The sequence below is a fragment of the Anastrepha ludens genome, chromosome 5, assembly GCF_028408465.1.
Source record: "Anastrepha ludens isolate Willacy chromosome 5, idAnaLude1.1, whole genome shotgun sequence".
Lineage (NCBI taxonomy): Eukaryota > Metazoa > Arthropoda > Insecta > Diptera > Tephritidae > Anastrepha > Anastrepha ludens.
The window spans coordinates 68,123,490-68,195,578 of record NC_071501.1 but is presented as its reverse complement, the minus strand read 5'-3'; the positions used below and the strand labels follow the sequence as shown (position 1 = coordinate 68,195,578).

Here is a 72,089-nt window from a genome sequence, read left to right as displayed (position 1 = left end):
TTCATCGCTATACATATTTGCATTATCATTATTCTTTTTATCTCTCTTACGCATTGTTCGTCAGTCAACTCGGATGTTAACTCTTTATCTAAATAAATGATTGCATTAAATAAATTTTAGTTTTTTTTTCAACGGATTTAATTGTGAATTTAAGTGCTTTTCAAAGCAGAAAAAACCGCCGCAACCATTTCTGGTCCTTCGAGCCGGATTACCGCGATAATTTAATTCCATATAGTCTACACCGCGTTATATTAACATAACCTATTTTACCGCACCCGCAAAATGTCCGCATTCGTAAAAACACGTGATTCCGCGCTAAATGCTATAAAAAGGTACATGACCAAGAGCAACGACGAAGCATTTGTGTTAGATTTAGAAAATGTCGAAAGTTATCTGCAGTTATTAAATGAACAGTGGGTACGATTTAAGACAGCCCAAGATGAAGTCGAGCTTTCTTGTGGTGCAGATAACATCGATGTCGAACAGAGCGCGCGCATCCAGGCCGAGACCTGGTACGTTACAGCGCTATCACAATTTAGGCGTGTACAGAAGTGTAGAGCCGAATCAGTTGCGAATTCTACAAATCCGCATCCCACTGTGTCAGCAGCAATTAAACTACCTAAAATGGAACTTCCATCCTTCGCGGGCAATTCCACTGAGTGGGTCGCCTTCTACGACGTTTTGTTACCCTCGTAGATTCTAACTCTTCATTGTCAGGTGGTCAAAAGCTACACTACTTACGTAGCTGCTTAAAGGGTGATGCGCTTAGCATTATCAGCGGTTTCCAAATTTGCGATGCCAACTATACGGAGGCATGGAATCTTCTAAAGTCGCGATATAAAGTTATGCGAGTTATTGTCGAAGCGCACTTTCGGGCAATTGCAGAGATACGTAAATCGACGAGCGACACTGCTGACTCCATTAAGAACGTGTTGAATGCATTCCAACAACACATAAGGGAACTTAAGGCTTTAGGGCGACCAGTGGATTTTTGGGACGATTGGTTAGTACATGAAACTGTAACCAGACTCTCCTTTGAAACTCGCAAACAGTGGGAGTTGTCACTCACTAGCGACGATGCTCCTACCTTCGAAGATCTTTCGTCCTTTTTGGAAATAAGGTGTCGCTCATTATCGATGATATCAACGCCGGCAACCCAGTCATGGCCAGGAAAACCGAACAATCAAAAATTGGTCGGAAAATCGGCAAAGGTTTTTCATGCCACCGCAGATCAATCGCGTTGTACGTATTGCAACGCAGGTCACAGAATTTATTCTTGTGAAAAATTCCGTAGTTTAGATGCAAACGCTAGACTCAATTTTGTGAAAGATTTCAAGGCGTGCTTAAACTGCTTAAGTACCGGACATTTTAAGGAACGCTGCAATAGCGCGTCTTCCTGTCGAATATGTCGGCAGCGCCACCATACATTGCTTCATAGTTCGCCAGAGGCATCTACCTTTTCCCACGTCGTCGACTCACCCCGCACCGCTGCAGGTACGTTACCCGCCGCTAGCTCGCTCCCGCAAACCGCTATCACATCCGTCTCCGCTTGCCTTAATTCCAAGGTTAACCCAATGCATAAAACACAAAACGCTGTGTTGCTATCAACCGCCCTAGTAAAGGTACGTGATTCTGCTGATCGATGGCAGAATGCTCGCTTATTATTCGATTCAGGTTCTCACGCCACATTCATAACTGAGGCATGCGTACAACGTCTAGGTCTAGCTCGCAAATCTTCGTCCATATTTGTAACGGGAATTGGCGCTTCTCAGGGTGGCCGTTGCAGAGGCGAAACGACGTTATTCCTCTCTTCGCGACATTCAAGTGAATGCTACCCCATCAACGCATTAATTTTACAAAAGATTACGGGCGATTTGCCGTCGCAGAGTTTAAGCGTTCCTGAATGGTCTCACATCAAGGGACTGTTCTTAGCTGACCCGCACTTCATGGAACCCGGCCGTGTAGACATCTTAGTGGGCATGGACTATATGGATCGACTCATTTTAACTGAGCTGCGTAAAGGCCCACCTGGCACGCCACTAATACAGAAAACAGTCTTTGGCTGGACGTTGTGTGGAAACGTAGATACATCCGTTCCACCCGCAAACCATATACAATCATTACACTGTGATGTACATTTAGATAGAGCATTGGCTAGATTGTGGGAACTTGAAGAAGCGCCGCAAACACGATATCTTACCCACGAGGAGCGGTACTGCGAAGAACATTTTGAATCAACTCATATTAGGAAGCCGGACGGACACTTTGTAGTGGAGTTGCCACTCAAGGTCGACGTGCCATTAGGTGAATCAAGGAGTCTCGCCGTACGAAACTTATTACGCATGGAGCGCAGATTTGCCGGTGATCAGGATCTGTGGACACGCTATAACGAATTCATGCAGGAATTAATTGAAATGGGTCATATGGAGGTCGTGCCTGAAACGAAATATGCGAACTATTATATGCCACACCATGCTGTTGTAAAGGAGTCCAGCGTCACGACAAAATTGCGAGTTGTGTTTAACGCGTCTGCTAAAACCACAACGGGGAATTCCCTCAACGATGCGCTTTATGTTGGTCCTCAACTACAAGAAGACTTGTACTCCATACTTTTGCGCTTTAGAATACACAAATACGCAGTAACTGCAGACGTTGCAAAAATGTATCGACAAATCTGTGTTTCAGCTAAACATGTCGACTTACATCGAATTGTTTGGCGCTCTAACACATCTCTACCTATTACAGATTACCGCATGCTACGCGTAACTTATGGAGTTGCGTCCGCCTCGCATTTGGCTGTCAAATCGATGCAACAAACCGCGAAACAATCTTCCAATACTTTTCAGAAAGCAGTCGACGTAATTCTTAAAGACTTTTACATGGACGATCTTCTCACTGGTGCGTCTAGCAAGTCGGAACTTAAAGCATTGCAGCGAAATGTGTCCGATATTCTACGGGAAGGTGGGTTCGAGTTAAGAAAATGGGCGTCAAATTGTACAGAGCTAAATGAGACTATCGCTAGAGAATCCAAGAACATATCACACTACACCGTAGATGGCAACAATGTACATGCTCTGGGACTAATTTGGTATATGGAAGAGGACTATTTTACATTTTCCATTTCTCTAGGAGAACCGCCCCACGTCTTAACTAAGAGAGCATTTCTGGTCGATGCCAGCAAACTTTTTGATCCATTGATTTTACTTTCACCCGCAACAATCAGGTCGAAAATGTTGTTTCAGGACATCTGGCGTTCCAACACTGGATGGGACGACCCAGTACCAGATACGATAGGCAAGGTGTGGCTTGATCATCGTTCGCAATTACACCTATGCCGCAGTCATATATGCGCGCACTGTACATAGGGATGGTCACATTACAATCGGCTTAATTTCATCAAAGACTAAAGTTGCCCCGCTAAAAACAACAACGCTACCTCGCCTCGAGTTGTGTGCTGCACATCTCGCCGCAAAATTGGTGAAGGCCGTCATGCAAAGTTGGAAGGATTTTTGCTGTCCACTGGTAGCATGGACAGATTCCACCATTACGTTGGCGTGGCTGCAAGCACATCCTAATAAATGGGAAACATTCGTCGCAAACCGTGTCGCCTATATTCACGAGGTCCTGCCTCCCGAGTGCTGGAACCATATACGCTCTGAAAGCAATCCTGCGGACTGCGCGTCCAGAGGTATATCTCCGCTTCAACTTATGCATCATGAGTTATGGTGGTTCGGACCTGACTTCTTACGCGAAGAGGAACAGTTCTGGAAGCAACCCGCGCAAATCACTACATCACTACATATTATAAAACAAAGCCGCTTTTTCTGTCCCTATGTCCACGTAATCGCTTAAATCTTTAAAACTACGCAACGGATTTTGATGCGGTTTTTTTTAAAGATAGATTGATTGAAGAGGAAGGTTTATATCTATATAATGTGAAGAAATATATAAAGGGGGCGTGGCAATCGGTCAAAATGTGGCAAAAAAACATAATTTTTTTGTTTTCACGGCCATAAATCATAAACGAATAAACCAATTAAAATGAAACTTTCTTAGAGTTTAACTTTGAAATATTTACTTTCGTTCTGCATCAAAAAAAAAATTGATATATTTGTTATTTAACCAAAATTGTTTAAACAAAAGCAGCTCTTTTTCCAAAAAAAGCTGTTTGTGTGTTTGTTCGCTGTCAACCGAATGAAGCAACAGGCGTTAAGCGATAATCTCACCACACCTCATTAATGTTGAATTACATCGTATGGTACGTATGTATGTATGTATTTACGAATCGCTCGCATTATTTCATTTCGGACGTATGTACATATGTATCTATGTATGTACTGAATTCCATGTAATTATATGCACATACAATTTTACAGCGAAATAAAACGCTATTTTCACGTTCTATATTAGTAATTCCCACATAATTAACACGTTCCCTGTCTGCTGAGCCACATATGGTTCAGGAAACGTGCGCCTGATAAGCACTGATACGTTCCTGAGCCATATGTGCGTCAGGGGGTATATAAACCACATGTGTTTCATGAACGTGCAGAAGCAAAAATGTCCCTCTACGCTCATGGACCATATGTGTTTCAGGTAGAAATACCCTACATTCGTTTTTTTTAATTATTAGTATTATATAAAGCTATGACTACAAAAAAACTAATTATTCAAAAAACGCTGTTGGACGTGTCGGTCAATTTTGCATTTTTGTATTGGGACAGGGAACGTGTTAAAATACAGTTTTTGAATAGTTTTTATTGATTCGGAGCGCGGTTAGTTTGCTATCGATTCCATACAATAACATTTTTTGTCATTTACTTTTTACGACAACTAATAGCTTATTTTCGAAGTGATTTCAGCAAATAGGTACATCATTAATCCTTAACCAATTAAATACCTTAAATACATTGTTGTTTTAATATAGATCTATGTATATGGCTCTTTACAGCATATAATTGAAAAAAATATTTTTCAAGATATTACATCAGTAATTATCTTTTGTTTCTAAATGGTAAGTATTTACATATTTTTAACTGCGGCACATACTAATAATATGACAATTTGTGGATAGGTAATCATACATATAGAACTGAGTAAATTTTCACAAAAATTATAAAGTCATGGCTGGAAGACGTCGTCGTTCGAACATAGGTCGTAGTACAGTGGTCGCCAGAAGACTACGTTCAGCAAGAGATGAAAAATCGTCAACGGAACGTGAGGCTCGCCGCAGTCAGATGCGGGATAGATATAGAGCTGAGAGAGAGAGAGGGAATCTTCAGTAGAGCGTCAGGTTCGTTGCAGCCGGGATCGAGATAGGCATACGGTTCAGAGGGACAGAGAATCGTCAGCAGAGCGTGAGGCTCGACTCAGTCAACTTCGGGATAGATATAGAGCTCAGAGAGAGGGAGAATCTTCAAGAGAGCGTGAGCTTCGCCGCACCCGAGATAAGGACAGACATCGAATAAAGAGAGCCAGAGAATCATCAGCACGAGTTACTAATTCATGGGTGAGTAAAGAAAATTCGGCCATGAATTATGATCCTTCGATTTCTTACAAGGACGACCGAATAGTATCAATAGGTACTATGCCAGTAGTGTGTGAACATTGCTTCGCATTGAAATTCAAGGACGAATCGAAAGGTATGTGTTGTTTACAAGGAAAAGTCAAATTAGAAGAAATTCTCCCTCCACCTGAACCACTTCACTCTCTTCTTACGGGTGATCATCAGAAATCTAATCATTTCATGCGCTATATACGCCATTACAATAACGCATTTCAAATGACCTCTTTTAAGAGTAAGCAAGTCGTTGAGCGTGGCTTCATGCCTACATTTAAAATTCAAGGGCAAGTATACCACTTAGCTGGGAGCTTGCTACCACTTCGACCCGATGATCACAAATTCCGGCAAATATATTTTATTGCAGATCCAGATACACAAGCATCTACGAGGTGTTCAAGTGTTGCACGGCCAATTGATAGAGATTTGATTAGATCTCTCCAAGATATGTTACATTCTCATAATTGCTACATACAGTCTTTCAAAACTGCGATTGAGAGTGTTCCAGCAGATACTCCTGACTTTAATGTCGTAATCCATGCAAATAAAGTTCCTGTTGGAGAACACAGAGGACGATACAATGCGCCTTCCACGAGTGAAGTAGCAGTGGTGATAGCCGGACAGCAATTTGACAAAAGAGATATTGTATTGCATAGTCGTGATGATAATTTGCAAAAAATTTCAGAGTTACACAGATCTTATGACAGCTTACAATATCCTTTGATGCTATGTCGTGGAGAAAATGGTTATGCTATTAATATTTCTCAAGTTGACCCAATCGGTGGTACACCTCTGCGTAAAACAGTGTCATGTATGAACTACTATTGCTACCGTATAATGACAAGACGTAATGATTTCAACACTTTGCTTAGATATGGAATGTTAACAAACCAATACTTGGTAGATCAATATGCTAAAATTGAATCTGAGAGATTGGCCTACATCCGTAATAATCAAACTAAATTGAGAGCCGAAAATTACGTTCATCTTCAGGATGCTTTACAGGCGAATGAACACCACAACGGCATTGGGCAGTTGGTTATACTACCTTCATCATTCACAGGTGGACCTCGATATTTACACGAAAAATCGCAAGACGCCATGGCTTACGTCAGAAAGTACGGCAAACCTGATTTATTTATAACTGCAACATGTAACCCAAATTGGTCGGAAATCAGAGAAAATATTAACACCAATTCACCACAAGACAGATACGATATAGTTAACAGAGTCTTCCATTTAAAAGTACAGAAAATTCTGCACCTCATTAACAAGTCTCATATATTCGGTCCGCCGCACTGTCATATGTACACAATAGAATGGCAGAAGCGTGGCTTGCCACATGTACACCTGCTGGTGTGGTTAGTGAACAAAATTAGACCAAACCAAATTGACAGGGTTATTTCAGCTGAATTACCGGATAAAGATGAAGATCCTATCCTATACGAAATCGTAAAGAAACATATGGTACACGGCCCTTGCGGGACTTTAAACCCGAATTCTCCATGTATGCGAGATTCTAAATGCACCAAAAAATTTCCGAAGTTGTTCCAAACTCAAACAATTACTAGCGATGATGGATACCCCAAATATCGTCGACGATCGCCAGAAGGGGGTGGGCAAATTGCTACCGTCCGAAACATTGATATTGACAACCGATGGATCGTTCCCTATAATCCGTTCCTTTTGAAAATTTTTGATGCCCACATCAACGTGGAGTTGTGCAATTCAATAAAGTCAATCCAATATGTTACTAAGTACATTAATAAAGGCAGTGATCAAGCCACTTTCAGCATACAATCACCAAATGAAGTGGAAATACAGTTGTACCTCGGTTAACCGGGCTTCTACTAACCGGGTACATCTGTTAACCGGCATGCTGTGTGTTTGATTTTATATCTCTATTAACCGTGCTTTACCTCTATTATCCGTGCGGCGTATAATAACTTTTTTCAATTTAAGTGAATGTGCAAAGAAATAAAATTCGGGGATTCCCATTTTTTGTTTTTATGTAATAAATTTGTATCAAATTTCACTTTCATTCAGTCTGTAAGTGAAATTTGATCTCTTAACAGGTGCTTTTGTGAAAATGGCTCCATCAATAAGTAAACTGACAAAAAGAGCAAGAAAAGTTCTTTCAATTAAAGAGAAAATAGAACTGATTAACGAATATCGCAAGAACCCATCCGTTCATTTTTTATCTGAAAAATATGGTGTTGGCAAACAAACTGTACGAGACTTAATAAAAAACAAAGAAAAAAATTTGAAATATGAATCGGAAAGTGATTCAATTCACGGTTTAAAAAATAGACATACTCTGAAAAAATCCGAAAATCCAAAGGTTGATTTTGCAACATATGAATGGTTTCGACAAGAAAGATTTAAGGGATGTCCCATTACAGGTAATATTACTCAAATCCAGACATCCACATAAACTGAAAATTTCCTGCAATTTCTAGGCGAAATGATTACTGAGAAGGCAAAATATTTTCATCGTAAATTAAACATAAATTCCGAGTGTAAGTATTCATCTGGTTGGCTGGAAAAATTCAAAAATCGGCATGGAATTCGTAGGCTGAAATCCACAGGAGAAAAGGAGTGTGCTGATTATGTGTCTGCAACGATGTTTGTGGAAGACTTAAACGAATACATTAAAAATGAACAACTTACAACTGAACAAATTTATAATGCAGACGAAACCGGTCTATTTTGGAAGTGTTTGCCCCAAAATTCGTTGGCGAGTGGTGATGAATATTCTATTGAGGGGTACAAAGAGTCCAAGGAAAGAATCACAGCTTTACTTTGTGCAAATGCAGCTGGGACTCACAAGTGTAAATTGATGATAATAGGAAAAAGTGCTAATCCAAGATGTTTAAAAAATGTTAAATACATTCCTGTAGTTTATAAGTCTAATAAGAGAGCTTGGGTAACACAAGAGCTATTTCTGGAGTGGTTTAACAACAATTTTGTACCAGAGGTAAGAGAACATTTACAACGCATTGGTCTCGAAAAGAATTGCAAAGTTCTTTTGCTATTAGACAACTGTCCAGCACACCCGGATGTAAATGCAATGATATCTGATAATGTTACAGTAAAATATCTACCACCGAATTGTACATCTTTGATTCAGCCTATGGATCAAGGAGCCATTCGGAGTTTCAAATGCCAGTACCGTAAATTTATCGTGCAAAAACTTGTGGATTCTAATAGTCGACACGAATTTGTTAAATCTTTGAACATTAAGTCAGCTTTATGGACAGCAGCGACTTCGTGGGATTCTGTAACCCCACGTGTTTTAAATAAAGTTTGGAATAACTTACTATCTCAAGATGATGAAAATGATTCAACTTTTAGTATTGAGATACAATCAGATGTATTAATACCACCTGGTTTTACAGCTGATGCTATCTCAAAGTGGATGGAGTGCGATATTGATGTCGCACCGTTTGCTATTGTATCTGATGATGAAATCGTTAACATGGTCAATCAAACAGAAGAATATGAGCTTGAGTCAAATTCAGAGGAATCAGATGGAGGTAATACGGTAGAAACCCCCACATTAGCTCAAGCAATAGAGGCTAGTAGTGTTTTGTTAAAGTTCTTAGAAAACTATACTGGTACAGGTATTTCAGAACCAGACAAAATACAAGTGTATCGCATACAAAGTCATTTACTTAAGGAACAAATGAATTCTAAAAGACAAACTACTTTAAACGAATATTTTAAATTAATATAAATATGCATTTATGTACCTATATGTATGTATATGAAAGTATATTATAAAAACAGTAATAAGATATGTATCTGTATTCATAAGTATGTTAATAGATGCAAATTTACATGTTCTTTTTAAAAATAAATAAAAATAATAAAATTTTTGAATATGTATTTCAAAAAACCTCTTTCAACCGTGTTTTCGATTATCCGTGCTGAGCCCGGTCCCGAGCAACCCGGTTAATCGAGGTACAACTGTATATCAGTCTGGACGTTACATCTGCAGCTCTGAAGCTGTATGGAGGATTTTATCATTCGAAGTGCACGACCGGTCTCCCACAATTGTCCACCTTGCAGTTCATTTAGAAAATGGACAAAGGGTATATTTTACTGAGAACAATATACAAGAAGTTATTAATAACCCGCCGGATACAACATTGACAGCATTCTTCAAGTTATGTGCTCAAGATGATTTCGCGAAAACACTGACATATGACAGAGTTCCAAGTTACTATACATGGAACCAGAGTTCTAAAGCTTTTCAACGGCGAAAAAAAGGTACTGCGGTTGATGGTTTCCCCGGAGTAAAAAAAACGGATGCTCTTGGCAGAGTCTATGTGATTCATCCCAACAACAGCGAATGCTTTTATCTGAGAATGTTACTTCATATTGTAAAAGGCCCGACATCCTTTGCTCACCTAAGAACTTTACAAGGTGTTGTTTACAATACTTATCAAGCAGCATGCAAAGCTATGGGGCTCTTGGAAAACGATTCTCACTGGGAAAATACATTATCAGAAGCAGCTGTTTGTAGTTCAGCTACATCATTAAGATATGTATTTGCCGTCATAGTAGTGTTTTGTCAAGTAACTGATTCTGTTAGTCTATGGAATAAATTTCAAGAAAATATGGCCAGTGATATTCTGATTCGGCGACGGCAAGAGTCAAACTCTGTTGATGTACAATATGACCAAAACATATTTGACGAAGCATTATTTGAATTAAACAAAATAGTGCAATTACTTTCGGGTAAAACGATCAAGGATTTTGGGCTGCCGATGCCAGCTAATACTACTAACTCTGATTTAACTAATAGTGCCGAGTACACAAGAGAAACATCATACGATCAAACGAGACTTTTACAAAATATAGCTCAAGATGAGCCACGATTAAACATCGATCAGAAAAAAGTATTCACTGCATTACTATCAACAATTGATAACAATGAAGGGAAATTGTTTTTCCTTGATGCCCCAGGAGGCACAGGAAAAACATTTTTAATCAATCTGCTTTTAAAAAAAGTGAGATCTACCGGAAAAATTGCGTTAGCTGTTGCGTCATCCGGCATTGCCGCTACTCCTTTGGAAGGAGGCCGAACCGCACACTCTACATTCAAGCTCCCGCTGAAAATCGCAGCCGATGATGATAACAGCGTCTGTAGTGTTTCTAGACAGAGCAATACAGGAAAATTGATGCGTGACTGCTCTTTAATAGTCTGGGACGAAGCTACCATGTCAAACAAGACGTCTGTGGAAGCACTGGATAGGACAATGCGCGATTTGCGCAACAAAAATGCACCTATGGGTGGATGTACAATTCTGTTCTCAGGAGATTTCCGTCAAATCCTACCAGTTGTGACTCGAGGAACACGTGCTGACGAAATAAATGCTTCGCTAAAAAGATCCCACCTTTGGTCGCATGTCAATAAATTAGATCTTAAAACTAATATGAGGGTTTCGTCATCTTCACGTGAGAACAGGCTATTTCCAGAGATGCTACTAAAAGTTGGCAATGGAGAATTAATACAAAGTGAGGGAAGGATTAACCTAGAAAACCTTTGCGTTTTGATAGACAACATCCAAGAGTTAGTCAACAATGTTTATCCTGACATTGATAACATAAGTTATAAGACAATATCTTGGTTTAAAGAAAGAGCTATTCTGTCACCAACTAACGAACAAGTAGATAAAGTAAATAACTTGATTATTTCAAAGATTGATGCGCCGACGAAAATATACTACTCGGTCGATACTGTTCTCGATTTGGAAGAAGCTGTTCAATTTCCTACAGAATTTCTAAATTCTTTGAACCCGTCTGGACTCCCTCCTCACAAAATGGAGCTGAAAATAGGTTGTCCTGTTATTTTATTAAGAAACCTAAGTCCACCTAAACTTTGCAATGGCACGCGTTTGCTGGTAAAATCACTGAAAACTTTCATAATAGAGTGCACAATACTCACAGGATGTGGTACCGGAGAAGATGTATTGATTCCCCGAATCCCCCTGATACCATCGGATCTACCATTCCAATTTAAACGCTTACAATTTCCGGTAAAGACATCTTTGGCAATGACCATTAATAAATCTCAGGGTCAAACCTTCAACGTTGCAGGCTTAGATTTGAGTGTTGACTGTTTTTCACATGGCCAACTGTATGTCGCTCTTTCAAGAGTAACCTCTAGAGAAAACATGTTTGTATTGTCTAATGACAAGAAGGCTATGAACGTTGTATATAAAGACATTCTGTAATATAGTAATTGTTGTAAAAATAAAATAAACACATATGTAAAAATGCAAAAAGTTAATATGCAAAAATGTAGGGTATGAATTTAGATATCCCAAAGATAGCAGGAAATCTTCATGCTATAAAGAAAGGGGAATTGTTTTACTCCAAATTTAACGCGTGCGTGCCACGGGCACTAATGAATAAGCCACAACTACTGGATCGATTTTAATAATTTTTTCAGTGAGTGACATAGGGTATATATTTTATACCCGTGCGAAGCTGGGCGGGTTGCTAGTTTAAAATAAACTATTTTCGAATGAAAGCTTTTCATAACTGATTTTATTGTACGCAACTCAGCAAATCGTTCCTGAAACTTTTTTTCGAGGTTTTCAAGTTCTGCCACATACTTTGTTACGTCTACGTGTTGGCTTTCAGTAAGTGTTTATAAGCACGGGAAAAAATCGAAGCATTTTTCCTTTAACTGTCGTATCCATAATGATATTTTTTTTTAAACGCTTCAATTTCGTCATTCATATTAAAAATAAGTTTTTGTCTTCCCATTAGAGAAAAACTTAAAGCATTCAAATGTTGTGTTACATCCGTGATAAAGGCTAAGTCGCATATCCATTCTGCGCCAACAAGCTCAGGAAAACATTTTCCTATCTCTTTCTATGAAATCCAGTAGTATGTTCAAAACACACCCATGGACAATAAAATAGGTAACATGATTTATTGCTAGATTGGAAAATTTTTATTTTGTATGTTTAACGTTTGTTAAGTTTTTTTTGAAAGCTTAGCTTGGTTTATAGCCAACACTTTTCGAAAATCAACGGTATTTCTGACAACCTTCACACTTCACACAGTCGTCTGCTTATAGTTCTACGAGATAAGCACATACCCTCATATTTAGGCAATTCTGAAGGAGACAAAATTCCTACTATTTTTAATATACAAGACTTCACCAATTTTCACTTACACATTAGAAATAAATTTATGTTTTTGTCGGCAGTTGAACACTGTGCACTTTGTTTTGACGCTCGCCGTTTCAAATTTTTAAATATATTAGAATTTTCAGCACTTTCACTGCATCCACACCATACAAATACACTTAATATTAGTGGTTTTTTATGCGAAAATAATACGTAACTTACGGTCTCAAAAAATATCGTCAAAAAGTGCAGAAACTACGAAAAAACGGATTTTATTTATGAAATGTCAAAACTTATGAGTAAGAGTTGCCGCAGTTGTTAAATGTGGGAATCAATTTTGGGCATTGTTGATTTTATTATTTATGATTTATATACATATGTATATACTCTTGATTGTTTATTTTTATACGCAGTTGTGCATATCAGTGTGTATAGGATTTAGATGGACGAAATTAGTTGTTAATCACGTCCATTTTTTATGACAAATAAAAGAAAAAATGGTATCATTCAATAGCTAAAAATTCTAAAACATTTAACAAACTTCGGTAGCTAAAGAGAGTTTGCAGTTCTATAAAGTAATTGCTAAAAAGCTTGAAAATCTGGATTCTTAGCTCAATTTAAAAAACATCAATTTAAAAAAATATATCCGAACTCAAAAACCATTTAAGTAATCATAAGATAAGTGTGCATAATTTACAGATTCGTCAGTATATGCAGTGATCAATATTATTAAAGATTTACCTGTCATTGCTTTCCAATATGTAAGATTTTAATTTAGTCTCAAATGAAATATTTTCAGAGGCCTTAATCTTCTTTACATCTAGCAATTAAAAAACAGTATTACGCGAACTTTTGAAATGTATTATTGCATGTCTATTGTTGTTTATTATCTTAATTCATTATAATAATAGAAAGTATAATATGTATTTAATTTAGATGTTGACGAAAAATCTACCAAAAAACCAAATTTTTTAGAAATTTTTTGATATAATATGAAGTTAAAAGTTGTCATCCCTGGTAAGAATTAATGAATAATTGCTCTCTCATTCAGGATACAAACACAGACACAACTCGCTCAATTTTTCTGTTTCTTCCCTGTGCTTTGTTATCCCCCTTCACCTAGCACTTTTAGCACGCAGAAGCACACGCTGCTGCACAGTGCAAATGTGCTGAGTTTGCCCATCACTAGTGTAGACGAATATAAAAATGAATGTCTGCCATTGCAAAACTGGGGCGCAAAGGGGGGAAAACGCAGTGAAAGGGGTGAATTTTGGGTGGGAAAAAATTCATAAGGTACAGGGATTCTATGTACGGGAAAAGTTTGGTTATATATTTGAAGTGTAAAAAAATTGGCAGACATTTTGCGAGGGGCTAACTCGCCGGCAGACTGCGCTGAAGATTGCAAAAATTAATAAAAAAAAAAATGAATTCCAATTATTGTATTTTAAAGTTTAAACATTCCAAAAGTCATTTACAAAATGGCAGACAAAAAAGTGAGGGCTAAGGCCGCGGCAGACGACGTTAAAAAGTGCGCTACACATCAACATTTTTAGTCACATTCTTGATATTTAAGTGCAGAAGAATTATTATCGATATTTATGAAATATATCAATGAAATTCATTATTTTATAACTTTTATTTTTAGGGAATTTTATAAACAATTTGTTTTTTTTCAACGTTAATATTATGGTTGTTTATAAGTATATCAATTTATTTTAAACGATTAATTAATATTAGTCAGTATTTGGTTTCTTCACTTGTGAAAAGTGAAGGTAAATGCTCACAAAATTTTGAAAGCGAAAGTAGCCAAATAACTTGTCGCAGGTATAAAGTCCCAGATTTGTATATAGGTATATTTGGGAGCGGAATATAATGTAAATGTTGATGGGGGGAAGCAGATGTTTTCGTGTATAAGAGAGCAAGTGACGCAGTACAAAGTGATGCCGCACAAGGCCACTGAGAGTTTAGTTCATTCCAAAACGTAGAAGAGAGTAGACGTTATATTTCAATATTTTTGATTTTGTTTGCATCATGGCTACGAGTGGGAAGAAGTGCGTTTTTAACTGTAGCATGATCAGTGAAAAAATTATAATTTAGAAGAAGACAAATTAAAAAAGTGCCAACATATTTCTAAAGTTCGTATCGCTTTTGATTTGAAATACAGTGATATTGTGTTACCAGAAATAGTGGACGGTGTCAGTGGTTATCATCGACTTTGCTATAAAGCATTTACATCCATCCAAAATAAATATTTGGATAAATATAACGGTAAGTTTGCAATATTCGTTAAAAGTTGTTATTATAAGAAATTTAATTAGGCCACGGTATAAATAATTGAACTATTATCAATTTGTACAGAGAACAATCAATTGGAAGTAGCAAAATCACCACAAGGCCACACGTCCATTGAGGCATCTGCGTGTGCATTGGTATTTAAAAATATTTTTAAAGAATTAATTGATCAATAAAATATATATAAATGTTTCAGAAAAAAATGACGATAACGTTCGGTCGTCTGATGTATTCAGTGACAGTCAACTTTCACATGAACAATTAGATGTGGAACGACAACCTGGAAATTCAAAATTAAAGAATGCAGGTATCTGTTTGTTTTGTAATCAAGCAAGGAAGAAGCAAGGGCAAAAAGCGCTTCTTTTGATACGATCTGAAAGTGAAATTTTAATTGAAAAAATTGTCACAAATGCAACTGCCTTAAATGACTATGAAATATTATCGAAAATCGAGAGATTAGGGGATAATCGTGTTGTTTATTACCATAATACATGTAAATTAATGTATTTTAAAAAATACATAGCGGCTCCGGAGCCAAAACAGTCAGATTGGCATATTGCAAGAAACGTTCATGAGTTAGTTGACAATGAACTGTATTCTTTTATCGCTGAAAATACGATAGGAAGGAAGCAATGCTATTCTTTGAAATTTTTAGTACAGTACGCCAAAAGTGCGTTGTATAAATTGTTTTCGGAGAAATATGATAGTTTCGAACCATTAATAACGAGGACCAAATATATTGAGGACGAGGACCAATATGGAAAAATGCTCATAAGAAAATTGCATCATATTTACGACCAGAAACTTGCGGATGGATATTCGTAGAGGGAAAGTATACATTTAAATGGTTCGACGGACCACAGCTGCCTAGTACAATACAATAACAATAATCATAGCTTGAATGAATTAATAATTTTATGAATTTTACTAATTGTTTAATAGCGTGAACATAAAGAAGTATTATAAGTTATCATCCCCTCACCTTGCAAAAGACTGTGTCAAAGCTGATAAACAATGCAAATACTTTAGGTGTAGGCAAGTAGGCCCAAAAATTCTAAGTACAGAAATGCACTCGAAAGTTTTCAACGGCAAGCTAACTTCTTATAACAAGAACCCCAATGCGTTTTGATTTTGCGTTACTTCGTATTTAATATCAGTGAAGTTGCGTTAGCTTCCTAACTGGGCTAACTGGGTTTTTGGTATTTTTTCAATTTCAATTTCACATAAATTTAATAACTACCGAAGTGTACTTTAAGTAAAATAAATTGAGATTTTATTCAAAAATTGTCACCCTTTCGAATTTTAATAAAACTTAGCTATTTAAAAATGCATACATTTTTTGAACAACCCAAAATTATGCTTCAATGATCTTAATGACCTTTGGTACTGTATATAATCGGCAAAAGAACCAAGCAATAACGGTTAAAAGAAAAAGACAAACTGTGCTGTAATCGACCTTGCAATTATGCACTCTTTATTTACACCAGCCGGTCGGTCGCAATGTTCATGAACCACTTACATTTGCATATCCATCTGCTGATGCAATTTCACACCTCCAAAACACCCTCAAACAAGCCAAGAGCAAAACGGCGGCAAAAGGCTTCACCGCCAGATCGATAGCAGACACCACACAATATTTGCAGTAAATGATTTTTAAGCGCTTTTATGCGAAAGAGGAGGTTAACAATTCGACAAAGGGCTCTTTCGGTGTTTTGACGTTTTTTACGAGTACCTTGAATTAGTACTTAGTAGATTTAGATGAGCACGGCATTAGTAAATATCAATACTAAGACAAGCAGAGATGTAACCACTCTTTGAACTAGGTCGCTTATAAATGGACGTGGCATATCGGAAAGGAGTTCTGACGCGCCTCTTACTTCAGGAGAAGTCTGCAGATGTTATTCAGCATTCCGATTCTGAATTAGGTTGACAAGCGAATCGACGTAGCTCCTCTTCTTTTATTTCATTGTCGGAATTAAATTAAAATGGACTATCGTATTATTTATTGAAAATATATTTGAACAGTTTCGTCACATTTTACTTTTTCTCTGTAATATCGGGGAAGATGCGACTAAGCCTACAAAAAATGTACGAGCGATTATAATATAGAGATAGAAAAAAAAGAGAAAATATTTTAAATAAATTAAAGTTGATTAAAAAGGGCATTTTTTCTTGTATGAAATAAACCTAATTCATACTATGTTGTACCAATCTCTAATGAAGTTAAGTGGTTTTACATTTCTAGTATCTCAGAAGCGTTTACTGTTGGATTAATGGCTACAATATTAAACTGGCAAAAGATTTCTGATCGATAAAATAAATAAATTTAAAAAACAAGTATACTTAAATTTTGCTAAAATTTGTGACCGTTTTTTTATAGTTTTTATATTAACAGATTTTTTATCATTATAAGTATTATATATATATTTATTCCTTTTACTCCATAGTGAAGCATAGGGCTACAACAAAAGTATTAGACATATAAAAAATGCACTTATAAATTATATTCTAGCCTGGACAAATGTTTCTTGATTTTACATTTAATACATGCACATTTTTGTAACGATTTTAAAAATGTTGCCAACTGTAAGCAAATTAAATTATTTAATATTCTTTTGAATAAAAATCGTACACCGTTGCTCTGTAATAACGGTTGCATTTTTCTGCTGTGAAGGGTAATTTTCATCACTAAATGCCTATGCAATCAAATGTATGTTATGCCTGCATTTTTCGTATAAAACCAAGCGTTTGGCCTCGCTGCACTTTTAGTACGTTTTCAGCGTTCGAACAGTTATTAGGAAAATTAATTTCGAAATTTGAATTTTATACCTTTAGTAGAAGCAAAACCCGCATTGCAAAACTCGTAATGCCAACAAAATCGGTTCACAAATGGATGTCCGATGAAATGGAGCGGCTGTCGACGAAATTTGCACGCTATAAGCCCAGCTGCAATGGCTACAATCGCATACAACCTGTGCTGCTGTCACGTAGTGTCACCCAAATGTTGAATAATCCATTACCAGTTGAGGATCAAATAGGCAGCACCATGATGGCGAGCCAACAACATCAAAAGCAACAGCAGCACAACCAGTACCAACACCAACAACAGCAAGGACACGTACGTCCAAAAGGTGTGCTGAGTCGCTCCGAAGCCGAATGGGAAGAAGTTTATCCGACTGTACAATTCAGTAGAAGCGATTGCTGTGAGCAGGACGGCAAGACTACACAGCGAAAATTCGCATACTATCGCAATTGTTCAACAAGGATAAGTTAAAGAGCCTGCACAGTGGTGCATTTCAATTTATAATTTCAATGAGAGCAATGCGTTTTTAGTACTGCCAAAATAAAAATGTAATAATGTATAGAAAATATTTAGTATTAGTTTTTGCAAGTGTAATGTGTTGCAAATATAACAGATTTAGATATGCATACATAAATCTTAAGGATTATATTGTGTTTGTGTTTGTGTTTTAGATAAAAGAAAAATTTGAAAAATAAAACACATTTGTTCTCTTCGAAGCTGTTTTTCGTTAGTGCTGCGAGGTTCTGGCATTCAATTCTTGATATTGTTAAGACTGTAATGAATATTAAAATACATATTTACTTTAATTCTATACGATGAATGTAATAGCAAATTAACTTTTCTCGCTTCTTCATTTCCTTCTCTTCTGTTATTACACAAAATTACATTGTTGAGTTTCTAAAACGTAAGGAATAATAATTTCTGTTGTTTTATGTTAATTTTTAATTTGAATTTTTAGTAGAACTTTTCATATTTAAACTTATGGTCATCACATATTTGTCTCACATTAGATTTAAGATGGTATAGTATAAGAATTTGAGTTCTAGTTTGGTAATTTCATCAACCTCATAAAAATAAATAAATAAATCAGTGGGAGCAGTGAAAATTTCATGAAAACTGTTTTGCTAGGTGTGGTAATTCCAAGGTGTCGTCGTTGTATCATCATAAAAAATTCTCCATCATTTTTTCAGAAAGTTGCTAAAGTGACAGTCCTCGTTGCTGAGTCGTTCCAGCAATATGTAGCCCACTGGGCTCGTGAGGGATAGTTTCAAGGTACGTGGTGGTTGCGTGTGTTTAAAAATGAGAAACAAATATACGCAAGTTATTTTTTCTGCGGAACTGTTCCAAAATAATAACACAAGTCCATAAAAACCACTTTCGGGGACAAAACGGCAACAACAAGCGCGTTCCCACACATGCTGCGGTCGTACCGGGCTTCCAGCGCGTCAGCCCCTTTAGAAGCGTCGACCCGACTATAGCGGCGCCCTACGTCCATATGCGACTGGCGGATTCGCGATTCTACGACTCCACTCCAATCCGGCATGTTTAGGCCACACCCTAAAGTGTAATAAATATTTATCCACCCTAATGTTAACTACGCCTACCACTCCGACTGTTGCAAACCACCGGTTTCAGTCGCTGCAACGTTAAGGCCGTTAACCTCGACATTTCCCCGCCGAACAGTTAAAACGTTTACTGTGTTAACTCTTTCCGGGGCGCTGGTATAAAATTTATACCACTTATTTAAATGTTTTTCCTGCATTTTATGCGCATTGGTATAATTCTTTTACCACTTATACAGACACATTTAAGCTTATATTTTCTAAAAATAAATATAACAAGTGTTTGAAAGAGATAAATATATATGATTTTTACACGCAAAACTAGTAGAATATTGAAGTATTAAAGTGTTACTCAGAATTTATCATATTTTGTAAATAAAAGCACGTACAGTATCGGTTTCCTACAATTTTAATAAAATAAAGTGTTAGTGAATTAATTTCTCAGCCAATGGAATAAAAAAAATCAAAAGGCTTAGTGTGGAAAGTGTTTAAAGTTCCTGGTACAAAAAGTGTACCACCGCGCGGTATATACGTATGTAAATGACAATGGCTAAAAAACTTCGAGATATATTATATACGGGTAAAAACGGAGATCTAGTCGAAAAAAAATTTGGAGAACGGGTCGTTCTCGGCTTAACTACTGATTTTGGGGGGAAACACCATAAAGTGTTTTTCGATCATTTTTTCACTTCGTTCAACTTGATTCTTGAACTGAAAAAGCAGTTGATAAATGGATGCGGAACAGTGCGAACCAATCGAAAATTTCTTCCTACCGATATTAGACCTGGTAAGCAGTTAAAACGGGGCGACTATGATTGGCAAATTAGTGATTCTGGTATACGATTTATGAAATGGATTGACAAAAGAGAGGTTACAGCTTTATCTAACTTTCATGATCCGAGTAAATTTGTAAAGATAAAACAACGCTAAAGCAATGGTTCTGTCAAAGAAATCGAAAAGCCTGAAATAATACACGACTATAATATGCACATGAACAACGTTGACAAGTTAGATCGGCTAAAGAAGTACTACGAGCTGAACAGAAAAAGTGGTGGCACCGAATATGGGGTGCTTGATATAGTAAATATTACAATCACTCTATTGGCAACTACCTTTGTACAGAGGGTATGAAAGTGAAGCAAAATGCATCCCACGCTTTTAACTCTAATTTGAATTATTCTATTTGTATCTTAAATTTTGTTATAATTCTGTTCTGAGGTAGTTGACTATGACTGATCGTTCGATTTGCTATTACTTCATTATAGGTCCCTTTGTCATAAAAATTTATTTTCTACTTTTTAGTTCGATTAGCAATAAAAGCGTGTTTTTTAGTTTTTTTAAACTATTTTTTATTTTCTACTTTTTAGTTCGATTAGCAATAAAAGCGTGTTTTTTAGTTTCGTTAAACTATTTTTTTTATTATGAATGAAAATTATTGTTATCCTTGCAGTCAGTGAATAAATGATTCGATATATTCGTGTTATATTTAATTCCTTTCTTATCGACTGTGAGTCTAAAGCTATGCAGTGATAAAGAAGTAATCGGGATGAAGAACTTATTTCGTGGAGGGAGCCTGAGAAACTGATTTACAAGAATAAATAGAGATTTTTCATTTTACAACCAAATTCACCTTACTTTTTGCCCACGTTAAAAAAAAGAAAATATTAATCCTGGCAATCCTAATAAGGATAATGGAAAACTTTTATCAAATTATTGCATTGTCATCGGTCCTTGATAGGTGTGCAAAATTTCAAGTCGATCAGATTTTTAGAAGCCAGTGAAAATTAAGCTCAAAGATTCCGTTACATACATACATACATACAACCCGACCTAATAAAAGTGTGTTAAAAACCGGAATAGGTGCCGAAATCATTCACAACGAGGGGTGAATTCGGATTGACAGTATGAGCAACTACAAGAAAAGCCAAGACAGCGTTTTAAATGCGGTTATTGCATATCCCAAAATCAAGCGAATATGTAAAGCTAAAATCATTGAAAAATATTGAGCCGTGCCATTTTTAAAAAATAATCAGCTTACCATTTTATTTATTAGTATGAATAATTTCAGAACCTGTATGATGTAACTTAACACGATATTGGCTCATATGTCAACCCGTATCGCTGACATCGCACTCTCAAATACCGCGCGAGTTACACAACCAAATATACTTGTGCATGGGAATGCTGATAATGACGATATCAGCATAATCTTGCAGAAGTATTTAAAAAGGGATCAGGTTGCAAAAGCTTGAGCAACGTAAGCGTCGCCGTCGCTTCCGTCGCAAAATGCTTAGCTGGCAACATTAAGCGTAAACAAGAGGGCATTTGCATATGCCAAATAAAATTATACAAGTAGTCTTAAGACCGAATTCAAGCTATACTGAGTTAATAAACGTTTGAGTCGAAAACCAAAAGCTCTCAAGAATTTTTATTTTCGCCATAACATAATTCGCTCACTTACAGTTCTCTGTGGTTATTTGTCTCTCAAGAGATATAACCTTTTAATACATAATTCGCGCAACACGAGTTGAAATCGCACTTCACATATCACGCGCAATGTGAATGCATTATACCAAACTGGGGATATCAGTTCGTGAGAACCACAGCGGCAACAATTCAAGCCCAAACTCAGCCGGTTATATACTAAGCACAACATTAAGACATATTTTATGTTTTAAATAGGATCTGAAAGCCAATGGTAATGAAATAAATTTTGTATACTAATTGAATATTTAGTTCTTTTATTCAGGAAGGACCTCTCGGGGCCGTGTAGTGGCCTCCAACCTCAATTTTAAGTGCGCATCCGTGCACTTGTAAAGTCGTATGATGATTTGTATATATGTATATATTATATGTTTTGGAAAAAAGTGCGCAAATTTGTATTTTGCTTTAACTGTAGTAATATTTATTTCAACTTTATTCAACTTATTTTTTAACGCATTTCAAAATAGTTAATAATCTCACACTTTGTGTAAGTAACGCATATATAAAGCTGTAGGTGGTTTTTAACAAACACAAAAGCAAATAAAAATTGTTAACATTTATGTGTGAAACATTTCTTTTGTTCAATAAATTCGAGCATGAAGAATGTGATGTAAAATACTAATGAAACTATGTTAGTTCAACGAAATGACAAATGGCAGGGCTAACTACGAAAATTGCAAAATTTAGTCGTGCTAAGGTATTTATAAAAAAAAAAAAAACAATACATAAAAACACAGCCAAAAAGTCATCAGGTTCACAGAGAGTCGAAGAGCGAGACATTTGTAAAATGAAAGAAGTTGATTGAATGGAAAACTCTACGCAAATTATGGTTGCGTGAATTTTTCTCTTGTCGTTTTGAAGTTAGTACGAATATGTAGTAAATATGTATACGAGTATATAAATGGGTCTACGAATAAGTGTGCAGATTATTTTATACTTATAGAAATTAAAAACTAAAAACTTTGGCAAGCGAGAGAAAATCCAGCGGCATGTTCGCCTTTACGAAACATGACAAGTTTCGTCATGCATTTGGTCGCCACCATTTGAGAAACCATTCTCATCTAATGTGGACAAAGCTCCACCTTGTAACACTTTATTAACAGCAGCCCGCGCTAGATAACCGGTGGTTTCGGTATAAATGAGGGCATAGAAACGGCTCATGTCATTGCCATTCTTGCACTCGATATTGTTATCCTGAAAATTATGTAGGAAATATTTCTTGTTCATGTAAAAGAAAATATGACTAGTTTTTAGTAGGAAATACCTTGCAATACATAGTGAACGCTTCGCTGAGTATGTCATCGATATCCAACGCTTGTTTGAAATGCAATTCCGGATTGCTATAATAAAATGGATACAGTATAAGGATATACGTGATATACGTACTAGCATAAATTAAGTGTATATGAAATAAGATTTGCAAAACTACTCATATTTATTTTTTTAAAAAGTAGGTTATTCATGTCTGAGTTTCCAGAGTTATGAGTAACTTTTTTCTTTCAAATAATATTCTATCTATTGCCTACCGATTCAATATCGTCGCTATAATGCACAAAAGCTCCACGGTAATTTGTCGTCTTTCTGGGCAGTCTATGCACATTAGCGTTTCTTCCACCAATAGTGAGAAAGTGATTTCACCACGACTCATATTTATTAATGTTGGTACCGCGGGAAGCATATGTCCTTGCGTTGTAATTCCTTGTGTACGTTGTAGAATTTCCCAAATCTTATTGTAGAAATGTTTCGGCACGCGACAAAGGCAACCTTCCAATTGGCGACGTTGTAAAGTAGTGAGCCTAGAATAATTTCATATGTGGTAATATTGTATTGAAATTCATATTAATATTCGTGTTAGTTTTCTTTTATCGATGGTTTTCGAGAAAAGTGACATAATTCAAAAATACAAAATACTGAGGTGGGTCAGTTTTCTAGATAATTGACGCGCCAATTCGATCACCTAACAAAACGACACTAACGCCATCTCTCAGAATTGCTTCAAGATTCGCTTATGACGCTTTTCCAGATAAAAATATATAAACGCTGTAGTTGATTTTTGCTTTTAATGGGAAAACTCCGAATTTGAGTTAATTTTGAGTTGTGTCGCTTTTCTCGAAAACCATGGATATGTACATATTTATAGTGATATTGATATTCATTTTCAATAGTTGTTCTTTACGAGCGACCTTGACATCGTATAGACACTTAAGGCACTCGACCACTGACAAACGGCAAACAGCCTCAACTCTTGTTTTGCAAAGTGATGTTGTTGTTGCTGTAACAGCACACATTACCCGAAAATCTGGATATAAATCCGGGTCGTTTCGGTAACTTAAAACCGACTGTCGTGAGATCTCATAGCCCGCTAGCCCACCGCTACTGTGGAGATATTAGGGTGCAATGAGACAGTCAAGGGTAAAGAATATAGGCCAGTAGTGCAGAGTCAACAATCCCTTTACCTAAATACCCTTTGGCTTTCCGAAGGCTAAGGAGCTGGACTAGAAGGGGAGTCGCTTTAGTTAAACGAATAGATTCGCTCAATAACATCAAAGTGACTAAGAATCATTTTGCCGACGCAAAACCGATAACAAAAGGTGCTATTTTAGTGGATTAAACCGCTAATGCAGCCGTAAATAATTTTTAATTCACGTCTGTCCAAACTCAGTAGTTCTCCGACCTCAACTTCAAAAAAACTTTACGGTACGTTTTCCACCGAGAGCCGAATGGAGAAAAGGGAAAGTGATTAGTAGATTCGATGTCGAAATCTTCACTGACGGTTCAAAGATAAGCTGTGGTATGGGAGCTGGCCTCTATTCGGAACCGCTCAACTTATCCAAATCAATTCGACTTCCTGACTATGCCAGCGTGTTCCAGGCAGAACTATTAGCAATCGGGGAATTCAAATCACTCAAATTCTACAAAGAAATTGGTGCAAGAGTAGCGGTTCGGCACTAGCCATAACAGAGGCGGTTGCAGTTACTACCCCATTCACTACAATGAAAGCATCCATTACGTCACATTACTATGCTTTAGCCGAAAGAAGGTGGAAGCAATTAACTACATTTACCACAACAAGAAAAACATGGCCATCATACAACATCCAGAGGAAAAATTACCTGTTAGGATACTCTCGCTCAAACATTTCACGTATTACTGCAACCCTTACAGGTCACTGGAAGGTAGGGGATCATGCACCCAGACTCAACCTTCTTTTCAATCCCATCTGCAGAAGCTGTCAAGGGAAGAGCGTGAAATAATGTCTTTTCCACTGTTTATGCGAATGTACAAGTTTAGCCAGAACAAGATTTCACTCTTTCGGTAAACTTTTCCTACAGCAAATTAATGAAATATCACACATAGAAATAAACATTTACTGTTATATCTGGATCTCACGAAATGAATCTGACTCAAACCAAAAAAAAAAAACAAGACATCACACGAGAACAGTGGTAATAAAACGGCGCTAATCGCCAATTAAGATTATTTCAGTAGAAACACCCAATCACTTCAACAAGAACAACAACAACCGTAGCTCTGCCTAAGTCTGCGGCGCTCGTAGTGAGCGTCGCCGCTGCCATAGTGAGCTTCGCCGCTGCCATATACCATATGAACCGTACCGTAATCATGTTCATATTGATATTCATTTTCATATCCCTAACCATATTTATGTTCATGTTCATATTCATGTTCATATTCATATTCGAATTCATATTCATAGTATCGCACTTACTTTTCATCAGCTGCCCATTCGCTTACAGTCAGCACTTTTTGCAGGAGTATACGCACTTGATAAGGCGAAAGATTTTCCAAATCAATCGATTCCTGCCCAGACATTTGCAGGTAGAGGCGCATGGCTTCCAATACCCAACCAATTCGTATCTGAAAAAATATCAAATACATTTAATTAAATCGCTGCAATTTAGAGAAAACTTCTTTCTTCTAAGTGAACACAGAAATATAAAAATATTTTTTTGCTCACCTTCAATATGCCCCTAAACATGGACGGATTTGTAGCAATCAGACGACCACAGTACAATACCACTTCCTGTTGCAGCACTGCCTGTATTACATTGTACGGCTGCACTGTCGTATACATCACATTTTTTATCTCTGCCGGTGTCATTGGTTTATCAAAATTCGTCTCTTTTTGTCCAATGACACCCACAGTTAACTCCTTGCCATTCACCAACACAGTGGTGATGAAAGGACTAATCGAATCGACAATGTGATGTAATAAAGAGGAACAGTAGCGCACTGCACGCCAATAGCGCAAAGAACCGGCACGATGATAGAGTTGTGTGAGCGCTTGGTTTACGCTCAGGCCATTTACTTCGAAATTAGGACCTTCGCGATTCAGTAGAATTCCCCACAATTGGCAGAGGCAATAAATGGACTCGGTGCTGCGCATGGTTTCAATGATATCGTGGGTAGGCTTATGCTTAAAATTCTGAAAGCGATAGCAAATAGTTGGATGGATAATTAAAAAGATATAAAAAACTTATAACGATACCAAACGCTTACGTCTAATGAAATTTTCTGTTCAACATATGTCTGGGCTTTAGGCACATCTGTCAGCGACTGATAGCCGATATACTCGTGATTGATCTGCACAAAAGCATTTTCATTGTCTGACAAGTTGCTCTGATTTATAAAATCGAGATGTTCTACAATGGAAAATAAACAGAATTTACAATTTTATTATAAAAAAAATTAATTTACACGCTTACCAATGCATGAGCTACTTATCAAATTCTGCAAACGTCCTATGCGTACCTTCATACCATCGCAATAGCCTTTTTTCAGCATTGCCAACAAATCAAGCATTTCTTTGAATTGCGGATCACGCATGTGCTCTTCGCGTATGAGCAAGCAGACGGTGGGACGGCCAGAGAGACGCCAATATTTGCCGACAAATTGCAGTTCCGTTTTAATATCATCGATCAGCAGCGCCATGTCACGATACAAATAGAAATCGGACACTTCAAAGATGAGTGGGTAGCATAAAACGGTCATGCCACAGATCCGATAGACTTTGCTAGTGCCCAATGACCCCACTGGGCGTCCGGGACGACCAGATAGGCCAACTTTGCTATTTACACCCAAGTGCTGATAAACTTTGATCAGTTCGGTGGAAGACCAAATTTGCACAGGTTCAACCTGGAAAATTTAATTCAAATTGTACTAATAAAGAATAAAATATGAAATATTTTAAAACAAGAACGTACCTCGTGCGGTGTTTGTGTTTGTATGCCATAGGTTGCCATCATCGCCTGCAGACGTTGCGATTCAGCGATCAAAACAATTTGGACTACCAGATCAGTGGCAGTGCCCTGGAATATTGGTGTTGTTAGAAGAAAAGGAAATACGTGAATGGAACTTCATTTACCACGTGAATTAAAAAAATTAAATCAAATGAAATTCAAATCAAATCAGGAAGAAAAACATATGCAAAGTTTGCTGTTAAATGCAATTACGATATATTTGTAAGTGGAATAATAAATAGCACAACTACGGAGCATCGAAGTTCACATAGAAATGTTAACGCAGAACAAGATATTAATCGAAACAATTGAAAAGTCGAGTCAGGAAAATTTTAAAATATTTGTGAATAACGGCATGCAAGTAGTTAAAAGACACAAATAAAAAACTAATTATATTAAAAATGCTTTTATAAAAAGTAAAAAAAAAATTAAGGATGCATATTTGTTATTATAATCTCCTTAAAAACATGCAAATTTGATTAGAAAACAAACTATGAATAAACTAAAAAAATAGTGATTGCTTACCGAAAAATTATCTATAAGTACACTGAGAGACCTTAAGGGGGAGCCTGGTTTATGAGGTCTAAAAATTGCATCTCTTTGCGATTTTTTTTTTTAAGGAAAAAATTAATTTAGGACTGCAAAGTTTTTTCTATCTTTTAATGAACATTTAAAAAGTATAAAAAATTTTTGTACTGGTTAAAATAAGTTGAAAAAAATGTTTAACATAGAAATTAGTAGAGCGCTGCAACGCTGGAGTTTCCAACTGGCGTACAAGATACAGCTCGTAATTATTGTATTATCTAAAGCAAAAAATTCAAATGGATTTCTAATTATCATGATTTTTTATTCTAGATGAACTAAGAAAACTGAGAGAAATTCCAAAATTTCAACTTTTTGGTGGTTTTAAAGAAAAAAAATGCCTTTCTATAAAAAAAAATTCACTTCAACTATAAAAATGTTGAAGACATTTTTTTATCTATTTTGTTAGTTCAAATAGAAGAGAATTTAATACTGAGGGGAACAAACTATGATTCATTTCAAAAGGTTCATTAGTTTTTTTTCATTCATGTACGCCAATTCAAAGAAATCATAAAAATGAAAAGTCGAGAAAAGAAGATAAAGTTTGTACTATAGCTGTCCGGTCACAGCGTAACTACCTAACGCTCGCCTACCTTTGGCTTTGTATCTACGGAAATATTGAGAATTAGGCTCTGTAACTTTATGTGAATATTCTGAAATATATTAGGAATCGCTTAAAACAAAAAAAAAAACAAAAATTGATTTTTTAGACCTTATAAACCAGGCTCCCCCCTTAAAATGAGCAATCGAGAAGAGAGTGCACCCGTTGGATGGGGAAGGGAAATAGAGTACTGTGGCGAAATATGTACTCTCAAAATCATTTTTTTACCATGATTTACCAATTTTTTTTTATAATACGGAGGGTGTAACATATTATTTGAGAATATGGAAATATTCTGCATTTTTATTAATGAAAGTAAAAACAGAATTATAAAAGCACAACATATTGATAAGTTTTGACTATTTATTTACAATACTTATTTTTAAACTTCAAATATTTTTTTTTTTTTATAAAAGTTCATTCATGGTAAGCCAAGCTTTAAGCTTTATACAAGATTTATAAAAACTTAGGAAATTTTCATCACAATTTCGATTTTTTTAATTCAATCATAAAAATTTAGGTACGCAATTGAAATTGCATTAAATTTTAGTTTAGTAAAAACCAAGTTTTAAATAGCTCAAATTCTCGTGTAACGAATATGCAGAACATTTTTCTGATCTGGAGAAAATGCGTAACACCGCCAACGAAAAAAAGGATACAAAATCAACGAGAATTTTTAGCCACTTCAAACTTCTACTTTATTATACTCAAGGCGCATTTATTAAAGGTGGTGGCACTAGACCAACAACAATGTTTTGAACAAGCAAAGTAGAAAACAAAGAAAGAATTCGCCTTGTTTCATTCTAGGCCGACAGCCACGTGGACACAACGAGCAAAAGCCAAGTCAAGATTCGTCTTGATTATACTAAATTAAATGCGCTATAAAGCTGCAATGCACCAAAATTTTGATCTAAATTACATGAATGTAAAAAAAAATTGAGCACAAAGTTCATACGATTTTTTGTTCCAGAATGAAACTTATTTTTATAAAAAAGGAAATAACTAAAATTAATAAAATAAAATGTGGTCAAAACTTATAAGAATGGTTTACTCACTTTATATGAAGGCGTAGGCTTGAACTAATTACTAACTACTACTTATAATTACTAGCAATATTGCATTTCGATTTCATACACATTTACATTCATTTGTGATCACATGATTAAACTACTTTAACTTTTTACAAGATTCGCAATATTTACATGCTAGTTTTGTTTATAAAAATATTGATTGTTGCATAAAAAAACCTTATAAATCAAAGTTACAAATTTTGTACAAAATTTAGAAAAATTTAACGAATTTCAAAAAAAAAAATCATCAATATAGTTTAAATCAGAATTTTCAGAAAACTTCTGGTTAAACAATTCAATTCAATTTCGATAATAAGGTGCAAGTTCGACGTCGTTTAAAAAATGCATTGATTTTTGACTAGTATTTGTTTTTTGTGCCAAAACATTTTCAGGTCACAAAAGATCTTAAAGGTCGAAGTGTTAATCTCCTCGTGTTCTATTTTATTTTATTTTATTTTATTCTATTCTATTCTATTCTATTCTATTCTATTCTATTCTATTCTATTCTATTCTATTCTATTCTATTCTATTCTATTCTATTCTATTCTATTCTATTCTATTCTATTCTATTCTATTCTATTCTATTCTATTCTATTCTATTCTATTCTATTCTATTCTATTATTCTATTCTATTCTATTCTATTCTATTCTATTCTATTCTATTCTATTCTATTCTATTCTATTCTATTATTCTATTCTATTCTATTCTATTCTATTCTATCCTATTCTATTCTATTATACGAGGGGTGCCTTTTATTTGGCAGGATTTGGCAACCCTGGTGTTGCAATCTGGCAACTGACAGCTGTATCGCAAAGTTTGACATTTTTTGGCTTTTACGTAATCAGAACGTTTTAAAATATCAGCGCTATTTGCGTTGTTTACAGTAACTTAAAAGATTCATCTCGGTCCAAAAATGGAATTAAATCCTGAACATTTTCGTGCGATTATTTTTTACAACTTTCGACGTGGATTAACTCAGCAACATTGCATGGATGAACTTAATTCATTTTTTGGCGATGAAGCTCCATCAAGGACCAGTGTTTATCGATGGTATGGTGAATTCAATCGTGGTCGTAGTTCACTCCAAGACGAATTTCGTGAAGGTCGTCCAAAATCAGTTGTTGTTCCGAAAACCATTGATGCTGGGCGCGAACTGATATTGCAAGATCGTCATGTGACCTATCGTGAGATTGAGATAATCTTAGGCATTAGTGGGACCAGCATACATTCAATATTGCATAAACATTTAACTGTCAAAAAAATTTGTTCGCGTTGGATCCCACACAATTTGCCAATCGCTCAAAAAAAGGCTCGTGTCGATTGGTCGAAGGAAATGCTCAAAAAAATACGATCGCGGGGCTTCGAAACACGTCTATGACATCGTGACAGGTGATTCATGATTTTACGCGTATGAGCCCGAAAGTAAACAGCAATCGACTGTATGGGTGTTTCAAGATGAGCCAAATCCAACAAAAGTTGTTCGCGCACGAAGCACTTCCAAGCAAATGGTCGCCTGTTTTTTCGGAAAAACTGGACATGTCGCAACCGTACCACTAGAACAACGCAGAACAGTAAATTCTGAGTGGTACAGAACCATTCGTTTGCCACTTGTCTTCCAAGAAATTAGGAAAACCAATCGCCAAAGACGGATCACTCTTCACCAGGACAATGCGAGCTCTCACACATCGGCTCAAACAACTGCATTTTTGAGCATCCAAAACATCGAATTAATGGGTCATCCGCCGTATAGTCCTAACTTGGCACCGAATGACTTCTTTTTATTCCTGTACGTAAAAAGCAAACTGAGAGGTCAACGTTTTTCGACACCTGAAGAAGCGCTTGCGGCATTCAGAATGCATGTTTTGGAGGTACCTCATTCAGAGTGGCAAAAGTGCTTCGACAATTGGTTCAAACGCATGCAATAAAGTGATTTTCGATGATTAAAATTTGTTTTTGTTCTCTAATCCCGACATATAAAAGGCACCCCTCGTATTCTATTCTATTCTAGAGCAATACGCTATTAATCTCAATCCTTCTCAGCAGTTAAATCAGTGGAAAATTTCACTTTATCACGCTTCTATATTACTCACTTGTGTGTTTGGGCTTGAGAGTGATTGAAATTCAAAAATGCAACTACACAGATTAACAGTTGGCTATGAATTATGAACAGTTGTCTATGAATTGTAAGTGCAGCTGGAAACGATCTTACAGCTACAGAGCCATGAAATTGAAGGCAAACGTTCGCACGATAATCAAATCTACGCTACCGGAACGACCCTGAGTTATATCTGGCCAAGGAGTAGCAACTCCAGCAGCATTCTTCGAACATATATAGGGAATTTTTATGCTGCTGCAACAACAAAAGTGATGCTTTGAAGAAAAAATACAGGGCCCTTAAAGCGGAAAATCAGAAACTGTTAACAAGGTCTTGGAAAAATATGTTGGGAGAATGGGCGCGCCACAGAGGCTGTCATAGAAGTGAAATTGTATTTCATTATGGGATGTCTGTGCAATCTAACAGTCACATTAGATAAATAGATCTTTTACGAGGTTTGTACTTCGATCTCCTGGTCTTTTGAGCCCTCACTCAGAATAGAGCTTGGTTGGATTGAGCGTATGTGCCTTTCTTCTGGCTGCAGTTGGCCCAGATGTGTCAACCTTCTCCCCGCTATGGCGCTGCATTCAAGGAGAAGTCCTTGTCTCCTGGGATTGGTCGCAGAAACGACAAGAATCAGTGGACCAAATCCCGATCACGTACAAGATGACTACGCAGTTGCAGCAGCTTGTGAGAATGCCCGTGTGCATGCTCAGTTTATCCTTAGGGAAGATTATGAGTTTTTTAAACTTTTTTTGGTTGAACCCCCTCAATGAGATTTTCGCCTGGTATCATAGTTTGGTGCCAGCAAACCTCCCTTAGCTCTGCTCTTCACTCATAAGTTTCTACTTGATGGTATGTTATCCCATATCAAGGAAGGGCTCGAGTCCTATTAATAGTGAGGCATCAAACTTTCTCGCCAATTCGTCCGCTACTTCGTCGCCAGTCATACTCCTGTGCCATGGGACCCAAATTAACCGGATGCGATTGTGCGTTATTAGTAGAATCAGTTTTTCGATACACTCAAGGGCCAGTGAGGTCTTAATCTCACAAGATAATAGAGCCTCAAAATGGCAATTCGCTCATTCCGGAAATTTCTGCCTAAGTTTATCTCTGCAAATAGGCCGATGACATGCATATCCGCTAGGATGCTAGGAAAACTATCCATCGGCACAGTACGTTTGGCTCAGAGGCCATATACGAGTATTTCAGTGCCTATGCCTTCTGGAGTCTTCGAGCCAAATGTGTACAGTGCACGGTTCACTCCTACAGTTTCCTTTCAAATGCAGGTCTACTCCAGTTTACCTTATTATCAAGTTCAATTCTGAACTTCTTTTCGAATTTGATGACTTTAGTCATATCATCTCTGAGTAGCTGAGTAAGTGAGAGCTGCAGCCTCAGCAATTCTATTTTTTTAAATGACATCACTTTATAATATCCATGGTCTCAATTGTGAACAACAGATATAACGCTACAAAACGGATACAGCAACAGCACTCTATACATCTTCCCGTACCCAATGAGTCTACTTTCAACCCGATTAAAATCTAAAATTTTACGTTTTGACCACTCGCACAGTCTTATTATTTATGCTTCTTTAAATTTAATTTAATTTGTTTTTTTTTTTTTAATTTCATTTTTAATAACCTTGATTATGTAATGATTTCTTCGATTTATGCCTGATTATTGGCTGCATGGAAGTGTCAGGCAAAACTTTTATAAAGGAAATAAATCTCTACAATTCAATTCCATAACGATTAAAGTACTAAAAGATAAGTCAACTAAGTTTTGTATTTATAAGTACAAAGTAGTAATGGAGTTATGCGGGAATATTACCTCCTTAGCATCCAGTATTAGCGGTATCCGCGGTCTCTAGTTGCGTATAAATTGTTTTTAATGGTTAGTAGTGGATGCAAAAATGAAGGTTGTTGGTTAATGTCATAACATATCTAAAGTTATAGCACAAGTACATATGTATATAGAATTTTAGGTTAGTTTATTTTCTTACTAAAAGGTGCGTTCGACTATTTGGTATTTAGATATATGTTTTTCTTCATCTACTTATGCATTTACGTTTGTATGTACAAGTATGTGATGTCCGCTGTCAGTACATGTATGTATGTATGTATGTATGTACGTGTGTGTGTGTGTGTGTGTGCCTATGCATGTATAAAACAAACGCAAGGTAGAGTGAAGTATTTAAATTTGTTTTTGCAACTATTTGTGTTAACTAAAAAATAAACCACGATACTTTGAAACAAAACGTGTACAAACAAAAGTCAAAGCCACGCAAGGACCCAAGGAAAACCTTTTTTTGGTTTTCTTTTTTTTGTTACTTACAGTGCCCGGTTTGGCCTAAGTGGGGATGAAAAAGTAAAAAAAAAAACAGTTTTGTAGATAGAAAAATTATATATAAGTTGATAAAACTAAGATGCGTTAGGGAAAGGTAGTATACAATTTAGTTTTATGTTTTATGTTTTTTGGTGTGCTTAATTTTTTCGTGTAAATGTGTCAAATTAGTAGTGTAAAAGCAATAATATAATTTTAGGCTTTTTGTTAATTTACATAATTTAGTTTTCGTTTCCCATAACAGAGTTTGTCTTTATTCGAAATTTCCACTTTCCCAAAATGCTTTGCCATTAGCTGATTCGGCTGAAACAGCACCAATTGTTTGACGCTCAAAAGTCTTCTATTTCTTCAGTATCCGTTTGCCCGCATAACATACGAATCATATAGTAGCACTTTTGGTGTTTTTTTTTCGGTTATTTGCACAAGTAGAAGAATCATAAAGCACTCTTATACAGCAAAGAATTTTCCACCCCCTCTGTGCAAGGTTTATACCATTTTTCTTGAATGAAATCACAGAAAGTGCCCCAATGCAAATCTCAAAATTGAGATAGCTGTAATTTTTAAACATCTTTCCTTGTTAAAATTTCTATAAAACGAAAAGAAACTGCATCAACTCATTGAAATTCAATTAAGGCTTCAGGTTGTCTTCTAGCTGGCTGTGCTGTTTAGAAAAACAAATGATAAGTAAGACAAAAAGCATGGCTGACGATACACAAAGCGATCGACAAAGCAACCAAAAACTATGATGCGACAACAAAACCAAGCTGAACCAGATACAAAGAACAGCATGTATCTTAACGGTAAGCCGTTCTTACAACAAATTAAAGAGATCTCAGACATCGAGATAAAGGATTTGCTTTTATACTTGGACCTCACTAAATGGATCTGACTTGGAAACAAAAAAAAAAAAGACATCCTCACACGAGACAGTGAAGCGGTGCTGGTCACTAATTAGGATTATTTCAGTGGAAATATTCAACCACTCCAACAACAACAACAACACAACTACTAACGTATTATTGTTTTGCAGGTTAAACTCGCACATTTTCAGAATTAGCCTCGACTTGTCTAATTTATGTTTTATGTATCAAGAATTCCTTGGCTAAATCTCTTCTCAATTGATTCCTTAAATCAATTTAATTTTAGAATTTTGTAGACTAATACTAAATTTTTTCGAGCACTCAAAGAAATCATAAGCAATAATTAAAATAAATAAATGAAAAGGGGGAAAAATTATGAGGAAAAAGGAAAAAAAATTCAAGAATTCCTTGGCTAAATCTCTTCTCAATTGATTCCTTAAATCAATTTAATTTTAGAGTTTTGTAGACTAATACTAAATTTTTTCGAGCATTCAAAGAAATCATAAGCAATAATTAAAATAAATAAATGAAAAGGGGGAAAAAATTATGTTGAAAAAACTCTCAAAATTCTGGACCAAATAAAAAATTTAATTCATGAAATTAGTTAGAAGCACAATAAGCTAAAACATAATTTGTGAAAATACTGACTATTAGCCTAACTAACCAAATAAAAACAATTGCAAACCTACAATCACATTTAAAAATGTGAGGTTAGTACGACATTTTTTCGCATCCTATCGAGTCCCCTTTTATGAAATTAGTTAGAAGCACAATAAGCTAAAACATAATTTGTGAAAATACTAACAAACCTTTATTAGCCTTGTTATAGTGGGTATGTAAATGTGAGCACCCAAACTGGATTTCTTTTAGACTAATTTTAAATACCGCCAGCTGGTATAAAAATACAAAGCAAGCAACTAGGCGAAAGCATGCTTTTGTCTCGCCTATTGATTGGATTTTTTCATTTACAATTTTTTAGTTTCTTATATATGTACAAATGCACCCTAAAACGCTATGATATGTTTACAAATTTTCTTATTTTTCTGTTTTGTTTCACAAGACAAATATTTTATATTACACTTATACTTATTTTTGACTCACATTTATAAAAGCGATGCACAATTTTTTTAACCACTTTGCAACTGAATGTAGGAGAAATGTGTGTATAGAACTTAACTGCATTAAAAATTAAATATATTTGATATCTGTCCGTAGCACAAGACGTGAAACAAGACGCAACACAACAAAAAAATAGGTATAGTGCATTGTCGAAGAGTAAGCTGAAGATCAGTGATTTGACATTCGTACTATAAATCTATACGAGCATAGTGTTCAGTGTATTCAGTGTGCGACTACTACTTTGTACAACAAAGGGAAATTAAAAAGAGAAAGCACTAGAATTTTGCACTTTCAAGAATTCGACTTACGGTATGTTTGTCATCGATGGCTTTTCCCTGCCATTATGTACGTGTATTATGTAACCAATTTACATGTTATTTAGGATATTGTAAAGGAATTGTAAGGTATATCACAAAAACATATAAAAAATATATAGAATAGCCAATTGTATTATTAAAAAATATACATATTAAATAGTTCCGAATTGTTTTGTTTGAATATTTGTTAAATTTAATTAATCAGTGGTCAGTAAACTCTGGCTTTAAATTAATTATCTTCATTATTAACATCTATTATCAGTTATGTTTTTCTATGAAAAGCGTATCCTAGCAAATATCACACCAATTGGTTTTAGTAAACGTATGTTAATTTAAAATTTAAGACCCACCTGAAAGGCCGAGTAGCGACCACCGCGTCGTGGACGATTGTAGCTGGGTAAATAACGGCGTATTGGATCTAATTCGTTGATATGCAAAAGACCAGCAGTAAGCAGTTGTGCTATAATAAACATCGACTGGCCCCAAAGAAAGAGCGATTGTGATGGTGCACGTACATAGGATCCCTCACCATCTGGTGCATAATACATGGTAACCACCGGATCACCATTCACGTCAGTGTGCAGGCAATTGCGCAATTCATTTTGATATTCTTCAATTTGTTCTGAATTGCTCTTGAAAACGCCATCAATGATCATTTCTATATAAAATAGTGGCCACTCACATTCGTGACCTTCGAAGTCTTTAAGTTCACCAATGTGGTAATAACTAAAATGAATTCAAATATATATTTCAGGTAGTGTACAATTTTTTATAAACAAATAAATTCAGTTTATACCAACCGTCTATCCTTTTCTTCCAATTTGCTAAGAAACCCATCGCGGCTGAAGCGCTTAAAACCACGCTTTCCACGTAAGCGCGTGATAACATTGTGTTTGGTTTGCTCCACTAGACGCTCTTCGTGCGATGCAAAGGCGGGAAAGGATAATGTAAGCAACAGCGAAGAATCAACGCCCTACAAGATGGAGTAGAAGGTATTTGTGAGTTTAGGTGAAATATACTATGCATTAAAATTTTGACTACCTTAGAACTTGATTCTCTGGGCAGCATTGTTTCGAATATGCTGCGATTACGATTATGCGCATCAATATCAACATAAACCACACTCCATGAGGCGCCCTTTTCACCAAATAAATTACAACCGTTGATGGCTTCCAAAGCAGATTTAGCCATGCCTACAAAAAATGTTTACTTTCAATATCAAGTAGTTAAATTGTTATTGTAGATTAGAGTCAATTACCAATGGACGAAGCGTGTATTTCTGGTGTGCCATTGTTGTATTTGGAGCCACGTTCCCACATGCCGTAGTCGGGAATACGATATGCGCGCTCAACATAATAAACCAGATTCTGCACAAAGGCCACTTCGTCCTACAAATAAAATACAATATAAAGTTTTTTTTAAGTTTTCACTTATTTCGTATTTTGCTCACTTGTGTATAAATAATTTGCAAACCAGATGTGATCATTTGCACCAGAAAGATTATATATAGCGATACCAAGTCGATTTGTAGGTGATTGTAGGCATCATCCGGGTAAACTTCTTCACCAGTATGCAAATGAAATTTACTATGCAAGGCATATTGATTCGATTGGCGCTGTTTAAAAACTTCCACACGACGAGCCTGCTTTACCCAGCACTCCAGAATGCCGCGCATACATTTCACCGTCGATTGACCCAATTCATACGATTTGCCGCGATCATCGTCAATGCGGCGATAGGCTTGATATAAACTCCAAACGGCCGCTGCGCAATATACACTATCACGTACAGAGCCCACCTCATGATCGGTGCTCATAACGGGAAAAAGACCCGTTATGGGGCTTTGGAAGCGAAGTAGTTGCCGCTTTACTGTGAAAAAAAAAAAGATAATTCAAATAAATATTATATATACATATTGATGTTCCGTTGTGGCAATTTAGAAAATCAAATACACAATCTTTTAGCTTTAGTTTATTTCACGTATATTCACTTACATATATCCATACGCATTACTCGTCGTTTTAAAAATATTTTATGTTTATTTTTATAAAGGTTTACATAACATATTTTATGTTTCCCGCTTCATGAATGAATTTACGTTCTCTGGATTAATTCACATTTTGGTCCATAGGTCAGATGCCACACCTCCCCATATTTAGATACGGGGAATGCTGCTGGAGTGGCAGTCCTTGGCCTTCGGTAACGTAGAACCGACTGTGATGGGAACGAACAAGGTCCTCAATCGCTTGCCGGCAGCATTTGGGGCAAAGACAAAGAAATGTTGCTATCGATATTTAAGGCAATAGGCCGGCCGGTTCTAAACTATGCTGCGCCTGTCTGGTAGCCTGGAATCAGTTTTGGCAGGTCTGTAGATCTTCCACTGCGAATCACTGATTCCAGGCTACCAGAATTCGCAGTGGACGACCTACAGACCTGCCAAAACACTGCCATAAGGGCTGCGACAGGAAGTCTTCTGATGTCCCCAATACAACATCTTCATGACTAGGACCGTATGCTACCTGTGAAGAAGCATAATAAACTGCTCAGCAATTAGTTCCTGCTAGGGTGTTACCACAGGTATCACCCATGCAGAGACCTGCTTGAGCCTGGGCCACCTCCCAGGCATGCCAGGAGGCACCTACTCAATTACGCGGACGAGATCTAGGACAAAACAGGCTGACAACTACTGTATCGGACAGTGTACAGACAGACAACCAACGACATTCATCGGGAGACTATTAGCACCTTCTTAAACTCCCGACCCCCGAATGCCGTTATCGGAGTCAAATCACCACCCATTGCAGACGAAGAGCTCCAACTTCCAAACGAGTCCCGCGTATTCTTGCCACAACTACGTTGTGGAGACTGTAGCAGGTTAAACTCCTACTTATCCAGAACCGACCCCGACATACTAAACATATTTCCGGCATGCGAAGGCACCCCGCACGACACTAACCACCTTGTCCCATCAAACCCACTCATCTAACACCCCTCTCCCTCTGGACCCAACCTATCGAAACTGCAAGTTTCCTAGGCCTACCGTTAGATGAGCTAGATGAAGACGACCGGCGATTACACTACACTGACAGGGCAAAGTTACCGCTACAACAACAACAATGAAAACCAACCCTGTATCAGCGCATGCAAGAGAGTTTCTGAGCGCTCAAAAGATCGAGTTAACGGCCTTGATTTGGCACCTAATGATTTCTCTTTGTGCCCGAACATGAAAAATAAAATGCAAGTTCAACGTTTCAACGCCTGAAAAAGCTGTTGAGCCTTTAAACAACTCGATTTGGAGGTATCCACTTCTGAGTGACAAAGTGCTTTGGAAATTGGTTCAAACGAATGCAGAAATATATTTGCTTCCTAGGAAAATATTTTGGAAAACAATAAAGTTATTTGTATTATTATTTTACTGTGTGTGCATATGCGTAAAAAGCATGATTCAATTATACAAGGTTAGGTAAGTAAGCAGCTTTCTCGCTTCCTCTTGACAAATCGGCTCCCTTATTTGAAAACATGTTGCTTCTTTACAAATATACGTACATGACTTATGAAAAAACTTTTAAATTGTAGTAAAAATTAAACTTTTGGTGCAAATTATTATGTCGGCAACACCGTTTCCATTTTGACGCTTCGCCTTATTCATTATTCGTTGAAAATTGTAAACATTCAAACTGTAAACATTTGAGTAAGTATCATATTACGAATTAATATTCAAATTAATAACGTTTTTAATTATTTGGGTCGATGGTGGTCGTGCTTCTGAAATAGTCGGATAGACAAGCAGTTATCAAGGTCACCTCGGATATAAGGGAAAACTTCAAAATAAAGTCCGAGGACATATACAGACTGAACGAGCTGGCGAGTACAACCACTACAATATTCCAATTATGTGGGTGTCATGAAAGAACGTAAAAAATAAAGGAATATTTAAAAGAAGTACTAAAGTACTAAAAGAAGTATTTTATCCCTTAGCAGCACTCACAATATATATACCTATACTAGCAAATTGTGCACTGAAATACGTAGATCCATAAATTGAGTCGGCAATTGTAAATGCTTTTTTCATAAGATAGCAAAATAATAAAATAAATTCCTAGTTACTGTAAAAGAAACGGACCCAGTTAGTTTCGTCGGCCTCAACATTACCACGATCAACTAATATTGAAGTATTTCGTGCTGTTAATAGAAAGCGTTAAGTTATTCAGAAATGAGTAATATATGCATTCATTCACCTAATAAATATCTTCGTAATCTATATTTAAATTCCATAGGACTAGGATTGTCAAACAACCCGCCTTTGGCACGCATCGCCCCGAAAAAATGCTCCAGTACATCCTGGTTTAATCGATAAGTCAGAATGAATTAAAGCAGTACTTTTCCTGAACATAACGATATAAGTCCCTGAGGGACTTTTTGCTTAGTTGTATGCCTCTTTGAAAAGTCTGAAATTCGTCCATAAGCGCGTGTTTCATCGTTCAAGGCGTCCATCTGACTTATAATTTCATCCTGCTGGTCCAAGTCCATCCCATAGGGCTTTTTTGCAGCAGCAGTTTGAAAATTCGAAAACTTTGTATTGAAAATATCGAACCAATCACCGTATAAATGAACTCTGCTGTTTCCATGGGCTGATACATATCGAACCCTATGAATCATGAGTAAAAAGTACTTTTATTTTTTAGGTTAATTTTTATATTTCAAAAACTCAGTGAGTTTCTTCTTGGCGAGTAGTATAGGAATTCTTATGACGTAAAATTTAACTGTAAACAATAATACGCTTAGATATTTTCAATTACAGCGCAAGTTTGCTCACAATCAGCTCACTCATTAAAATGGTTGCCCTCAAAAGGTCATTTATTATATTGATTAAATTAAAACCGCATTTGTATCGGCGCGAAGCCGGCAATGTAAACAAATGCGGACGAAAACACGAAAAGCTAAAATAATATTATATTGTTATTGTTTCGCTAGATAGAGCAGCAACAACATGAGCTTTTCTGCGGGCATCTATGGCGAAAAATGCATGTAAACAAATCAACCAACCCGAAAGATGGATTTGAGAAAATAATGCTATGCATTTTTCAAATGTGTAAAAATAACTAATTGACAACTCGAAGCAATAAGCAGCACAGGTTGTCGTTTGAGCATATAAAAGCGAGCGTCTTGCGACAAAATGCTACCGTATTACAAATTATATAACGTAAGCATTTGTCAATTCAGTGCATGACCAAGTAAAGTATTTATTATTATTATTTAGTACAAACAAAACACACACTGTGCGTAGTAAAGTACTTACCAATTCCATAATATATATCTAATTGTTTCACTGTGTCTTCATAGTTTGAGGTCTTAAGAAACTGATCTAAATGTATGTCCTCAAGACTAGCTTGCCTTCCCGCGGACGATGGAGCGCCAGATGTTGCTAAACTACCTGGCGTGGGCAACGTAATGCTTAGCCTACAAGAAATGGTCAACTTGTAGATTTTTTTCAACTTTTATTTAATGATAAACTTACGTCTTTGGTAATTCACGCATATTGATTGTGTATGATTAATTTAATTTCGTCTTATACTGCGTTCCTTAGAAATTATAATCGGTAGCAAAGTAACAGCACGAACTCGGAAAATTAAAATACCCTTGCTTTCAATTATAAGTCAAACTTGACGTATCCTGCTCGCGAACAAAAATGGAAAAGCACTAAGGAGTTGCCACGCTGTGGAATTACGAATTTTATTAATGTGTCAGTTAATTTTGTCAACAACTTCATAAGGGTTCTCTTACGCCATATTTTGTATCTATTGTTACTAACTATGACCGTTTTCGATTCGTCACATCTCTGCTCATTATGTTTGGGTTCTGCCCGTTTAACGGATTGCACGTGGAAGCAACCGCAGAAAGTATGGTTATAACTCATAAAACTGGTATAACTCACAAATGATAGTTGTTACTTGACGAACGATTTGACAACAGAATTTTGCCCGCTCATTACGTGCGTACTTTTACGCTCTTCTAATCAGCCTTTTACAGAGCAACGAAGTAGCATTAGCAGTGGCTGTGTAGATTTTTTATATATATCACCAACACCGTCTCAGGTTTGCCAACCTCTGGCCTAAACCATCCGCTGTTAATAATTACTGTTACGTTAACAAATTAGCTAATTGTTTCAAATTCGCTGAGAGCTGAGTAACGGTTTGAGGTTGGTTACATTTTTGCATTTTGTTCACCATGAGTACAACGCACGATGTGCAAAATAAAGAAGGTGGCGCCTTTAGAAAGCCATTACTTTACTTTTCACGATTTCGACTACCGATGACGTCATCTCTACAGATAAACAAACAAAAGGAAGAGAAGTTACTTGTTAACATACCTAAAATAAAAAACTGATGCAAAGGCAAATTAGCTTGTTAACGTTCACACCGTTTCCACGACAGCCGGTTCTACGTTACCGAATCGACCCGGACTTATATCCGGCCAAGCATGTAAGAATGGGTAATGTTTATGCTGCTACAACAACAACAACAACCACAATGCACTCACTCTTAAAACAAAACGTGATATTTAACCAGAAGCACTGAATTTTCTTCATCTTAATGAGCATTAGTAAGACCCCATTCATATAGAAAAACACTTGTTGCTTCAACTTTTCGAATTCTCTTTTGGTGTTGTCCGACGTGTTCACACACGGCAACTCCGTTACTTGCACTTGCTTCAATTTTAAGCTGCAGCCAAAAACAACATTGAAAAGAACGAAAACACAAAGCTGTTAACCGAGCACGAGCAACTTTGGATCTCCTATCTTCCTCGACCACACCGCTTCCGGAAATAATGAATTGAAGCAACAAAAGTTGCCCTGTATGAACTCTGTCTAATGAAACTTGCGTAATATCAGTTGTATGAGGTATAACCATATAAGTAGGTGATCCGTAATTAAAAAGCGAGATTTCCCATACTAAATTTCACTCCCAAAATCAGAGATTATAAAATAATCCTATAAATCCTTATAACGATACTTTTTGACATACAACTCTGTGTTTTCTGTGTTATCGATAATTATTATTACGACTGTGAATAGAAACATTAAGAAATTAAAAAAATGCCAAACCAAAACGCCGAAATATTCCACCAAAATAATTCTTGTGAAGAAAAACCTTTCACAACAGTATTGACAGCTGATTGTCAATTTTGCAGGTTATCTGCCATATGTGAACGAGTAGATTAATTTTGTGGATTTATTGGTAATTAATGCATATGTGAACGTACCTATACTGCTAGTAGCGAATCTTACTCGATAAATGTATTTTTTCTGTCACCTGCAATTTTTCGCCAACAGAGCAGAGCCCAATCATTACAGGCAAAGAAATTGCGAATCGATGACGCCTAATATAAAAGGTCTGTTTCTTGCCCTTAAAAATATTATTATTAAGTCAAATTTATTTGTTGTTGTTTGTTATTATTTTTAATGCCTCTTGTTACAGAAGACAGTTCCCAAGTGATTTTGACAGTTTTCACAAACCCACCCCCATTTTTTGAGTCGACTTTGGAAGCTGACACGTAAACTGCATAGAAACAAAATTACAACGATGGGAAAATCACAGTTTTGGAAAACATAGCAATTCAGTGACTTTATATTACGTTGTAAATTTAATCTTGTGTCAATAAACTGGCCGAAACAAGGGATATAAAATATAAAAGTATGCCATCCCAAACTAGGATGTCACCACAGAATTAAATAGTTTGTTAATTTTCTGTGCTTACATCACCGATTCTGTCACATTCGCCAAGAACAAAGTTGCGATAAAGAAAAGGCACCACGGAAGGCGATTTTTACAAAGTGTTATTATTAAGCCAACGTATCTGCTTTTTCCTTGAGATTTGCTGTTTTTAAAGCCAAAGTGACTTGCTTTTTTGTTGTTGCTTTGTTTATTTGTTAACATTCTCGTATAAATTTTGATATTCAAAATACCAAATTGTAAAACAAAATCAATGTAAATGTTGTTGTTGCTGTAGTATCATTCCATAGTATAGATTCCCTGAGATGGCGCGACCTTGTATTACATTACAAGTTATTTAACCCTTAGCGTAAACTGAGGAAGTTGTTGTCCCTCATAACTGCCATTAGCACTAAGGGATTTTTGCAATTTGGTGGCAACATTATATTCAGCTTGTATTATACATATGTACAAGATGTAAACAAACCAAACAACAATAAAATATGAGCGTGAAGCAAATAAAGAAAAAATATACCAAAGAAACAACGGACGAGGTAAGAAACAAGTTCAGCTCGTAAGCAGAAAAGGTGAGAAATATCGCGTAATTGGCAAGCAGCAAAGTACCTATAAAAAGTAATTTTTTAAAAAAGTAGATTTTCGCTTCGAAGGTGAACGTGATAGTCAGCTCCATCTAGTCTGGTGTGCGCTATGCATTTGCTAGTTTGGTTTGCTTGACAGTAGCACGGAACATCGATAAAAGCGTGGAATTTCTAAGCCAGAAAAACCTCAGGCTCCTTACAGACCAATTCTTTAGAGTAAAAAACAAAACAACAACAACTGGCGGTGAGGTCACCATCACCATCAGTGGTGGCATGCAACAGCTGCTAAATGAAACCGGCTTTTTATATTGAAATACTCGTACGTCGATTGGGTAGCAGACACTTTTGTGCTGCGCGTATCGTTTTTCATTAATAATGTCGCATTGTGTTGCAAGTGTTATTTAGAGCAACAGTAATACTCAACGAGGCAAGCAAGGCACTGTGAATTTTAACGTAGTACTTAATTAATGTAGAAACTTAAAAACGCTGTGAAAATGTGTCTCAAATTCACATTAATACTCTTATTTCTAAGTCAACTCATGTATTCGTTTGGGCATGCCGAAGAAACTACAACCGAATCTAATAAGCAACGATTGAGTACACCTTTGCCCAATTTGCCAGCGAATCATTTGATACGGTATCTGAACACATTCCCGCAAGTACTCGAAGAGTGTGCGTTCAGTGAAGAGTGTCAGCGCGCCATTCACACGAACGTCTCTGAAACAAATGCATATGACGCAGCGATGATGATATCAGAAGCGGTAGCAACCGCGTCTATGCCCGCCGCTGCTTGTTGGGGCCATGAACTTGATTGTGATGTGAAGACCCGATTTCAAACGCCCACCTGTCCAGGTGAACACAACGGCTGGGTGCAAAGTAAGACAACACAAGTGAGCACATTTTATTACCAAGCAGACTTTGGTTATATACAACAACAAATCAGCGAACTGTCGCTTATGTGCGAGCCTAGGTATATCACCGATTCGTCATTAGAGTGCAGCAAGTATTTACGCTTTTGTCGCGGGCGCAATCTGTTGTTTGATTTCCGTGATTTGGCAAATCGTAAAGAATTAATACGCTACCACATGGATGTGTTGAAGCCACGTCAGTTATTGGGGCATTGTCAGTTAAATAGAACTCGCTTGGAAGCAGAGCTAGATCACATGGGTGCGCTGCAGTCTTGGGCCCCAGAGCTACGCAATTTTGACGAATTACCAATGTCGGTAATGACAAGTAGCGAGTGCGACTTGGTGGTTGATACACCCACTTTTATTATGAAAATCGATGCTACTTATAATATGTATCACCATTTCTGCGATTTCTTTAATTTATACGCCTCACTTTTTGTAAATCAATCACATCCGTTGGCATTCCATACTGATTCTCGTATATTGGTCTGGGAAACATATCCCTATGATTCGCCTTTCGCAGAGACCTTCAAGGCATTTTCCGATAAACGTATATGGACGTTAAACGATGTGAAAGGAAAGCGTGTATGTTTTCGAAATGTAGTATTGCCCCTGCTACCACGCATGATTTTTGGTTTATTTTACAATACGCCACTTGTAAGTTACCTTATTTTGTGTTTGATATCTTTATAATTAAAAAAAAAATATATTTTTAGATCAATGGCTGTCAAGGAAGTGGCTTATTTCGAGCCTTTTCTGAATTCATTCTACATCGTTTACAAATACCATATCGTCCACCGCTACCGCAAGCCAAATTACGTATTACCTTACTTTCCCGTCGCACAAAATATCGACAAATTTTAAATGAAGATGAGCTGTTAGAGGAAATTGCCGCCAACAGTAGTTACCATGTACAACGTATCTCTTTTGAAAGGTACTGCCCCGAATGACAGTGTTCCCAAATGATGTACAGCCTTTTGACTTAACCTTTCTTTTATAGGGGACTCTCATTCAGTCAACAATTGGCTATCACACGTAACACAGATATACTTATTGGAATGCATGGAGCTGGTCTTACCCATTTGCTATTCTTGCCCAACTGGGGCACGATTTTCGAATTATATAATTGTGAAGACCCAAATTGTTATAAAGATTTGGCGCGTCTACGTGGAATTGACTACATTACTTGGGAGCGTGATGAATTACTTTATCCACAGGATGAGGGCCATCATCCGCAAGGTGGGGCTCATGCTAAATTTACAAATTACCGCTTTGACTCAAAAGAATTTGTACGACTTGTGGCAAGAGCAGCGGAACATGTATGGGCACATATTGAGTTCCAAAAGTTCCATACACAGAAGAGTGTTAATCTCCAGACGAGCCAAAACAAACATGATCGGACCATGCCAGAGAAAGATGAGCTATAGACTTGCTTTTTATTCAGTATTTAAACCTTTGTAATTGTGATCTTGAATAGTTTTAAAAATATACGCTTATAAGTCTTATATAAGTGAAATGAAAGTTGTGCCATAATCTGGACTGCTCCGATCAGAGTAGGTCGGACTAATTGGGCCGTACAAACAGTTAAAGTGGCATTGCCACAATTGTTTTTGTTTTTCATATGCATTCGACGACCTCATAGACCTGTCACAATGCTTCCGTTGCGGCAACAAATTTGAGTGAGAGCAAAATAGATAATTTTTTTGCAACGAAACTTTTGTGACAGGGCTATTGTGTGTGAAATATAATCTACCGTAGCTATACTCTAGTTGGCGTATCCTAGTAGATCAATTTTGGATGTCATCTTTGTATAAATAGTAATAGAACGCAGCTTGCGTAGTCGCACAATGGTTTTCGGGCCGATAATTTTCTACAGGCGTATATACCCTGCTTTATCGACCACCGAACCGGTGCCTTAAAGTCTGACTTGCGTTTCTTCGGACGCAAATTGTATGTGAATAATCGGTGCAAATAAATCTACTCGAACTTTGACTGCGAGACATTAGGTCTTACTTTGTAATTTTGTGCATTCAAACTATTCGTTTAAAAACTCTTTACACGTCTGTTACTTTTCAAATATACACAACCAAGTTATAAGTTCGATTCGAACTCATGCAAGCATGAAGATATTATGCAAAGGAAGGACCGACCGATAATGAAGTGCAAATTTGCTATAAAAAACACTAAATATGGTCATTGTAGCTGACCCCAGAATATTCCTGGAAGGATAATAAAAGGAATATCCAAAATATAGTAATCTTGATGCCGCACTTTATTCGATTCCCAAGCAGAAATGAACTGATCGAGGTAAACAACCTGGACCATACTTCATTTGGTTATTTTCCGAATAGGAAGGTATACCGTTCTATAATTGTTCAGATAACTAACAAAAACTAAGCCATAATATTAGTTGGGGGAAAAAGAAATACATTATTTTCTCGGTAGATCGCTGTAGTGATCGATATCTCATAAAGTATCGATCAAACAATTTAAAGTTTATGCTCGTTGACTGTTCCATTCAGTTGTGAGTTATAGGGTGTTAACAATGAAAGTCAACAAAAAGAATATTCGGTACATTTTACAGTTTTTTTTTTTATAAAGGCGAAAGTGTAAGCCAGATCGCTCAATTTGTAAATGGTGTTTATGGTGCAGACACTGTAATAGCTAATTACGTGGAAATGTCCATAAAAGCACAGAAATAATCGAAGTTGTAGCATCACCGAGGATATAATACAGTTTAAAACCATTTGCGCAAAAATATTTGATTTCTTTTTCCAAGAAGGGATACAACAAGATTTTGCCTGCAAGTAAAATCAAAAAACCTATTTATGGACATAAATTAAAAGAAAACCAGAGTAAGTAGATATAAGCATAGAAAAAAAGGAATGGTTCTTACGGTTTTGAAGTAATGATTTTCTATTATAATTGATTTCAGTTGCAGAAGATATGAAATCAGTAAACGCTTAATTTGGTGTTCTTCAATGAAAAGGTATGAATTGGCACAGAAGAAATGTGAAATTGTCTCACCATAGTAAAACCGTTTTTTCGCCATAAAACTTTTCTCCTCGTTGGTACAATCCCTATGTATCTATATTAACAGCCTTAGCTGAAAACGAAATATAAATTCAATAAGGAAAAGGAAAAAATATCTATGTACATACAAGAATACATGGAAAAATATCAAGATGCACACCATAAATTGGAGGAGGAGTTCGTCCAAACACCCAAAAAGGGTTTAAGCGGGAATTATGTATACATATATACAAACAACAACATTAACTAAAATAATACGATGAATTTATGGAACATAAACGCTTCAGTATAAACTTTAATATCTTTTAACTTTAAATATTGACAAAACCAAGGAATTCACAAATATTAAAGGATAAACTGAAGAAACTGATATACTAGAACACACTCAAACACTAAAACGTGAAAGTCTGTTACATTCTACTGCAAGTGCTGCTGGTTAATCTTCGACACTAATTATAATATAAGAAATACTGATTTCACATGAAATTGATTATTAGAATGAGTATCTCAATCTTAAAGCTGGATGTAATCTGTAATTTTTAATGGAGAGTTAATGCTTACGACTTTATAATTTTTTGATATAAAATAACACTTTCTAATTATGGTTACACATATTTGTAAACATGTCAGATTAGGTACATCTCAGTGCAATTCTTTTTCGGAATTGGAATATTATGAATTTATATTGGACAATGACGTAAGACAATTCGTAACAGTTCTATTGTACTATTCTGAATTTATTAATTTCACATTTTTCACTGTCTGGCAACTCATAGTTTACATAAGGCTGTATACATTTCTTGCATATGGCGTTACTGCAAAGATGTCAAACTAAACCGTCAGCTGTTTTTGTTTATATTTTTTTGTGGATATACCATGAAATTAATTTTATTGCCGAATATTAGGATTGATTAAAGTGTGATAATTTGGTCAACGTACGTTTTACTGCTTTTTCGAATACGAGATTTCTTATCAACTAACTGATTAACTGAAATAGCTTAAATATACACACACTATTATATTTGTGTGTAAGAAAAATTATCGAAGTAAACTAACGGCTTATTGTCACAACATGGAACGTTTGGAAGGAACAGACAGTTCGTTCTGCGCTACTGGTGCGCCAAAAACACAGTGCCTTTGTTCAGAGAAACAACGATTTTTAAATTTGATTTATAACGAGATGCATTCGGATTCCAAGGCACCTACACCACATATTGAGCTATACGATAAGAATTCATGGCACACATTTGTTCAGGTGATGCACATTCTATTGACAATTGTGCCGATTGTATTTTTCTTTGCGATTGCGCGCATTGTTGGACAAAAACTTGAATACAGAATCCCGCCGAATTCATCTTGCGGATATGCTATTGAGTTTCTATTAATAGTGGTGCCGACGGTGCTAATTGTAAATGTATTTAATAATTATATTGGTCAATTGATGGTAGTGTTTTGGGGCTCTCTACTGGGCTTAATGTATGTAGTTTACAAATCAAAAAATCAAAGGCGTTGGTACGTTTTAGGTGGCCATCGACCAATCGTATTAACATTACTTCGTGCAGCTATCAATCTGCTCACAGCGCTTTGCATACTCGCAGTGGATTTCGAAAGTTTTCCGAAAAATTTTCGAAAAACGCGCCGATATGGTGCTGGTCTTATGGACGTTGGAATTGGATTATTCGTTTTTGCAATGGGCACCGTTTCGAAACCTTCAAAAAACATTGCTCATATTACGAAATCACTATGGACTGTAGTGCTGCTGCTTGTGTTAGGTCTCGGACGTACTCTACTGATAATGTTTATTAATTATAACCAGGATGAACATGAATATGGCCTACATTTGAATGCATTTTATACATTGGCGCTGACCAAGTTTTTTGGATGCCTGTTTAGTGGAATTGCGAAAAATAATTTGAGACATATGATAGCGGGTGTGGGTAAGTTACAAAACAGAGATGAATTTATACATACGAAAATAATATTGAACGATTTTCGATCTACATACATCAATTTTTTCATTTATTACATACCTATACCCACAAATGCACATATTCGTGGTTTTTGCAACATCGTTATCTGATCTCTGGTGATTAGAATTAGAATAATTATTTCGTTTACTAATTAATTATTATTTATCACGATTAAGAAAATGTATTGTTTGTTTTTATTATCAAATTTTATTTCTTAAAATATAAACGATTGTTGCTTTTGTAAGAGCTTAAATTATTCTCGGACACTATTGGAAATGGCGCGAATGAACAAAATGATCTATGTATATTCGTATATGCGTACGAGTGTTTATAAAAAGCTGATCCTCATACATACATTTGTAATTGAAATCCAAAAATGTTGTTTATACATATAATGTACACATACCATATACATGGTATTTTGTGTCAGATTCGGCGATGGCTTTCAAAGTATATATGCGTTTATTTGTTAATTATACTTTTATTTGATGCACAACATTTGAGTTACATTAATGAGTACTAATGCTCCCATTACAGATTTATATACTAAAATCATTGTTTATATATTTATGGAAAATGCTACTGAAGTGACAAACGGATTTACGTACATACATATGTAAATCTGGGTCCTTTTGCTAAGATTTTACAAGTATATTTTATATTCTTACAAAAACAACGATCATTTTTTAGAAATTTTAAGATTTTAATGTTATTTTTGTCACTTCGCTTATTGAACTCCAATTTCATTATATTCAACTAAATTTGAAATTTTCCCTTTGCAGCCCTTCTAATAATTCACGAATGTTGCCTTCAACTTTACACATCCGCTTTTGTTATGAATCCAGATATCGAACGTGACACATTTCTTAGAGCGAATCGTGAGGGTATTTTATCACTACCAGGTTTCGTAGCACTATATCTCATATCCATAGTCATTGGGCAGAGTCTGAAGATGCAAGATAAAGCTTTGCGCCACAGAGTATTTATAGATAAATTGAGAGCGCTAGGCATAGCAAGTGTTGTGCTTTGGGTGTTGGTGGTTGGATGTATCTTCACCGTTTCCATTGCCCGTGTAACCTGTAATCTCGGCTACGTTACGTGGATCTTGGCTCTTGCTGTAACAATGGCGTTCCTCTTTATCATTGTTTTTCATTTGATTTTAAGTACAATTTGGCCTATTTGTGACATAGAAGAAGATTTTGAATCATTATTGAATTCTACTGTAACAACGAGTTGCCATGAAAATAGTTTGCCTGCGCTTGTAAAGGCCGTAAATGCAAATGGACTGGTGTTTTTCCTATTGGCTAATGTGCTCACAGGCGCGGTAAACATATACTTGGAACCAAGTGTTCGAAGTGATTTTGAAAGTATTTGCATTTTGACTGTTTATATGTTTATTGCAATTAGTTTTGTTTATCTATTACATCGGCTTAAGATTCGAATAGCGTAAATTTTTTATATCGCAATGTGTAATATTTCATTTATGTATAGATAAGTATATGTCACTAGGGCATACGTGAACCCATGGCACAATGCAAAAGGAATTTTTTTTCATTTAATTTTACAACGTTCTAAGTTACCGGAACGTGGCGGATTCTGCCACAAATATTTGAGGAATGTGCTTAAAGTGATAGTTCTTACCTGGATATAAATCTGAGTCCTTCGAGTAATCTAGTACGAATGTAATGCGTGCGACTGGCGTAAATGAAATTATAGATCTTATGACGTGTGATGATTTTTTCCCCAAGAAAACTTTGCTATCAATTTCACCTGACCACAACGAGAAAGTTTCCAATAACTGTGGAACTTTAAGTGGTTCCGCCGACTGCCGAACCTAATCCAACATATTCTAAGTGAGTTACTGTTAAGCTTTATTTATTGTAAAATGTTAGAAAATGTTAGCTGTTTCAAATTTTTTTATTTTTATTAACTTTCGTTTATTTGCAATCTATTTTTAAAATAATAAGCAAATTATATAACTATTTAACTATTTGCTGATAATAAAATACAATTTTTGGTTTCGTCAACTGCCTTAGCTAATCTAACTTATTTTAAGTGAGCTACTGTTAAGCTTTAATAGTTGACAACTTGATTATAATTTTTAGATATATGTACATTTAATATACAAATTAATAGGTTAACGAATTTTTACAATCATCTGTTTACAAAATATTTAATTATTGACATGTTTTACTATATATTTGCGGATTATAAAATTTTTTAAATAAAAGTAAATGAAAAATTAATAACAAAATTGAAATTACATTGCTCAACAGTATTTTGGCAAATTTTATTCAATTGTAAATACTTGGCTTAGGCTTCGTAAGACAAGAAATTTCTCTCACCTTTTTGGTATGTTTTTTTTTGTTTTTGTTTTTGTCGGGATAGACTAGGGACACTCCGACACAATTAGGTTAGGTTAGGTTATCGTGGTAGTCGGTCTGCCGACCAACTCATTTAGACCCAACTCACTTAGACCTTACCGGTCCGTTCTGGTACCACTGTGCTACACGGGAACCTCATTTATCTTCCTACACAGACACAATTAAGTCCATTGTTGTTGTTGTTGTAGCAGTAACTTTGCCCTGTTAGTGTAGTGTAATCACCGGTCGTCTTCGTCAGGCTCATCTAACGGTAGGCCCAGGAAACTAGCTGTTTCGACAGGTTGGGTCCAGAGGGAGAGGGGTGTTAGATGAGTAGGTTTGATGGGGCATGTGAAAATGTGGTTAGTGTCGTGCGAGGTGCCTTCACATGCCGGACATGTGTTTAGTATGTCGGGGTCGACTCTGGATAAGTAGGAATTTAACCCGGTACAGTATCCAGAACGTAATTGTGCCAAGGTTACGCGGGACTCTCGGGGAAGTTGGAGCTCTTCGTCTGCGATTGGTGGTGATTGGATTCCAATAACGGCATTCGGGGGTCGGGAGCTTAAGAAGGTGGTAATGGTCTCTCGATGAATGTCGTTTAATGTCTGTCTAAACACTGTCTGGTCCAGTAGGTGTCTATTTGTTTTGTCTTGGATCTCGTCCGCATAATTGAGGAAGTGCCTCCTGACGCACCTGGAAGGTGGCTCAGGCTCAAGCAGGTGTCTGCATGGGTGATGCCTACGGTAACACCCTAGCAGAAACTGCTTGCTGAGCAACTTGTTGTGCTCCTTCACAGGCAGCATGTGGACCTCGTCGTGTAGGTGTTGTATTGGGGACATCAGAAGGCAGCCCGTTGCTGTCCTTATTGCAGTGTTTTGGCATGTCTATTAATAGTGACCTGCTAGTATCCTTAAATGGTTCTAATAAATGTTAGTGAATATTGAAATTGAAATTTGACACTTGCGTACTTCTGCTATAGCAGCGTCAGTTGCGATTATCGTCGGGCGCAACTTGCACTTTATTCAGTAAATATCCGCCAAACTAGTCAGCTGCTGCCGAATTCGAAGAAATCTTTACTCACATACATACACATGTATTAGTTTTATGTTGAATTTGTGTTCTAATCAGTTCTAAAAGCAATAATGCTGCCTGCTCAAATAAACGAAACTTACTGGCTTTTAATAAAGGCTACTAACTAATCCATACATATACCCGTACATGCAAGCATACTTGTATATGCAGGCATTTGGTGGGGTGTCATATGGTTTGTAAAATATTGAACGGGCCAAGTACATACATTAATTTATTGGTGAATAAACTGTTTGCTACTTTATGGTCGATTATCGGCCTCAAATAAAATATTTCTGATAAGCTGGTGATATGCAATATTAACAAATGTTATGTTCAAATATAGTAATGTGGTTGCGTGTATACATGTACATTAGGCCGGGTCGATTTGTGGGGAGGCAAAAAAATCACCCATTGCTCTGTGAAAATCATATTCTAGGGATCAAAATAAGAAGCTTTGCCGAAGGCACCATACCTCTAAAACGAATTCTGATGTCCCCCAATTTGGGTCGAACTTTTTAGTTTCTTTTCTCATGTAAAGGCCAAAAGTGGTGATATTTTTGAATGATTGTATGGGGAACCGCCCAGGGGAGTTCCAGGGGGTGTGCCACTGGCATGGGTGATCGGCCGTCCAAAGTTAGTGGGGGTCGGTCATACATTTGGACTCAATTGGAGCACTCTAAATGGGTCAAAGTGGGATTTTTCGTTCGACCCAAATTGGGGGACATCAGAATTCGTTTTAGAGGTATGGTTCCTTCGGCAAAGTTTCTTATTTTGATCCCTAGAATACGTTTTTCACAGAGCAATGAGCGATTTTTAAATTGACCCGCCCTAATGTACATATATATGAGCATACGTATATATTATATATAAATACATATGTATATATGTACAGTATGTCAAGAATACTGCCGAAATACTAATTTGTAATTTGTAATTTATTAACATTCCGCCGAAAAATACAGGGAATTGTTCTATAAAACGCAAAATAATTGTTTAATCATCAAAATTTATTTTGTCGCTTTCGAAATAGGCTCCATTCGAAGCAATACTCATATGCTAACGATTAGTCTGGTCATCGAAGCACCTTTTAAACGCGTTTAGCGAATTCTCCTTAATAACCTCTATCCGGCAATTTAAGTTCTGGGAAAAAGAAAAAGTCGCAGGGGGCTAAATCCGGTGAATACGGTGGTTGTTCGATGATATTTGTCGAGTTGTTGGTCAAAAAAGTGTTCACAATATGAGTCGTGTTTCCTACGCACATTCTCTCTCAAACGACGCATAACTTCCAAATAAGATTCTTTATTTACCGTAGAACCATTTGGAACGAATTCCGAGTGCACAACACCATGATAATCAAAGAAAACGAGCAGCATGACTTTCACTTTTGACCGACTTTGATGTGGGTTTTTGGGTTAATGTGTCTGCGAATCTTATTCGTCGAACTGCACATGAAGATCTCCGGTATAAATCTTACATTATGCGCAGAAAACAGTTTATGCCGGAGCAAATACGAGAACGGTGAGTTATCTGATCAAAATGACTTCTAAACAAAATTAAACACCTCTAAGCGCCTGAGATGTTATGGGGTTTTCAGTCGAAAAAAAGCAATAAGCAATAAATACCGTTATGGGCAATATGAATAAGGAGCACTTGATTCAGGCACGCAATTGTTTCCCGACCCGGACGAGGAGGTTATTACAGCTAATGGAAATTTAATTGAACGATTTTATGGATATACATACTTAATCCTGCCATAAGTTCTGTTACATGTTAAGTCCGTTACAGATATGAAATTGTAATATTTTTTTTAATGAAGTTAGTTTTATTTAATCATGTAAATACTAGTTTACTATCTAAGTGGTTTAAACGGCGAAACGTAGTTAGGGGATGGAAATCAAATGCCTGTATCACAATGAGCTTTAGGGCCACCGAGTGTCTTGTCTTAGACAGGCAACCTGGCTAACCTAACCTAACCTAGCATGCCAGCACCTAGGAAGCAAAGAATCCAGGTTTCGAAGCTTCACAGTCCTTAAGAAGAACTTTAAAAAGGTTTGAATCAATAACAAACCAATTGAGCGCTGAGGTTGTGAATAGTCTCCGACTTGATGCGAATATTACCCATATTCTGGAAATACATCTTTAATACCTTAAATTCGTATACTTTTCTACTAGCGTTGATTGATATGCCTTTTTGCTTGTATAAGTTTCTGTTTTTAATTCAAGGGAACGTACTTCAACATTGGCATTGGCTGGCAAGAGTGACGGATTTAAAACCTGATTAAAATGTGCCGGTGATACGTCTAGGTTGCCCACTATGGGACACAGTCAGGCTTATATCGCAATGTGATGCTGCATGAGGAACTTGCCTGATCTCCATAATGCGAATTTTTCAAAAATATTACAAGATCCTTTATTTCCACAGTGCTGAGATCTTCTAACACATTAAAAAATTGTCTGCCCAAAGTAGTGAATCTGGATAGAGCAGAACAATGGCTCAGAGGGTGCACCGTCATTGATTCCTCTAAAGCTATTAATATCCATATCTTTTTTGATGAAAGGGAAGCCACTATTTGTTTGCTATAATTTTTGGGAATTTCGGCAATAACTGTAGATTTAACATACGGAAGAAGGCAAATTTTTTTTTTAGCAAAAACGTTTAGTTCTGTGCTGTTGTTAACCCCAACAATACATACTTGAATTTCTTCTTTATATTGACCCGTTTACCTTGCACTGGCGTCCATTGACGAGGAGATCGCACCATCGCGCAGTCATCTGCAGACTGATACGTCGCTTGAAGCAAATGGAATAATATGAGGAGGTCATAGAAGGTTTCCGTGAAATATGAAAACCTTCCTCATATTGAAGTATCAAGTTTTTATTAAGCCATGCCCATGTAAGATTTGACAAAACGATTCCATCAACATCTCCCCTTTACAAAATACCTATCTAGGCTAACTCCAGTATCTTTTCTAAATATAACATTAATACTAATTTACTTTTGTCACTGGGTATTCATAAATTATATCCAATTGAACTTTCATCATTTATTATGTACTCCGAAGCATTTCCAAAGACCTGCCGTTGATTATACAAACATACAGATATAATTTAAGACACCACATAAAATCTTATAGAAAATACGCATAAAATTGATTTTTCAGATGTACCCTTACTTAGTTCACTCTCTTCATATTTGTTTTGTAGCGATCATTCCACGCTGTTTTGATCTTCCAGCGCTGATCGCCAAGCACTACTTGCAGAGCATCCATATAATCACACTCTCGAAAAGGTATCTCATGCACGACACGCCCGAAACTATCCGAGATGTAAAGCGTGTGCTCATCGTCGGATTTGGGTGTCTCCTCGGAGCTCGTTTGTTCAATCATTGGAGGTCTTCTTACCTGATGAGGTTGTTGTTGTTGCTGATTTAATATACCCTCATACCGATGTTGTGCTTGATTGTAAATTTGTTGTTGTGGTTGTTGTTGTTGTTGTTGCCGCTGTTGCTGTTGTTCATAATTCTGCGCTTTATTATCCTTTCGCTGCAAATCCATTTGAAGTTGTTTTGAGCGTTGTTTATACGGTTGCTGTATTTGTTGCTGTATTTGTTGCTCTTTTACCAGTTGTGTATGTCGCTCTTCGGACTCTTCATCGGCGCCCGTTGTTGAAGAGTTCGAACGGAAGTTCGGACGTACTTGTACAAATGAACGTAGCTGTGCCGGGTTAGATTCGAGAAATTGTTCGAAGAAGCGACTGCGCGTGGTGAAATTGCCAGTCGATGAGAAGGCCTGGGAAACAGATTTGTCAGGGCGGCTGCGCATAAACTCAATGTGTTCCTTGATATTTGCGGTTTCGAGCAGTTTAATTTTTCTTTCGGAGCGGTAAACTTTTGACATGCGAAACAACAACAATGCTACATACAAATTTAATATAATTATGCTGGTCCAGAATAATTGCGTTAAATTTTGAATATTCAAGTCTATTGACATTATTTTTAATATATAAATTTTTTTTTACATAAATTACTTTATTTTTGTCATTTGCTACTAATGTGAAAATCAAGGTCTACCTTGCCGTGTGGGAAAATCACTGATTAATATAAATTATTGAGTCACGTTTTGAAGACATTTCATTTAATTTTGTTTTGTTATTGCGGTTCATAAATATATGAAAATATTGGCCCTAACCCAGTGTAAAATTTGCCTTACCAAATGAAGGTGATTGGACCTTAGGCATAAACAAATTTCAAGTAGCTAAACAGATTGATGATTACAGGCAAGTAATGCCGTTCAGAGTCGGCTTGAAACTGTAGGTCGCTCCATTTGTGGAACAACATCAAGACGCACACCACAAATAGGAGGAGGAGCTCGGCCAAACACCCAAAAAGGGTGTACGCACCAATTACACCTATATATATGTATATATGTATAACCCCTCTCAGATATAACAACTTTGGGCTAACGCATTCTCTAATACTCGAAGCACTTCTGATAAGGAATTGGTATTTCCTGAGCCAACTGATATGCTAACATCCTAAGCAACTTCTCTTATAGTGTTTCGATATATTCCAAAACAATTTTCTTCACTTGTTGTTGGCGAGTTGGGGCGTCCAGAGTGACATTCATTAGGATTATCTTCTCGACCATCTGGGAAGAGCTGTGACCACTTATAATATGTATTAACTCAGAGCAAAATCACCGAATGCCACTGAGTGATTTCATGCCAAGTAATTAAAATATTTTCCACATGGTCTTCAATTTTCCTGAGGATTGAGTATAATAAGAAGCAAACTGAAAAAGCTAAAATGAGAGGAGTTTAGTGAGTTGATATCTTCGCTCTGATGGGCTCTTGCTGCCAAGGGTTTGCTGGCTTGTTACCTAGACGACTAACTGAATTAAAGTCAGATTATGAAATCCACAGAGTTCAGAGATGTACCCAAATTCTTTGTACGCACACTCAATGTCAATTATTCATTTCATAAGTTCGACGAGAATAGGGCAGGTTAATGAAACGACGAAATAAAAAAAATAAAAAAAATTAACAGAGTAGCTCCGGTCGTCGTAGAGCTGGAAAGATTGTTGAAATAAACAGCTCTCATTTAAACAGCACGGAAAGAAGTATTTTTGGACATAACGGCGTCGCGTCTCGAGTACTATGGAGGTTTGCACTTCAAACTTATAAATTTTTGTGCTCGATATCGACCGTCGTAGCCGAATGAGTTGGTGCGTGACTACCATTCGGAGAACGTAGGTTCGAATCTCCGTGAAACACCAAAATGAAGAAATAGTCTTTACTAATAGCGGTCGCCCCTCTTCCGGCAATGGCAATCCTCTGAGTGCATTTCTGCCATGTAAAAGCTTCTCATAAAAAATAAGCCGTAATAAGCCCCTCAGAGTCGGCTTAAAACTGTAGGTTCCTCCTCCCGTTATATATATATATATATCGCATGTTAATAAGAAGGTGTACAGTAAGAGTAAATAGTCTCCATTCCAGAGTCTCAGAAGTAGAAGTGAAAGTCAATGAAAGGGAAGCTCAATCTGTATCCGCGTATATCCACTGTGAGAACCACGCCTGAGCCACTTACTATATATATATATATATACCACCATTAAGTACATCAAAAGTGATTTCTGGCGACTGAATGATGAGATCCGGATACATATTTAATAACAACACTGCATCTCCTCTTATTATTTTTATTCACTCGCGTTCCCGAATGTGGTTAATGGAGTTCCTTCCACCCCTACCAATCGCAAACGAAGAGCTTCAGCTAGCTCATGGGACCCATAATGATGATAGGTTAAATAGATTAAATTCCTACTTAAACAGAATTGACCCAGACATACTCAATATAAGTCCGGAATGTGAAGGTGCCCCGCATAATACTAACCATGCCCTTAAACCCATACAACACGACATTACATTAAACGGCCAGCCTATTAAGATCCCTCCCATATTAGGTAGCTGCTTCTAGAAGCTAGTGTTGGAACGCAGAACAATTTATGGATGCTTACAGGTATTTTTGACGCCCTATGCTTCTAATTAGAGTTGGAGGATATTATTTTAAAAGGCCACCTTAGACTCCTCAGACTCAGAGTGTGGATAAATTAAATTAAAATAGAAATTTTAACCTCTATGTTAAGATCTTTTGTGCAAGGGATGGAAAAATTACTCATGTCTCATTACTCATTGTGACTTAGCCAAAGAGACTTCTGGGTATCTGCTTCTTGAGTACTATACCATATCAGTGGAGTGGAAGAAGTACATAATTTGGCTCTCCAAGCATGGAGGTAAAGCTCTTACGCGCGCTATTACCGCACGCTCTATTAAAGTTTCTAAGGTCTAGAACTCTGAAGGTGTGCACGAGGAAATTTGTAGAGTAGAGCACGGTGTGGTTGGCAGTGAACATTTCAAATCTACAGTGGCGCAATCGAACCTGATACCAAACGGATGCAGACAAGTACCAACCCACTTGTCAACGGCGGCTATTGTACTCGTAGCAGCTGGAATTGCGGAAGAATTTTTGAGCTAAAGAAGTACACAGTTTTTCGCTGTCAATGCTGTGCTATCTAGATTTCCGAGCGACTCCATTAATTACAGTCGGTTTTCTTCTACGCTCAAAATCATCACCGACTTTTCTACCAAACCTCACATTTTTGGAGCAACCGTCAAATGTTACAAATACTCATTCTTTTTCAAACTCAAAATTTCGTCAAAATTATTTTCAAAACATATACGAAAATATGTTAAAATATATTAAATTAAACAACGGCATATAAAACGGAACCATATTTATCGAGCTAGGTTGAGACTAACGGATTCAACGTAACTACTACTAATCAAAATTTTCCAAGTGTTGCCATCACGCTCCACATGGCTCAAGCAAATATTGAGAGTATCTGCACCGCATTATGTCAGACAGAAGATCCAGTACCTGCTTATCCTGTCATAACGCGTACGTTAAAAAAAAATTCATTACCAGCCTACGATGCATTTGGACCGTTCCCCGACGAAACCATTGTATCTGGCCTTGATCGTGCGCTTTATTTCATGGGTGCACGGCGTGTGCAGGAGTTTCTACACTTGCCAACACCGTCTATGGACTCGAGTAATAGCGATATTTCACTGACAGTATCACCGGTGTCTTGCCCCGATTCGCATAGGTCATGTCGTAATTGCAGCACCGTAATAACGACAGGTGAGCAATCACATTGAATTTGTGGACTCAAAGTTTTAGCTAAAACTAAAAATTTTGGGTTTTCTCTCGTCCACAGACAGCAAAAACAAGAAGCAATTGCCAAGTTGCTTGAAGTTGACCAAAACCTGTACTTGCGATAAATGCCGAGCCAGCACAACAAAAACAATGATCTTCTCAAAAAAGCCATGTTGCACCACCTCGTCAGCGTGTTCGACGAAAAGTAGCTTATCACGTGCACAAGAATGTGAGCCACCTAAATCTTCGAATCCCTTGAAGCGGTCCTTCTCGATGTGTTCACTGGCTTGCCGAAAGCTGAAACAAATGCTTACCTTTCCATCGAAGGATAGCAAACCAAAGTGGATTTGGGCGCGCATCCACTCCACCTCGAATGGGTGTCAGGTTTATGAGATATTTAAGAATTCCAATGTGTGTACACATCCGTCTGAGTTTGAGAAGAAACGGACGCCACAAGTGATTTTTGTCGTACTGAAAAATGGTGTTATAATGCCTTTCGAAATTTTGCCGTACCACTAAGGAATAGAGAGAAAGAGATAAGAAATGACAGGTGGATTTTGTTTTCACCTCAATATGTATACGTTTCGGTAATTTATTAATACTTATGAATATGTGGAAAACTGAAAAAATATACTTATATAATGTACTTGTACTTTTAAGAAAGCTAATTGGGTATTCTATAATATGCAACATATACGCTGTTGTTGTTGTCGTAGCAGTATAAACATTTCCCATAGATATACTGGGAATGCTGTTGAAAAGGCAGTCCTTGGTCGGATATAGATCCGGGTCGTTCCGGTTATATACGTCTACTGCTTAGATTTCCGAAGCTCTTGCATTCATTAAATGCTAAATGTGGTATAGTCTTGTCTTATGACTAAAAGACATCAGTCTTATTGACCTCAGCCAGAAGTCAGCTACTTTTGGGTCTCCTTTGTATAAAAGTGAACAACGTAAACAAAACTTGAGAACTTGTGCTTCTAGAATGCAACGACACACTATGAAAAATTTTGGAAAAAATGTCATTTTCCAAGTTAATTTTTTTTTAACAATATTACATTTTTGACGCTTAATATCTAATGGTTATGTCATCAAATTCATCACCTTCGTTGTTAGTAGTGATGCTGGCGATAAATAATTATAGCCACAATGATTCTCCACCGATTCTAGTAGCTTAGACAGACGTGGGGTTAATCGGGATTACCGGTGCTGTTAATTTTTATTGTATTAAGTTGTAGTGAACAGCTGATTTGCTTATTGGATAGTTTTGCCAGTAAAAGATGGACCGCAGGCAACAGATACGGGTATTAGCTGCCCTGATACTAAGAAACAATATTTAAAAAAAAAAACTTAAATTGCAATTTCTTAAACCGAAATATTGAAATGATTAATGTAATTTTGAAATTGCAAGTGTAAAGTAGCGTTGCATCCAATTTTCCTTGTTCTTCTCTATAAAAACTTCATTATTTTTCATTCACAATAGATGTTAATTGTCATTTTTCACCAACATTGCCGAAAATTCCCATAATCCGTTTAAATTATGAAAATTAAGTCCAGTTGTTAATCTGCATTAGCTGCACTTAATTTCTGAGATAATTTCGAATTAAGTAGCTAATCCCGGTTAACGCCGCTGCAGCCGATTCCCAAAAAGCTGGCCAAAAGTCGAAAAAAAAGTTTCTAGATAGAGTTTTTTTGTCTTTGGGTTGGCTACAGTAATGCCTTGAGTAGTGAAAACCGTTCATAGCAACGTCCTGTACCCTAAGTATCCTCTGTATTTTCAGTCGCAACGTGACCTTCGTTTGAGCATCGTATTACTGTCGATGAATAGTGAAAGTTGTACATATTTGAAAGATTTTGTAATGGAGTAAATTGAACAAAACCAAATGGAATCATCTTCGGAAGGTTAGTAAAATACGAGAAATCTTTAGTACATATCAATACCTCGACACAAAATTTTTAGCTGCAGCAATACGTAGATACATTTTTTTTTATAAAATTTGAGTTTTCAAACTATATAGTAATACAACGCCGTCATATGCTGCTTTGAAACCTATTAAAGGTTACTCAAAAAAGTAATGGTTACTAAAACAAGATTCAGCTGCTACCACTTGCTACCTTGCGACCCCGAAAATATATAAATTTACATGCATCTTGATTATGTTCTTGAATATAAGCTATTTCACGTGAGGGGGTGGCCAATAGGGGTGGAAGGGGGTGGATTTTCAAAATTTTAAGATCAAATTCGTAATCAGCGACCCCGACAACCCCCGAGTAAGAAATTTTGAATCAATTACTTAATTTTTTGAGTTTTGGCCAGCTTTTCGGGAATCGGCCGCACTGTGCGCTGTCTTGTTTAGGCAATAACGGTACTTATCCGTAGTTGCGGATTCGCCTTTGTGTTATTAGGACGATTTTTTAGAGGAAGGCAGTATTATAGGGTTTGCGATAACTTCTTCACAAGTGAAATAAAGAAATTAAGAAGAGAATAAGCTTCGAAAACATATTAGTGCCTGAACTGCCAGAAGAGTCATAAGAAAAGTGGGTTATCTTGGAAGAGTTGCTAGGAAGAAGCGAGTTATACGTATAAGAAAATTCAAAGCTATCAACTGAAAATTGTTTTCAACAAGACAACAACCCCAGCATAAAGCTCATAAAGTAAAGTTATGGCTTCTCAATAATGTCGCTGGACTATTGCCAACACCACCATAATCACTAGATTTAACCTCAATCGGACACTCATGGGCGCCTCTGGAAAGAAATATAAGGAAACGCCAAATTACAAGCAAAGAGATCTTGAAAAAGTTATGTGGAAAGAATGGAAAAAGATTACTGTCGCAGAGACTACCAAATTGGTAAACTCTATGCAAAATAAACTTAGGGAATTGTTGAAACGTCGTCGGTACCCTACAAGCTACTAAAAACGTGCATATTTATGAATTTGTTCAAAATTTTAATTTTTTTGTAAATGAGCGAAGACTTTTGGTGTCTATCATTTTTATATTTCAAATAAAATCTTTTATATATTTGTTAAATGGTGTGATCTAAAATAAATGGTATTTTATTTAATAAGTTTTATCTTGTTATATAATATAAGTTAGAAATAATAAAAATTGATTTCAAAACCTTAAACACTTTTTTTCATGTTACTTGTTCAACTACCCACAAAGGAGCGTAGACTTATGGCACTAAGTGTATGTAGAGCTTGACAATTTTTTTGCGTTTATGCCTGTAGTTCCTTCACGCCAACGGGTTAAATCAAACAACTTTTATGTTGCTAAAACTAAACTACTCACCGTGTTGCGCTGTTTTTACATTCTACCGAAAAAGTACCGGGAATTGTTCAATAAAACGCAAAATAATTGTTTAATCATCACAATTTATTTTGTTGCTTTCGAAATAGGCTCCATTCGAAGCAATACTCATATGCTAACGATTAGTCCGGTCATCAAGGCACCTTTTAAACGCGTTTGAAGAGATCTTCTTCAGCTCCTTCATCAAATTCTCCTTAATAGCCTCTATCGACTCAAAGCGGCGTCCGCGGAGTGGCAATTTAAGTTTTGGGAAAAGGAAAAAAGTCACAGGGGGCTAAATTTGGTGAATACGGTGATTGTTCGATGACATTTGACCAGTTTTTGGTCAAATGGTGTAAGATTCATGAGTTTTCTTTCCACAAATTGGGCCATTTCCTATGCACATTCTCTTTCAAACGTCGCATAACTTCCAAATAACGTTCATTGTGAACGACGAAAAGCGTGCCGGACGCCCGAGCACTTCAACAACAGACGAAAAAATTGATGAAGTGAAGAAAATGGTATTGACCAATCGTCGAATCACCGTTAGAGAAGTTGCTGAGGACCTAGACATATCGATTGGCCCGTGGCATTAGATTTTTTTCAATCATTTGGCATGAGACGGGTCGCCGCAAAATTCATTGCTAATGAGATGTTGGACTCTGTCCCCGACGACCCAAATTTGCTCCAAAGAGTCATAACTGTGACGAATCGTGGGTTTATAGTTATGACGTGGAAAGCAAAGCTCAATCATCTCAATGGAAGCTGCCGCACGAATCAAGACCGAAAAAAGCGCGCCAAGTTCGGTCGAATGTAAAAAGTTTGGCTTACCGTTTTCTTCGATTGCAGGGACGTTGTCTATCATGAGTTCTTGCCACAGGGTAAAATGGTCAATAAGGAATATTACCTGCATGTTATGCGCAAATTGCGCGAAGTAATCCGCCAGAAACGCCCGGATTTGTGGAAGAACAAAAATTGGCTCCTGTATCAGGATAACGCCCTGCTTACACATCGTTGCTTGTGCGCGACATTTTGGCCAAATACAACACACTAATGATGCCACAGCCACCGTATTCCTCAGATCTGGCCCCCTGTGACTTTTTCTTGTTCCCGAATCTGAAGAGGCCCATGAAAGGACGTCGCTACGCTAAGAATGACGAGATAAAGACGGCATCGAAGCAAGAGCTGAACAAGATAAAAAAAAAAATGATTTTTTGAAGTGCTTCGAAGATTGGAAAAAACGTTGTCACAAGTGCATAATATCTCATGGGGATTACTTTGAAGCGGACGAAATAGATATTAATCTATACTAATATTATAAAGAGGAAAACTTTGTTTGTTTGTTTGTTTGTTTGTTTGTTTGTAACGAATAGGCTCAAAAACTACTGGACCGATTTTAAAAATTCTTTCACCATTCGAAAACTACATTATCCAAGAGTAACATGGATTACATTTTATTTTGGAAACAAATAGGGTTCCGTAAGATATTTGGATTTTTCGGACACAAACTGAAAAAAATCTTATATATAAAATAAAGTCAACTTTTTGTGTGTGTTCGCTAACCGGCCGTGTCTGCACCGAATTAAACCAAACTTACACACATTGTTAAGAAGGTATTGAAGATGGTTTCCGTATAGTTTGGATACCTATTGGTGGATAGGGCTCGAGATATAAGTCAAAACGTGGACCCGGGTAACCTTCGGATGTGTATGTATAATATGGGTATCAAATGGAAGCTGTTGGTGAATGCTTTAGTTCAGAGTATTTTTTATGCCGCTCCGTGACTAGGGTCTCGAGATAGAGACCAAAACGTGGACCCTAGAATGTGTTTGTACAATATGGATATCAAATTGAAGCTGTTGGTGAATGCTTTAGTACAGAGTATTTTTCATGCCGCTCCGTGACTGGGGTCTCGAGATATAGGTCAAAACGTGGACCCGGGTAACCTTCGGACGTGTATGTACAATACGGGTATCAAATGGAAGCTGTTGGTGAATGCTTTAGTTCAGAGTATTTTTCATGCCGCTCCGTGACTAGGGTCTCGAGATAGAGACCAAAACGTGGAGCCTAGAATGTGTTTGTACAATATGGATATCAAATTGAAGCTGTTGGTGAATGCCTTAGTACAGAGTATTTTTTATGCCGCTACGTGACTGGGGTCTCGAGATATAGGTCAAAACGTGGACCCGGGTAACCTTCGGACGTGTATGTACAATATGGATATCAAATTGAAGCTGTTGGTGAATGCCTTAGTACAGAGTATTTTTCATGCCGCTACGTGACTGGAGTCTCGACATATAGGTCAAAACGTGGACCCGGGTAACCTTTGGTTGTGTATGTACAATATGGGTATCAAATGAAAGCTATTGATAAGTGCTTTAATACGGGGTAATTTTCATACCTATTGATGACTAGGGTCTCGAAATATATGCCAAAACGTGGACCCGCCGTGTCTTTGCACCGAATTAAACCAAACTTATGCACATTATTAAGTAAGTATTGAAAATGGGTTTCGTAAAGTTTGGTTGTAATTCGGAGCACTGGCAACGGGTGCAGCGTTCTTTTGAACCAGCCATAATGTCGCTTACTTTTTTAAAGCTTGGGGCGGAACTGAACTGTCAAATTGACAGTGTGAGTTACAATGTGTCAATATTTCTTTCTGATTTGGATGCCATAAGGAAAAAACGTAAGTGCAACATGTAAAAATTGTTTGTGAATTTTTTTGGAGTGGATTTTGAAACAGTGAATAATTTCTTACGAAATTTGAGAATTTAATGTGAAATCCGAATGAAATTATGTGTTCGTGGAAAAAACAATTTTTTTCGTTTTTTTTTGTTTTTTGAAAAATATAAATGGATAATGGTTAAAAAAGCTCCAATGCTTAATAAAACATATAAATTGAAACGAAAAATTCATGGATGATCAGGAAAAAAGACGATTTTTTATTCATATGCGTTGATTTGAAATTTAAAAACAATCTTCTTTTTTCCTGATTTTCAATTTATATTTTATATTTACTCAAAAACAAATAGAAAAACAAAAAATATTGTTTATGCCAAAGCGCTTGAATAAAGAATAAAGAAATAAATAATATGAAAACCATATATTTTCTGTTCTAAACCATATCTATTCTATTTTAGTGTGCCCAGCGAAGGGGGCCGGGTTTGCTAGTGAATAAATAAATGATTAAAAAAAACACAATTCCCATTATTTTTTTGACGAAATGTGTACTTGGAATGAAGCAGAGAGTTTCAATTTTTCATTCTTGTATCGTGTTTTAGTTTTAAAAACTTGATAACTTAAATGATAATACAAAAGAGAAATATTATTGGAGTGCATTTTTCTATGATATTATAAGCTATGAGTTACATGGTCCACTGGATCAGTCCAATTTTGGGGAGTACTTTTTCCAATAAATCTGGCCGTATGGTATCAATAACTTAAATGTCGTCGATGTTTAGTTGCTTAATTTTTGGAAACAAAAATTTAGTCAGCATGATCAATAGCGCTCGCCATTCCCGTAACGCCAGTTCCTTCCTCATTTCGAAAGAAATAGGGACCGATGATTTATGATGACTTGCCAAACCTTTCTGAATAGAAATGTCAAAACAGTTTGCCTTTCTCAGCTGTCAAACTATAGTTATTGATATCGGAAGTTCTCAGGTAGCTAAAAAACACCCGATACAACTCAGCTTTACTTTACATTTTGTTAATTCCGAATGTTTTCTTCACCTTCCTTTGAAATTTTCAATTAAATCGAGAAAATATTGAGTAGCATCCTTTTAGGCCCTGTATGATATGTAAAAATTTACTGTGAATGGTGAGGTAAATGAATTGATTGAGTTTTACCGCAACAAAATGTTAATGCCTTTTATATTTTGTTTTTATCGAATTCGGCAAATGTCACAAAATGGCGAGATGAAGGTTTGTGGGGAGAATATTCCTCAGCATCTTGAGGATGATGGGTACAAACACAGTGGCGAAGGAAAAATGAAGCTTTTTTGTCAATTATTTGTAGGCTTTGGGAGCCAGGAACTTATATTCCGCTCGCAACTGCCGGTATTCCTGTATTTGGTATCCAGGAGACACCTGACAAAGAATAGTGATAATACCAACTCCAGTGGAGATTTTCGAAGTAATTGAGTTTGGAGTTCCTGTATGTTTCACAAGAACTTTCTACTTTTGGTGTGTAGTAAATTAAAATCCATCCGTCTCTTTGGTTAAGTTATGCCATATGAAGGACTTCAGTTACCTTTAAATACATGAAATTGGTAGTGATATCTCGGGAAAGGAGGAAACGAGAAAACGGTCTGAGACAGGATTTGAGAAAATCTGTCCAAATATACAACAGCCTTTTTTTATAGCATGTGGCGACAGTTTCTGAATACCTGCCGAAATCGCGATTTCACTTTGGCCACCACTTGATGAACAAAGAGGTTCTCAAACCGCTGTAGAGCTGTAGGAATGAAGTTCATTCTGCTGCAGATATCTGGGGAAGCATTTCCTCGATGATCTGATTGGATTCCCCAAAATAACGAAAATATTTAAGAATATGTGGAGATAAAACAGAAGATATTTTTCTTGACTCAATCTAGTCTAACTCTCTTAGATAGTGTAAGTGAAACAGACTTAGCTTTACGACAGTTTGAACTAAATTTGAGTAATTGATACGTCGCATCATTTTGGCGCAGCTTAACTCAACTGCATAGATTTTGAATGAGATAAAATAAGATCAGATAAATTACAATTTCGTGATAATTTCGAATTTCAAATTTCTGTAATCTTACAATCGACCATGACAATCGACTACACATCCAATCTATACATATCCGATATATAAAATTTAGGATTTTATTGCCAAGCAATTAATTGTTAGCAGGCATTTCCTTTGGAGCATTCAGTTGAAAAAATTCAAAACTATGGAAAATATGGGAAAAGTTTTCAATGATCAAATTATTAAAGTTTTGTGTGCAAAAAATATCAGCAAAATTCAAAATGATGTTGGTGAACCCAATTTGAAGAAGAAATGTTCGTGTCTTCGACGTGGCGAGAGTTACGTCGTCTTTCTAGATCGTAATCATCGCAAACAGTTGCAACGACAAATGGGCGGTATGGATTTGAAGCCGACTGCTGGCGAAAAATCGCTCTGTACAATCGGTTCAACGCCAACCGGCAATACGAAAAATGTTGGCGATGAGAGTTGGCTAAGGCAGACGCTTAACTTGAAACGCGCGGCGGGCGGTAATGCCAGCAGTGTGAAAACGCAGATTTGTGATAGTTTGAGTGCGGTCTTGCCTAAGCGCGTCTTGGATATGTTGAAACAGCGTACAAGGCCAGGTGAAAATGAGCGCATGACACCTTCGGTATTCGGACCGTTTCTTGATGAGCCTGTGTGCGGATTCGTCGACCATTTGTTCTATTTTATTTGCGTTTTATTCGGAATAGAAATGCAACCACAGGAGCCGTGTGTGTAGACGTGATGGAGGTGAGTGAGTGGATGGAGCTTGTAACGATGGTTGTTATACATACATACATATGTGTGGAGATTAACTATGACATTTTTGTTGAGAAATTTTTGATTAAAAAATGTAATATTTTTCCATAAGATGTGTTTTAATGGCAATCAATGGCTAAGTAGCTGAAAATTTAAAAGCAGAGCTCTTGATATCTCTCATTATCACTTTTGTCGCTTTAAGTCCATTGCGTTTGACACTATTTAGTATGACTCTTAGTGCATTTTCTTACAGGATTTTCCTTAAATCATTGGCATTCTTCACTGACAATCGCATTTGCCCCGCCTCTCACCTCCTGATGGTGATGCTTTGAGCAGATAAAATTTCTATTAAGGAAATGACAAAAATTACTGCCATTGTCCTGTCGTCTTAGGGTGCTTAGGATGGACAAACAGCAAAGGTTAAGGTTAAGCAAAAGTAAGCGCCACCAAAGAAGGATATTTAATTTCCCACAGGCAACGCGCTGCAGGTTGAAGCATATGTGTATGTACGAGTGTTGGGGAGATGAATGGACTGACTATTGAATGAAATGTGCAGAAGAAAAAGTCGGATTAGGCGTAAATGACTATTGAAGACGCTTATTTCACACTTTTGCCGGATTTTTTCCTTTATTTTCAGTTTTTCATTTCAAATGTAATCACAGCATTTGCCGAAACAATGAGCAATTCAAACAATGGCTGCTGAGCCTTAACTGAATTTATCAACCTTTCAGTCTTCACTTGTTGCGGCAAGGAGGGGAATGAAGGTAATTTGGATTTGATGTCTTCAATTGAATCACGATTTAAACGAAAAGTAAATTCCATAATCTGTAAACTCAATCTCTGCCTCAAATACCATCAATTAACTCCTTTCGAAATCCACGAATTTCTGTTTTTTTAGTTTACAGTTTACTCGTATTTCCTACTTCTAACACGAGTGTCATCATTATAAATGAGTTGCGTACAATATAATTTTATCTGATTTCATATAAAATGCAATTTCCGTAAATATTTATTTGACACCTAGCAAACTTTTATTTACATACGTACATAAATACGTACGAGGGTGGTTCAAAAATTCTTAAAAATTTGAACAAATCTAACATATACATAGCTTTGTCACAAGACATCTTTCAAAATATTGAACCTGCAAAATCGTTTGACAGCTCCAGACGACATTTGGCGGCGTTCAATGGCAATTCAATCATGTTTTTGGAAATTAAATCTTGATAGCGTATTAGAGATGAAAGAACAGTTGGCGGCACGTTGGCGATGGTGAATATAGCAGCCGATGAAGCAATGAGCTGTATGACTTTTATGATGACATAGCCAATGACATAGATTGGCCCACACCTGGAGAAAAAGCAGCGGAACGACTGCTGACAATAGGCCGGTGGCAGCAGCGGTGGGATGAGTCACAAAGCTGATGTTGGCCCTACAAACTCATACCACGTGTTGATGAGTGGTTAATGAGAAAACATGGAGACACCGACTATCACCTTTCACAGTTGCTCAGCGGACATGGCTGTTTTCAGGAAAACCTGCACCGTTTTAAGCTGGCAGACATCCCTTTCTGTCCAAGCTGCCCGAATACAGACAAGAACGCAGAACACGTCATGTTTTATTGCGACCGCTTTAGAGAGGAACGAGCTATACTGGAGCAAGCCCTGGGTCATCAACCGTCATCCAGCACCCTCATACGAGATATGTGCGCAACCAGCGGTAAGTGGGAGGCAACGCAAACGTTTGCAGGTAAGATTATGACGCGACTTCGCCATATTGATTGGGAACGCAAAGCGTTTCAGCAACAGAGAAGGCGGACAGTCTCTGACGAACCGACAACAAGCACAGACGTTTGAGTGAAACACTCAATACAGTATCATACAGAAGACAAGACGGTAGTGAATTAAGATAACACTACTGCAAGCTTTCCGATGCCTCCTTTACTTTGGACCACCTATAAACATAGTGGGAGTAATTGAGACTATCGGCGGTGTATAGTCTTCATCCGCCTACAGGAGAGGAAGCTGGACGCGGGTACCTGTTGAGTTTACGGACATAAACGCGGCTCTACCCAGAAATTATACTTTTGTGGTCCCAGGGTAGACCGAGGTGTAGCCGATGTGGAGGATTGTTATAGTATTAGTGGGAGCGTGCCCCACATACCATCGGTGTGACGGCACCTTTGAGATGTTTCTGACATTTTGATTTCAAGTTTGAAAGTATTCGATGCGGTACCTGGTGGTAGTGGCAGAGTAGTAATAGTATTCTCCAGATTTAGTCCCCTATGACAAATTTTCAGTTTCTGAACATAAAGAAATAGCTCCACAATAAC

The 72,089-nt window shown here is 36.8% G+C and overlaps 6 protein-coding genes across 9 annotated transcripts; 4 read left to right on the top strand and 2 right to left on the bottom strand.

Moving 5' to 3' along the window:
* The first annotated feature begins 17,673 nt into the window (after positions 1–17,673).
* LOC128863193 (uncharacterized) lies at positions 17,674–18,746 on the top strand. Its single transcript, XM_054102211.1, has one exon. It carries the CDS (start codon positions 17,693–17,695, stop codon positions 18,272–18,274), a length of 582 nt encoding a protein of 193 aa, XP_053958186.1. The 5' UTR covers positions 17,674–17,692; the 3' UTR covers positions 18,275–18,746.
* Positions 18,747–22,565: 3,819 nt separating this feature from the next.
* LOC128862692 (probable phosphorylase b kinase regulatory subunit beta) lies at positions 22,566–41,799 on the bottom strand. Of its 3 annotated transcripts, XM_054101350.1 has the most exons (16): positions 41,620–41,793; positions 41,401–41,561; positions 37,552–37,970; positions 37,360–37,489; positions 37,143–37,294; positions 36,902–37,074; positions 36,452–36,827; positions 33,797–33,811; positions 27,072–27,176; positions 26,574–27,003; positions 26,368–26,510; positions 25,826–26,293; positions 25,577–25,725; positions 23,376–23,645; positions 23,114–23,189; positions 22,566–23,043 (listed from the first exon to the last, which is right to left on the bottom strand). In XM_054101350.1, exons 1-16 carry the CDS (start codon positions 41,637–41,639, stop codon positions 22,849–22,851), a joined length of 3,282 nt encoding a protein of 1,093 aa, XP_053957325.1. In that variant the 5' UTR covers positions 41,640–41,793; the 3' UTR covers positions 22,566–22,848. The 3 variants fall into 3 exon arrangements, with proteins under 3 accessions (XP_053957325.1, XP_053957326.1, XP_053957327.1); XM_054101351.1 differs by lacking the exon at positions 33,797–33,811; XM_054101352.1 differs by lacking the exons at positions 22,566–23,043; positions 23,114–23,189; positions 23,376–23,645; ... (4 more) ...; positions 27,072–27,176; positions 33,797–33,811 and adding an exon at positions 36,045–36,119 and having other exon boundaries at positions 41,620–41,799.
* A 2,503-nt stretch (positions 41,800–44,302) lies between these two features.
* Positions 44,303–46,836, top strand: LOC128863979 (EGF domain-specific O-linked N-acetylglucosamine transferase). Of its 2 annotated transcripts, XM_054103433.1 has the most exons (4): positions 44,303–44,400; positions 44,467–45,977; positions 46,037–46,254; positions 46,321–46,836. In XM_054103433.1, the coding sequence occupies exons 2-4, from the start codon at positions 44,907–44,909 to the stop codon at positions 46,745–46,747; spliced, it is 1,716 nt and encodes a 571-aa protein (XP_053959408.1). In that variant the 5' UTR covers positions 44,303–44,400; positions 44,467–44,906; the 3' UTR covers positions 46,748–46,836. The 2 variants fall into 2 exon arrangements, with proteins under 2 accessions (XP_053959408.1, XP_053959407.1); XM_054103432.1 differs by having other exon boundaries at positions 44,353–45,977.
* Positions 46,837–49,193: 2,357 nt separating this feature from the next.
* Positions 49,194–52,519, top strand: LOC128864186 (uncharacterized). The gene is made up of 2 exons (XM_054103722.1): positions 49,194–50,290; positions 51,106–52,519. Exons 1-2 carry the CDS (start codon positions 49,426–49,428, stop codon positions 51,771–51,773), a joined length of 1,533 nt encoding a protein of 510 aa, XP_053959697.1. The 5' UTR covers positions 49,194–49,425; the 3' UTR covers positions 51,774–52,519.
* A 4,232-nt stretch (positions 52,520–56,751) lies between these two features.
* Positions 56,752–57,784, bottom strand: LOC128864160 (UPF0746 protein DDB_G0281095-like). The gene has a single exon (XM_054103682.1). It carries the CDS (start codon positions 57,747–57,749, stop codon positions 56,934–56,936), a length of 816 nt encoding a protein of 271 aa, XP_053959657.1. The 5' UTR covers positions 57,750–57,784; the 3' UTR covers positions 56,752–56,933.
* A 2,644-nt stretch (positions 57,785–60,428) lies between these two features.
* LOC128864057 (uncharacterized) lies at positions 60,429–61,632 on the top strand. The gene is made up of 2 exons (XM_054103544.1): positions 60,429–60,958; positions 61,035–61,632. Exons 1-2 carry the CDS (start codon positions 60,634–60,636, stop codon positions 61,490–61,492), a joined length of 783 nt encoding a protein of 260 aa, XP_053959519.1. The 5' UTR covers positions 60,429–60,633; the 3' UTR covers positions 61,493–61,632.
* The last annotated feature ends 10,457 nt before the right edge of the window (positions 61,633–72,089 follow it).

What these genes read in the sequence shown, in the direction of transcription:
- LOC128863193 (XM_054102211.1), top strand. Translation starts at nt 17,693, where the DNA reads ATGCCTATGCAATCAAATGTATGTTATGCCTGCATTTTTCGTATAAAA.
- LOC128862692 (XM_054101350.1), bottom strand. Translation starts at nt 41,639, where the DNA reads ATGCGTGAATTACCAAAGAC. An exon ending in ATGCGTGAATTACCAAAGAC is followed by an intron (nt 41,562 to 41,619) that starts GTAAGTTTATCA and finishes CATTTCTTGTAG; the next exon opens with GCTAAGCATTACGTTGCCCA. An exon ending in TTGGAAGAAAAGGATAGACG is followed by an intron (nt 36,828 to 36,901) that starts GTTGGTATAAAC and finishes AATTCATTTTAG; the next exon opens with TTATTACCACATTGGTGAAC.
- LOC128863979 (XM_054103433.1), top strand. Translation starts at nt 44,907, where the DNA reads ATGTGTCTCAAATTCACATTAATACTCTTATTTCTAAGTCAACTCATG. An exon ending in TATTTTACAATACGCCACTT is followed by an intron (nt 45,978 to 46,036) that starts GTAAGTTACCTT and finishes ATATATTTTTAG; the next exon opens with ATCAATGGCTGTCAAGGAAG. An exon ending in CAACGTATCTCTTTTGAAAG is followed by an intron (nt 46,255 to 46,320) that starts GTACTGCCCCGA and finishes TTTCTTTTATAG; the next exon opens with GGGACTCTCATTCAGTCAAC.
- LOC128864186 (XM_054103722.1), top strand. Translation starts at nt 49,426, where the DNA reads ATGGAACGTTTGGAAGGAACAGACAGTTCGTTCTGCGCTACTGGTGCG. An exon ending in ACATATGATAGCGGGTGTGG is followed by an intron (nt 50,291 to 51,105) that starts GTAAGTTACAAA and finishes TTCCCTTTGCAG; the next exon opens with CCCTTCTAATAATTCACGAA.
- LOC128864160 (XM_054103682.1), bottom strand. Translation starts at nt 57,749, where the DNA reads ATGTCAATAGACTTGAATATTCAAAATTTAACGCAATTATTCTGGACC.
- LOC128864057 (XM_054103544.1), top strand. Translation starts at nt 60,634, where the DNA reads ATGGCTCAAGCAAATATTGAGAGTATCTGCACCGCATTATGTCAGACA. An exon ending in CAGCACCGTAATAACGACAG is followed by an intron (nt 60,959 to 61,034) that starts GTGAGCAATCAC and finishes TCTCGTCCACAG; the next exon opens with ACAGCAAAAACAAGAAGCAA.